At 46.3% G+C, this 52,522-nt stretch overlaps 3 protein-coding genes and 1 pseudogene across 5 annotated transcripts; all 4 read right to left on the bottom strand.

The window, feature by feature from the left end:
* Positions 1-3,141: 3,141 nt before the first annotated feature.
* LOC117861263 (uncharacterized) lies at positions 3,142-4,331 on the bottom strand. Of its 2 annotated transcripts, XM_034744793.2 has the most exons (3): positions 3,893-4,328; positions 3,617-3,768; positions 3,142-3,508 (listed from the first exon to the last, which is right to left on the bottom strand). In XM_034744793.2, the coding sequence occupies exons 1-3, from the start codon at positions 4,200-4,202 to the stop codon at positions 3,383-3,385; spliced, it is 588 nt and encodes a 195-aa protein (XP_034600684.1). In that variant the 5' UTR covers positions 4,203-4,328; the 3' UTR covers positions 3,142-3,382. The 2 variants fall into 2 exon arrangements, with proteins under 2 accessions (XP_034600684.1, XP_072150572.1); XM_072294471.1 differs by having other exon boundaries at positions 3,142-3,768; positions 3,893-4,331.
* A 12,415-nt stretch (positions 4,332-16,746) lies between these two features.
* LOC140223232 (uncharacterized) lies at positions 16,747-19,258 on the bottom strand (annotated as a pseudogene).
* Positions 19,259-20,767: 1,509 nt separating this feature from the next.
* Positions 20,768-25,286, bottom strand: LOC117859549 (nucleobase-ascorbate transporter 6). Its single transcript, XM_034742670.2, has 14 exons — positions 24,369-25,286; positions 24,008-24,105; positions 23,700-23,876; positions 23,503-23,603; positions 23,292-23,367; positions 23,128-23,187; positions 22,855-23,039; positions 22,673-22,769; positions 22,501-22,587; positions 22,355-22,413; positions 22,175-22,266; positions 21,760-21,837; positions 21,495-21,655; positions 20,768-21,370 (listed from the first exon to the last, which is right to left on the bottom strand). The coding sequence occupies exons 1-14, from the start codon at positions 24,478-24,480 to the stop codon at positions 21,152-21,154; spliced, it is 1,602 nt and encodes a 533-aa protein (XP_034598561.1). The 5' UTR covers positions 24,481-25,286; the 3' UTR covers positions 20,768-21,151.
* Positions 25,287-41,138: 15,852 nt separating this feature from the next.
* LOC117861484 (uncharacterized) lies at positions 41,139-44,122 on the bottom strand. Of its 2 annotated transcripts, none has more exons than XM_034745051.2 (3): positions 43,650-44,122; positions 42,780-43,064; positions 41,139-41,558 (listed from the first exon to the last, which is right to left on the bottom strand). In XM_034745051.2, the coding sequence occupies exons 1-2, from the start codon at positions 43,998-44,000 to the stop codon at positions 42,819-42,821; spliced, it is 597 nt and encodes a 198-aa protein (XP_034600942.1). In that variant the 5' UTR covers positions 44,001-44,122; the 3' UTR covers positions 41,139-41,558; positions 42,780-42,818. The 2 variants fall into 2 exon arrangements, with proteins under 2 accessions (XP_034600942.1, XP_034600941.1); XM_034745050.2 differs by having other exon boundaries at positions 41,139-41,505; positions 43,650-44,119.
* Positions 44,123-52,522: the final 8,400 nt, after the last annotated feature.

The following is a 52,522-nucleotide window of genomic DNA, read 5'->3' as shown; positions in this document are numbered from 1 at the left end:
CAAATGGAGGTCATCTTTGGAGGGGGCATGGCAATAGGCTGCTGGACCATGGGTTCTGGAGGCGCCCTAGGTGTGTTCTCTGGGTTTGGGGAGACAGCGGAGAAGAAGGTGGACAAGCAGCAGCTAGTTGACCTGACTTTGACTGAGCAGGTGGACCAGAAGACGGTCATGAAGCCTACTGCCTCTGGGGAGGGTTCTAAGGCCCTTGCATGCTGCGCTGGGAGCAAGAGGAAGAGGGCTGCCATGTCCAAGAAGGATGTATCTATCCTCACCAACATGACAAATATTGTGAACAATGTGGTAGCAGCACTGAGGGAGACTAGGTCTGAGCAGGTGCACCCTGACCTCTACAATGCTGTGATGCTGACCCCTGGTTTCTCTGAGGAGGCCCTGATCGTTGCTTTTAGCCACCTCCTGGACAACAAGTTCCAGGGCAATGTATTTGTCAAGATGGGCGACAGCCACCGCACCCTTTGGCTCAAGACCTGGCTGGGCAAGCACTACTAGTAGTTATGTGGTAGCTGTTGTTGCCTTCTAGCTCAAGGAAAACAGTTGAGCAAGTCTCCATCCCTAACCACTCCCTTCTTTTGCACAGATCTCTATATACGTAGGTCTGACCTGTTAGGGTTTAGCCTCACTTGCACCTGTCCTTTTGTGGTGGTTTTTGGATTCACATAGGGGTGGCTAATTACTAATTATGTTTCATGGCAGCATAGCAAGGTTAAGAATTTTGGTACTAATTATTTGCTAAGGAACTGCATGGTAAGTATTGTAATATGATGGATCTAGTACTGATATATGCTCGTGATGCTTGTGATGTGATGCCATGTATGATTGTTTACATTACACTCCTGTTAGCTTTCCTTAAGTATTTTGCCATGTGGACATGTTATTCTGCTTTGCTGCAATTTTATTGGTTTGCATTCTGCTGTTGTTGTTTACCTATTTTAGTTGCCTTGTGGACATGTTCCTCCTGTTCTTTAGGTTGCTATTTGACTTGATAACATGTGCTTTTTATTTTGCTATATACCTTGTTGCCATGTTGCTGTTGTTCATGTTTTGGATTTTTAACTTGATACCATTTGTATGCTCTTCTTTACCTATTGGTTTCTATTCTGCTGCTGTTGTTTATCTTTTTTAGTTGCCTTGTTGACATGTTCCTTCTGTTCTTTAGGTTGCTATTTGACCTAGTAACATGTGCTTTTTATTTTGCTATATACCTTGTTATCATGTTGCTGTTGTTCATGTTTTGGGTATTTCACTTGTTACCATTTGCATGCAGTTCTTTACCTACATGACTTGTTACCTTGTTGGTTCTGTTGGTTTCCTATCTTTTGGCCTGTGATGATTACCCTTGGGTAGGATAATGATAAAGTGGCTCCTGTCTTGTGGTTCTCATACATGTTGTTCTTTATTTGGTGTCTTTTCAGCTTTATTGCCTCTGTTCTACTCTTCCTTTCTACTCTTCTGCTGCTACTTTTGAGTCCACCTGTCTGTATGGCAGTTGGAGATTTCACTTATAATCTAAGACCCAACATACATTTTTTCATGCCTATGATGCATTTGTACTGAGGCATTTATGTTGGGTGATGTGAATTTGTGTTTGCATATTTGAGGATGATGAGCTTAGGGGATGCTTAAACCCATCACATTCCTCTTCTGACCTTTTGGTTTTTCTGATCCAAATGCAATTCTTACAATTCATGTGTTTGAGGCACGATGAGAGAAAGGTGACGCATCTGATGTCCATGTGGTGAGGCTTCTGTTTTGGTTCTCTTCTGATTTTTCATGTATCAATTGTGTATGCGGATGATGAAAGGGTTACGAGTTCTGAGCTTAGGTTGTATTTCCCAAGCTTGAAGACTTGATGAACATCCACTCGAGCTTGGCGAGTATGACCTAGCAGATGGACAAAAGCAACCCTCTCCGACGCTTTATGTGATTTCGGGTGGCGATGATGTAAAGATGGTAGCATGCATGCCTCAAGATGCTACCTACATACTGAGCCAAATAAAGCATACCTTGCCTTGATTGGCTCACTATTAGACAGCTCCTTAGCGCATGCATCTGCACCTGAGTTGAGCCTTAATAAGAACTTATGCTGCTGCCTTCTTGATTTCCTTTAGTACTGTTGTTTCTATAGATGGCGATGAACTACCAAACGCACCACTTTGGACTGTAGCAGGTGTTAGCTCCTAGTGATGCGGTCAGGGGTTCCTCTGACTGCCTCACTAAGAGGCAACTCCTATCTCTATCCTATTTGTTAGGCAAGTACTACACTTCATCTGAGCCATATATCATTTATTTGCTGATGATGACTGACCAAATGGGTTGTGTCTGAGGATTTTTTTCACTTTTATCTGATTTCCTGACTTGAGTTTATTTGTGTTGCCCATGTTGATGCTTTTACTTGGTGGCAATGAGGCTCGAAGATGTTGCCCGCTGCTAAGGCACATGGGAACCTTCTTAAGGTTTCCTTGCTTATTCATATCATGAGCTATTTTTAGATGATGATGACTTAGTTTCATGCAATTCTAATAAATTGGTTGCCATTTTTTCTTGATCCTGGCCCATTAGTTGTTCATATTGTAAATTAATGGTTTGGTGGATATTCTTTGTTCTCAGATTTGGTGTCATTGTGGTTCTCCGTGCTCTATTCATCCATGTTGACATTTGGAAGTTATTATTGGCCTATGCGCCATGTTCCTGCTGCGTTTTATTTCAACTATCATGCAAGCAAGGCCCTAATATATTAACTAGGTTGCTAATTACCTTGTGAACTTGACGTGATTTTGTTCCTATGCAAATTTGGATCATAATTTTATCGTTGACATCTTTGTATTTTTATTCAGTTTAATTGTTATTCCTATGATCTGTGTATTTATGGGTACCTGGCAATGGGGGTAATCTTTACCAGCGTCCCTGCGTGGTGAGGGCAACTCACTTGTGCAGACTACTAAACGCCATCTTTAATTAGTTATGGGTGAGCTGCTGCCAGCCCACCTAGCTCACGGGCTCAGTTAAGGCAGCCCGGACTACCAAACGCAACCGAAGGATTTCACGGCTGCCTGCATGAGAGGTCGAATCGAATCCAGCCAGCGAGATTCGGGGGTGGAATTTGGAACCGCGACTCCGCGAAAATGATTTGCAAGGCTACTTCTTCACTGTTCCATCACTGTGATCTGAATTCTGATGGCAAAACAACTACACGGGGAGCAGTTCTTGCTACTGTCTCGCTCGCCGCTCCTCGGAGTCTCCCTCTCTCTCGCCCAATGTACATCTACTACAATCCTACTAAATCCATCCCTTCCTGTCATTCTATTCTAGTACTGCTCGGAGTCGCTCGCCGCAGTTGCAGTGTTGCAGAGCAGCCTCGGTCGGGTCAGCTCGCCGACTCGGAGATGCTCTGCAGCGACGGCCGCCAGTTCCGCCCTCCTCTCGCAGCGGCGCCGCCGCCGCCGGACCCGCCGCGGTGATGCCGGTCCGCCTTCTCCGCCCGCTTCCGAACCTGGACCAAGAACGAGGCCAAGTCAGCGATTGAGAGTCTGGATTCCGGAATCCGCAATTCAGAATCGGAGATTCGGAGGCCAGGAACAGGGGACGAGCGATCACTCACCTCGTCGGCGCCGGGCTGCCCCCGCGCATCGCCACCCGCGGCGGTGGCGGCGTGTCCCGGCTGCGACGGTTGCCGCCGCCGCCGGTCGTCGAGCGCCTCCTCGCACCGCCGCGTCTTGTCCTGCCGCCTGGCCTGGATCGCCTTCGCCACCTCTGCGCAAGCGAGACCAATTGGGGAACGGATTGTGAGCTCGTCGATCTCCGAGGGAGAGAGGAATTGAAGCCAGAAACAGAGCGATCCAAGAACCGCCTTTGATGCGAACGGACGGACACGCACCTTGCGATGTGATGAGGCGGTAGACCTGGCCGAGCAGCAGCGCGTCCTTGGGCTTGAGGAGCTTCACCTTGGTGATCTTGGTGACGCCGCCGCCGACGCCGCCGCCGGCAGCGGCCGCCGCGCCCGCGGACAGGGGGTCGGGCTTGGCGCCGCCGACGCCGGCGACGCGGAGGACGACGAGCGCGACGTAGTGCCCGGGGTTGCTGCGCATCACCTCGCCGGCCGTGGCCGGCCCGTACAGCCGCTCCACCTTGCCGCCGGGGTGCTGGATCACCACGGCCGCCGCCTCCGCCGCCTGGCAGTTGCCCATCTCCGGCCCGCCCTGCCTGCGACCGCAACGGCCGAGTCCGAGCGAATTGTTGTTGCGAATTGCGTGGTGGTGGAGCCGCGGGCGCCGCTTGCGCTGGGGGATTTGATCTCTGCCGAGGACAACGGGGGGGTGGGGGCGTCTTATATGGGCGCGCGTGGGCGGTGACGGCGACAGGGAAGAGAAGGGAGGTGGGGGATGGAGTGATTAGCGAGCTGGTTAACGATAGATTAATCCGGATTTGGACGCAATTCTTGGCACGTTGCGAGGTGATCTGTGGAAGGAGTCAACGTCTTAGGCCTAGTTTAGGAGATGGAGTACAACCTACTCGGTCGGAGCCTGCAAAATGGCAGGCCGGGATGTAACAGTGCCTGCCTACGTAGTGGGTACACTTCCCGTTTTGTCCTTTTTCACCGGGGCTTGACATGGACGCACCACATGTCGGGAACTCGAGGAGCTGAAATCGTCTACGGCCGCCCATGCTTCAACGGCTGATGGCCTAATGCCTTCATGGCTTCAACTATGAAATATCCCTGGTGGAGACTGCTCTAAAATTGTGGGTGTGAAATTGTGAATTGCTCTCATATTACCATTTTATTTTGTTCGTATGTTTTTTAGATATAATTTACCTCCATGATTAATTTTTTTCTTAAAAAAATATTGCCACTATACCTGCAAAAAAGATATCGATTCACCCAAGAATGCATAGAAAAATCTACAAAGAGTACAATCAAACATAGATTGCACAATATCATGTTATTAGTATTTAGTGTTCGCATATTCCTAGGATATGATATATGTCCACCGATTGAAGTTTTTTAAAAGAGATGTCATATAGCTCTGCATTCGGTTAAAAAAACTCATGGGAAGTACAGTCACACATAGTTCACGGCGACAAGTGAAGATAGAGGTTAGACACATGTCGCATCATGTCTTTCTTCCTATTTGACGGTGTTAAGGATAGCTAGTGGAACAACCGGCCGATATGACACGATGCAATTGGGCAGTTGATAGCCATTTGGACTTCCTACATGTCATTTGTTGTTGTTGGAGAGAAGCAGCCTCTAAATGGTTGAAAGAGGGTGCTTTTGGTTTTATTGTGAAACCATAAAAAAATAGGGGAATTAGTAATTTTGTAAATAATTTGTGAAAGGCATACATATGGCAGTGCTTCCAAAGTTGAAAAGTGGAGCCTTAGGATTTGTTCTTGATTTCAAATGCTGGAAAGTGGAGCTTATATGGATGAAACATGATTTTCTCTCCATTTAGTCTAGCTCTTATGCTTTTTCTTTGATTTGTCATGATAATTTCCACATTTACATTAAATTGAGATTCTTGTTCTTTTTTTTTTCACGCAAGGTCTTCTTGCATTACTCTTTCCTTTATGCGTTAGGTGTGGAAATTAACAGATTTCCACTTGAGATTCCTGGAGTTCCCCTCTTTCTTCCCAAATTCTTTACGAAATGGAAATAAATCGATGAAAGATATTCGTTTCCTGTTTCTTGTGCTACCGTTTCCATGGGAACAAAAAAAGAATGTTGCTTCAAAATTGCATTTGCCGTGCAGCCCTGGCTTGCCAAGTTGGCATTGTTGAGGACAAGCTAGCAAAGATTCCTTTTGCAGCGACGAGGTGTCGAGACGTGCCTGCCAGACTGGTCACTGAACGTGATGACGTGGCCGAGTCAGCATACCCCTGACCCACCGGCACGTGTCGAGCTCTGGGTACGCGCGTACAGCTTCTCCCATGCACCTATACGGGCTATATACACTGGCACAGTACTGTACAGAGACCATACAGACGCACATGAAGCTAACGAGAGGGGCAGATCGGTAAATTGAGCTCAGCGCATAGATCAGTGTGTCCGTGCCATGCAGATAGTGTTGTGCCGTACTACTGATCTGGACAAAACTATGACACGATCTCGGTCAACAGGAGCCCACTGTAACGTTGACCTGTGAGAGGACGGATGGATGGAAGTGATGGGTCGATCTGAGCCGTCCAGTCCGTGCATGGATGACCACAATTCCAGTAGCTCGGGCTCATCGAGTCATCGTCCACACCTAGGGGTTCACGAGTCATGTGGCAGTTCATAATGTCACCAATTAGCATGGGGCTTAGCATGCCGTCAGTGATGATAAAAAGCCCCAGCACATGACGACCCAAAAGGGAATTTTTGCTTAGGGCACTGCTCGACCATCATCATCGCTACCACCATCCTTGATCTATGGGCACTTTTCGGTTTGACTAAATTTAGCTAAGGATCAGGGAGTATTTTGAACGGCGCCCGGATGATTAGCCATGATTGTTCATGAAAAAGAGGTCCTCTTGAGCATGTGATGTTAGTGTGTGCCTATGAGCCTAGTGCTATATGATAAGTTTTGAGGGAACTCCTATTAAGTTTTTCAAACTTTGACTATCAATACTTTGTAAAATAATTAGTTTGTGTAGATTCCCTCTAAAAATAACCTTATAATCTCATAATTTATTGGAATCTATAAATATGTTCAAAATGAAGTGGGCAAATATATTGTACAACATTTTTTTAGCGGAGGGAATAGTAGTTTATACGCAAGAGTGGTTTGTGCCTTGGTCCAAAGGTAGCAAGGACGGCTTGAAAGTTTCTTTTCTTTGGTGTTTTCAAGTAATTAAGGTTGGACGGTCAGCAAGTGCACTTTTTTATGAAACAGGTGGGTAATCCCCTACTGATTATATATATAAATTAAACACGGGTGAGAACAAAAGAGCAAGTGCACTTTTTTTTGGTCCTGTAGTAGCACTACAGCAGTACTAGCGGCCATTGATGGAGTTCATCCATCGCGTGTTATCAGCTTAACATATCATCTATTTAAACACATAAGCCTTGCAGCGACATGCTCAAAGCCACTACAATTTTCAAGAGTGACGGTGTGGAACACATGTGCTTTACTATTTCATATCAATCAGCAAAGCAAGTGTACACAGAACAAGCGACGAGCACACTAAAAAAGCCACAAAAAATGTAGTGAAATCAAGGACCATGATGCACACTTGTTATTCAGGACTTTTCCTTCCTCTTTCCCGTGCATATTCCCTCATCGTTCATCAAGATCTTGAATTCTTGCCTCCACGCAAGCCGGCAGTGCTGACCGGTATTATATTTTTACGATATGCCTTTGCAATTGGTGATTTTTTTTTATACGATTCCATCTTGTACATTTTCACGTGAAGTATGCTCCAACATGCGCTACTAAGTACTAAACCCTTTTTATCCATTCACATAATCTTTTTTTTAAAAAAAATCAACTTGCAAGGCAACGCTGTCATGAAGCACGTGAAGTACTGGCATCCGAAAGCAACAGATATGCGTGTACACTTTTGTTCGTAGTGCTCCTCGAACAAATTCGCTTCCCATGACACAAATTCTCGTCGAACCGAAGGAAGAAACAACGTTGCTTCATTACAAGATTACTACATTTCCAAAGTAAAAGAAAAAAAAAGAAGAAAATAACCTCACAGCATGTGCTACTCTCGCTTCAGAGATAAACTACCCTTGGACATTTACCTCGGCAGCAGCTTTATTTGTGAACGCAATCAGCCCTCCACGAATCTTATTACACACTCTCAATTAAAAAAAAGAATCTTACACTGTCTCTCGAGAAACTTAAAATAAAAAAAAAGAGAAACTTAAAAAAAATCGCGGCGGTTTGCAACGACGATCGCGTGCATCGGACACCGTCACCGATGAGAGGAAGAGGATAGACTAGTGTATCTCTGTCAAGGCGTGTCCCTTGGGAGCAAGTCGCCGCCTCTCCTCCGTCAGTGTCAGTTGCCGTGCATGGGTTCCCACGCTACCGGATGGGATCAAATCAGGCCATGTGCGAGCCTTGCTCGTTTCGGGCAGGGCCGCAGGGGGCATATATCGCCGCCGGACGGTCGTCGCAGTCACCGATGAACAGGCCGCCGGATCGCTAACCCCTGCGTGATCACTGTTTAATCTAGTTTAATTAGTTACTGCTTCGAGTAAAGTATGGAGTGGAAAGTTGTGCGAGAGGATCTGCATCGTTGATTGTTGCAGGAGTATCCTCGTGTTCTCACGCGGAACGGTGGAAGGGGCGTTCCTCTCTTGGCGGCGGTTTGCATTGAGATATGTAAGGAATTATACGGAAATAGGACTACTCCTAATTCAATTCAGGTCTTGTTTCAGGATTGAATCATGGAAGGGATTCGTTTCTGGAGGGGAATGAGTGGATCCGGTTGTGTCACTCAATTCTGAAGGGTTTTGTTCCGGAGGTTAAAATATGGGGACTGATTTCGGATCATTAAGAGGTCGGAATAACCAAAATGAGCTCTATTCCAATCCAAACCAAGCGGTTATTACCGAGTCAAATCAACCCGTGCGGAATAGATATCGTTCCGGACGGTTCCGAGAGAACTGAACGAGGCCTTAGTGTTGGTTCTTCTGGTCGCTTGTAACTGTAAATATCAATAATTCTTCAATACACCTCAGCTCGCAACCTAGAACAAGTTGGCTCAACCTCCTAAGTCCTAACGAACGAAGCCAAAATATATTTTCTACTTGTTAGATTGCGATCTAGTATTATGAGCCGAGTCGGACCAACTCATCATCTAAACGACCCAGAGTGAGCCAATAAGTCGGCTCGGCATTCATCCCTACTGGGTGGCCAACCAAAATGCCTTATCTAGTTCTTGGCAAAGAACAGAGTTCATTGTCACAACCAACAACAGGTTTGGTGGATCACCTTCGTCGATTTTGTGCTAAAAGCCCCTTTAAAGATTTGAGCTCATAACCTAAAAAATATACGCTCTGAATCTTAAATGGACTACACACTAGCGATTGTCTCATCACACGTGGCACGGGAAAAGAAAGCGAATCAATGAATCATCAAACTAGCAGTTGGCTCGTGGTTAGTAGTGTGATGCCATTTCCTCTTTACAGCTAGCGCCCCAAGCGCCCAACACGTACACACAACTTGGTTTGCCGTCGCCGCTATCACGCACATTCTTTCCATTCACTCTCAACAGTCTCAATTGCTTGGGCATATCTGCTTAAACGCTTGAAAGGGATGCAAGACGGAACGGGATGGGAATTTTGCGTGTAAGCCACAAATCCCTTGGGCCTGTCAACGTCTCCTCCTCGTGACTGTATGCACTTGACGCAAATCTCAGGAATATTTGCAGTTGACGGCAGGGTCGTTCCAGTTGCAGGATTCTCGCTCATTATTTTTTTTTTGAAACGAAAGATTCTCGCTCATTATTGGGCCAAAGGGATTAACGTGTAGCCATGCATTGGCTCCAGCAGTCTCGATCATGGGATAGCCAATTAGCCATTGCTAAATCATTGAGCTGATCTTACTACTCAACTAGCCTCTTCCACGCAGCAGAAAGGCATTGCAGGATTGGCTTGCAGTCCATGTCATGCACTGCAGGCATGTTTCAGACTTCAGGCTCACTGACATGACATCCAGCCCAACCGGCAGCAAACCATCCAAACGATAAACAAACCGGGAGCACGCTGACCGGCCGGCCGCCGCCTTGCACGGAACGATCCGATCTGCCGATTAGAAAATGCTCTGAACTGGCCTGAAGACGGCGAGCCCATGCGGGCAGCCGGAATCTTCCTCTTGTGCTTGGTCGGCCTCCGGGCTTGTCCCACGCGAGGACACGGATCCCGCCGGGGCGGCCGCGGCCTCGTGGCGTGCCCTGACGGGAGGGGCAGGTCAGGGACAGGACGGCATGAGGGTGGGTTGGGGCCGATGGAATGGCCGGGATCCGGCGGGCATGAGCCGAAACCAGAAAGTGTCGTGAGTTGTGAGCAAGCAAGGGTCTCGGACCAGCCGATTAGGTTATCTGATTAATTAACAAATGTGGATTAGTTTACTTGGTTTTTTTTAACAGAGTTGCCAACTTTGTAGGTGCCCTTTTCTGCGTCGGCAGACCACTACTGCCTTTCCCTTTTTGGTGGGATGATGTGAGTATGTAAATGCGAGTGTGTCCACGCCTGCGTCTTCGTTTATTCAAACTCCCGTTCCCGCCGTCGGCCGCTACTATGCCAATCCGCAGCGAAGAACGCCAATCCGCAATGAAGAATCAGACCCTTACCACCAGGATCTGCGGCCACCATGTGAGCCTCGCGCTAGCAGAAGAGCAGCAGCAAAAGCCATCGGTGGGGAGAAAAAAAGAGGGGCTAGAAAGAGAAGGCAGCGGAAGGGAAAGCAGGAGGAAGAGAAACAAAGGAGGAAGATGACAGGTGGATCCGAAGGCAATATGATCCTTTTACCCCTCCTTCTGATTGAAAAGGAATAGTTTATTCGGTGCGATGTGTTGTAGACCAAACTGCTTTTTCACGATGTGCTGAAGACTAAATCGACATTTGCAGTGTGCGTCACACAAAACCACACTTACAACCTGCCAGGGATAAATTTCCCAAGGGAACAGAGGAGGGAGAGGGAGGGGACCCCTGTCAAGCCGCACTTGCTTACTGTTCCCCTGTCCCTGCGTATCCACGTGTTCCGGAGCTGCCCGGAAGGTGCTTAAACCTAATATCAAACCTAATCTGCTCTTTCCCGGACATTGTTTGTTCTTGAGAGATGACGACATTGCTTGTTTAATCGTCGCATGATGGTTGGAATACGTACATGCGTACGTGCCAAAAGCTCTGTGTGCCGTGACAACTCGTGTCCGTGCACAAGCCGCTCCAAATAATTGTCTCCCAACGACCGGGCAGACAAACCAAAAGCTTTCATCTTCCAATAGAAAAGGAAAGAATTATAGGATGACAGTGGGTAGTTTTAGGTCACCAATTTGATTTATATTCGTTTCAATTTCCCCGGTTTGGTGTCCGGAATAGTTCATTTGAATGAATTTTGGATCGAGCCGGTGAAAAAAGAACGAGACATATGACATGCCGCTACTGCTGTCAACCAAAATACGTTTCCAGCAAAACCTGTTGCCATACAAAGACATGGCCCAGCGTGCTCAATGTTGGACGCAGCTCGCGCTACGGCCTGTCGGCTGCATCCAGTCAGTCGAATTTTTTTTATTTTAGTATTTTGTAAAAATATATGTTCTAATAAAAAAATTACAAATCTATACCTATACTGCCGTTTGAAACAACGGAACGTGCACTAGTTGAACCGGCGGAATTTACCTTCCCTAGGCAGCACACTTTCAAAAATCATAACTAATTCATATAAACTAAGATAGAGATAAACTTTATATAAAAATTATAGCTCTAGATGAGATTTACAACTTTATAGTTTAAACTTTTTTCATTTGGATCCATCCTGGTGCTCAAATAATGATAAGTTTTAGATCTAAAATTTAATTTCAGATCTGAAATTTGTGTTGATTATTTGAGCACAAAGATGGTACCAAATGAAAATATTTTGAAATACAAAGTTGTAAATCTCATTGATATATATAATTTTTATATAAAACATATCTCTGTACGAGTTCATATGAATTAGTTATGATGTTTTGAATGTGTGCTGCCCAATTTCAGATCTAAAATTTGAATTTTAGATCTCAAACTGGTGTCGATTATCTGAGTACCAAGATGATATCAAATGAAAAAAAGTTTGAACTACAAAGCTGTAGATCTCGTCGCGATCTACAATTTTAATATAAATTTTATCTCCATCTGAGTTCATATGAATTAGTTATGATTTTTTAAAAGTTATTGCCTAGGTGGGAACTTACCGCCAGTAAGTTTGCTACAGTCTACCTTCTACTGTTTCATTTGGCTATAGCCATTTCAAAAGGCGTTATAGTTATAGATTTGTAATTTTTTGTTAGGATATATATTTTTGTAAAATACTAAAATATAAAAATAAAAAAATTCCAGTCAGTCGGTTTCATGCTGCTTGGGGCTGCATGCGCCGCGCCGCGGGGTTGGGCTCGTTGGTTGAAATTTCTTTTTATTTTTTTTTCAGAAATATATAGTTGGATGGAAAAATTGCAGAAATGGTCTAACACCGCCGGCCCAAGCGGCAGAAGCCCGTTACCACCGCCTCAGCCGGCGGTAAAGGCCTGACCCCGCCGGCCCATGTCGTTACCGCCGGCTGGGCCGGCGGTATCTCCATTACGCCGCCTGGGCTGGCGGTAAGGACCCGTCGCCCTGCTCCGCCGCGGTACGGCGCGGTCAGAGTCGTTACCGCCGCCTGGGCCGACGGTAACGACCCCTACTGCCGCCTGGGCCGGCAAGGATTCCCCCTATTTAAAACCCCCCCCCCCCCAGCCAGGCCTCCAAGGCACCCACCTCTCCTCATTGAGACGTTTTTGAGGGGAGAAACAGAGAGGGAGAGAAAGAAGGGAAGGAGGAAAGAAAGAGAGGAAAGAAGGGGAAGAAATCTCCTAGGATTCAGGTAAGTTTTGCAATATCGTAGTATAGTAAATCTAAAAATACATTGTGCTTTTAGATGGTAAAAATCTAGCTTAGTATGTATAGTAGATTCAATATTTATTTTGTAGTTTAGTATTTAGATCTACGGATATGTTGTGTGTTTTTAGATGTTAAAAATGTAGCGTCGTTAGTATAGTTTTACATTCGGTTTTTAGTTCCTACTTTAGTATTTAGATCTATAAGTATTTACTAGTATAGTTTCATGAATTTTTAATATTTTTATTATACAACCGTATGATGCCAAGGCGTGGAAAAACTGGTAAAGCAAGGTAATCTCAGTGCACGTTATTCAACTGTACGTTAACCGGTAGTCGTATGATTTAATCTTAGTTGCTTCTTGTTCTTACAACGAAAATGGTAAAGGTGGAGTGGTGTTCCGTTGACCGGAAATGCCTTCGACCGTTTGCCTCTGCCTAGTGGTGTTCCAGTGCCCATGTGCTTTTGTGGCGATCCTTGCAAGGTAGACAAGTCCGATGAAGAGGACACGTATAGGCAGAGGTATTGGATGTGTTCCAACTTTGCGTTTGAGCCTACACTTCGTCAGCACCGCATTAACAAGATGGTGAGGAATTGATGTTGTGCAACAACTATTTTGTGCCATATGACATCTTGCATGCTTTTTTTGTTATGTAATAAATACATCTTTTGCAGACTCCTCCACCGCTCTGTGATTTTGAGCAGTGGATTGACACTGAGATCAAGCCTGAGGACAAGGAGCACATGCAGTACATGTTGCAGTGGGCGCCAAAGAGCAAGGAGAGGATGGAGAAGAGGCTCAGAGAGGAGGCTGCAGAGAAAGAGCACAAGGAAGAGGAGGAAAGGAGGCAGCTTACTGCGCAGAGGGAGGAGAGGGAGAGGAAGCTTGAGCGTGCACGCCGAGCCAAAGCAGCGATGGAGGAGAACCCCGATGCCCTGAGGAAGGGAAAGTGGCCTCGTTGTACTCAGTAGGCTCCGTTATTCGCTACTACTCCGTTGTGTGCGGTTGTGTCCATGTTTTATTCTTGGATAATGTTGTGTACTGTTGGACCTTTAATTGTGTTGTGCTTAGGTAATGTACTCTGTTATTTGCCGCACGATTTTCATTCGTAGTTATTGATTATTTCAATTGTGTGCTTCTAATTATTAATTGGGAAATGTTTAGAATTGGCAGGGAAAACGCACGCGAACAATGAAAGGCATTTAACTTATTATGTAGATAGAGCAGTCATCGCACATAAAGATAATCGTAAACATCATAATCGTACAATGAAGTAGCCCTACGCACTAAATGCGTCCTCGCTTGAAACGAGGCTCGCCGGCACCACGACCACGCCTTGCTGCCCGCTGCGCTGCTCTGGTCTGCTGCCAGTCGTACGTCCAGGGCTCTGACGGGTGAACGTCGCGAGTCAAACGTCCTCCCGCTACCTCCGCAGGAGGTGTCACGAGGTACTACGATGACGCGCCCTGTGTGGGACCCTGTGGTGTCCCGACGAACTGGGTCGCACCCTGTATAGGACCCGGAGCGTCTGGCAGCTGGGAGGGACCGAGCAGGTCGGCGTCCACTCTGAAAAGCTCATCGATCCAAGCACTGCTGCTGGCCCTTGCTGCCTTGTCGTGCGAGTCCTCCGAATGCCATCCCTGATCTACGTAGCCTATTACAATCACAAAGGAAACGATTTTGTTAGTTTCATTGCGTTCTTAAAATGGAGTTACAATAAGTACACATCACATACCTATTGGTTGTAGCTCCGGTGAGCTGAAGAAGGATAAGACGACCATGTGTAATGCATCTGAGGAACGGTGGACGGACCTGCTGTGGTGTGCCAAGACGGTGGCGGTGGTGGTGGTGGTACGACGTAGGAGGTGCCGGCTGTTGCCGGACGAATGTGCTGCTGAGAGGACGTACCAGCCTGTTGAGTAGGAGCTGGAGTGGACGCACGGGGGTACGAAGGTCGTGGTGGACGGACGACGTCCCCGTGCCTGCCACGGCAGATAACGCCACTGAGGAACCTCCTGCAGCCGTATCTGACCCGCATAAGCAGCGATCGTTGCTGAACCAAATTCATCACGGGGAAGTTATCGATGTCGTACGTCAGCTGCCTGTCCATATCCGCTATAAGGTCGATCTGTTGGGGAGCGAAAAAATTTCAAGTTAGCCACACCAAATGATGCAAGTTTAGTACAATAAAATTCAAGTAGCCTACCGTGCGGTCGTAGTTGACGTCTCTCGCGCGAGGGTACGTCTGGGTGACTGGAGCGGTCTCCGTCGGTGGCTCCGCCGGAACGTGCTGGACCCGTGTCCTGGTCCTCGATAAGAACCAGCTAAGGTATGCTGCGAAAGCGTTGGCGTCGTGTGGCCGGCCCTCTTGGACCACCTCGTCTAGTGCGGTGGCCCACAGGGCGACCCAATGAACCATCCTCGGAACCCATAGGACTTCAGGGCCACTACCACCACCCTGACGGGTAGCCCTAATGGAACCATCGTTACACGAGTTACATAAACAAAATATTGTTAATGCAAGGAGAATGAAAATGCTGGAATGTACCTATGAACGGAAGCCGGTACCGCTGACGTTGCCGGAAGCGGGGAGTCCTGGTACAGGACAAACTGCCTCATGACACGATGAACCGCGTAGTCCTCGACGTGGATGTCGAAGATTAGTGGCCTCCTCGTCATCCAGTACGCCATGTCCCGATGGCATAGCGAAGATAGGCCATGCGGGGCACGAGCCTCCACCTCCTCCAAGTTGTAGGGTCTCCACCTCACGTCAGTGTCGACCAGAGCGTCGAACATACCGACAAAGTCCGGGTAAGACTTCTTTGTCTGAAGCCCCGTCCAAACCGCCTGCAACAAATGTAATCACAATTTCTTATTTAGGACCTCAAAAATTCCAAACTGTAATAAGAATCGAAAAATAGTAGAGGAAGAACCGTACCCTCCTCAGGCACCACAACGACCCCATCTTGGGTCTGTCGACGTCGTCCTCATCAAAACCCCCAAGGTAGGGGGACATGTCCACACGAGGTCGCCCTATCGGGAACCGCTCGTAGGCACAAAGCTGAAGCAGCAGTGGGCAGCCAAGGAAGATAGGCTCCGTCAAAGTTACCTTCACGCAGCCCATGCAAAGACCCCTGTACGTGGCCGCCAGCACAGCTGAACCCCAGCTGTACTGTGGAACCTCGTCAAGCGGGGCCTCCGCAATGGCCCTCGTGTAAGGAAGAAGGTGCTTAGGCACCGAGTTCCCGTGCGACGTGCAGAAGAGTGTCCAGTCGAAGAGCCACAGCAGGTACGCCTCCAAGTGAAGCGCTACTGTGGCGTCGTTTGCGTCCTCTCTCATGTACTCGGCCTGCAAAACAATTTCGTACTTGTGTCAACAATTTAAAAAAAATGGCTGAAAAATATTTATAATTGCTGCTAATTAGAAACTCACACTGAACTGCTGGAGCCAAGCCTTCGTCGGGCCGTGGGAGCTGCTGAAAGTGGTGTACTGGGGGGCACCGTCTATGCGGGCAACGTCCGCAAAGCGACCCAGCAGCTCCTCATGCCAGGAGGGGGGCACATCCATCGCGGCTACGGCGACCCCTACACAAGGAAGGCCCAGTAGCATCGAGATGTCCTCTAGTGTGGGCGTCAACTCACCGACCGGGAGGTAGAAGGTGTGCGTCTCCGGCCGCGACCGGTCCAGCAAAGCTGCTAGCAGTGACATGTCGAACTGCAACCGTGCGGGTCTCTCGCGGCCACGTCGCGCTGAACGTTTGACCATGTCGCCCTCCACAAGCCTAGCCACAGGAAGAAGGCCCGTCGCACGCAACCTGTACCACGGAACAAATGAATTAGTTTACACAAATTATTCATTCAACTTAACACAGAAGTATTACTAATTATTTGTACCTCGGGATCCAACGTCGGTCGGTCGGCATGGTCGCAAGCGGAATACGAGCTCGAAACGTGCCTAGGTTCGTACCAAGTACAACCGAGTGGAACGACCTATGCTGGCCGTCCACGGTAGGGTCCAGCTACTCAGGGGTCTCGACCCCCTCTGGACCTGGGTGCGACGCCATACCTGCAACACAAGTACAGAAAGAAATAAGCACTGAACATCTAAAGAAAAAATAGTATTACATTATGTTACATACGAGTCAACACAAATATAAAGGGTCCACGATAAATATTACAAAACTTGATGTCCTTATCCGCAGCATCAAATAAAAATTATATTACACTACCTAAGGACGACAACTGAAGTTACAATAACACAACTGAAGGTATACAGTACATTACATTAATAGTTATTAGATGCAGATTGGGTGCTAGCACTTGCATACGTCGTTGCCGAGCAGTTTTTGTAGGTGTGCCCGGCTTCGTGGCACTTGGAGCATAGACGGTCATCAGGACCAGCTTCAGATTCATCCATGTCATTACGGATACGCCTGTTCCCATGTCGTCCCACTCCTTGGAACATTTCTGGATCAGGATCAGGAATGTAGCGGACGGCATTATCAGGATTATTGACAAAGTCTCCCAGCAAACAGTATCCATAAACCTCATTCCTCCAAGTTTCCCATATGGTTTCTTTGAGGAAATAGTGTGGCACGAAACGACGGGGTTGGAAGGCCCCCGCCTCGAAGCATGCAGCAATGATATGGGTGCAAGGCCTGTGCAGCAATCTTGGCTTGTGGCAAGAGTAAACACAACCTTCATTGCTGATGATGCACTCATGTGTGTGTCTCTCACGCCTCCTGCCCATACGAACTTTGTTCCTGCACACAACTTCGAACCGGCATTCCACGGCTCCCACTTCTTTCACACGATGCAAATGAGCTTTCTTAATTGCTTCCTCCATGTACTCTGTCATCTTGTACCCAAATATTACGTGGTTGTCGCGCATGGAGTTATCAGCCAATTGGTACCTTTCCCTAAAATACTTTATGGTGCGGTAAAGGTAAAATTCGACAATACCAACAAGAGGCAGCCCCCGAACACCGCGCAGGACCCAGTTGTAAACCTCAGCTAGGTTTGTCATCATTATACCCCACCGTGCACCTCCTTCATCAAAGAGTAATGCCCACTTTTCCTTCAGTTCATTCTCAATCCACTGTGAGAAGGTCTTGATGGATCTTCCCCGTCTTCGCCTGACGTTTGGACCGTCGAGCCCGACGTCCTCCAGAGACACGGGTTTGTCGGCCACACTATTGACCGCCCTCTTCGCTAGTTCCTCCAATTGCTTCTTTGTGAGGTCCTCAAGTTTCTTCCACAACAGGTTGAACTTCCTCTCCTGATTCTGGTTGCACAGGCACTTGAACAATTTTGTAGGGTCTTGTTCTTGAATTGGCTGTGAAAGTTCGCACCCATATGCCTCATGCACCACCGACTCCTCAAGTCCGGCCATATCGGGGCCCTAAAACGCTCTTCACTTCCATTCTGTAGGTCCTCGATTGCTTGTATAATACCTTTGTTCCGATCATGAATGAGACAGACACCCTCGACGTCCAACACAATCATGTTCTTCACCCTCTCGAGAAACCAATACTAGCTATCTCCAGACTCCTCACAAAAGCGATCGCAAGCGTCAGCACCTGATTGTTGCCATCTGTTCCAATAGCTGTTAATATTTTCCCTTTGTACCTTCCAGTTAGAAATGTGCCATCAATGCAAATGACTGGTCGACAATGCCGGAAAGCATGAATGCAAGGACCCAACGCAAGAAATGACCGCTGAAGGACCTGTTTGCCTGGAAACTGAAGAACTGGATATGATTTCAAGTCGTAGAAGCTTCTAGGATTTCTCTGGCAAATGGTGTGCAACAAGGCAGGGAGGTTGTCGTAGGATGCTTCGAACATACCCCCACTTCATCTCAAGCGCCTTCTACTTAGCACGGTAAGCTTTGTTGTAGCTGATCTTGTACTTGAACTTCTCCTCTATGGCACAGATAATAGACTTGGGCTCGAAGCTTGGATTCTCCACTATCTGAGGGTACATGTATTGAGCAACAAATTTAGTAGTGAGGTTGCGGTGTGTCCCTTCCAATTCAGCCAGCAAGCATTGGTGCTCAACCACTTTAGTCACCTCCCAGTAATCCTTCCATTTGCCCTTGTATGCATAAACCCTGAATGGGCAATCATTTCGCACACAACGGACATCATACACCTTCGGGCTACTCTTTTCCACCTTGAACTGACGCTGCAAACACAAAGTGGACCACCTCTTAATAGCCACCTTCACTTCATCCCCACTTTGATACACAGCCCCCTCGCATACCTCATTCTCCCTGTACTCCCAAGCAATATTTTCCCCCACATTTACCTGTAGGGCGGAATGGTCGTAATTTGACCAATTTCACGGTACAGGATAATCATTTTCCTCATCATCCGATGAGTCCTCCTCCATGGCACCATTGGCCTCCCCTCCTTCCATCTCCATCTGCTCTACTAACTCAGGAAATTCTTCCTCCTCATCAGCCTCTGCATTTGGTTCCCGAGGTGCTACTTCATGTTCTGCATCTCCACCTTCTTATTCTTCGTCATCAATTTCTTCATTTACACCCGTAGTACTCTGCACATCTTCTTCTACTTCAACTTCATCTCCTCCGACTTGATCTTCAATATGAGTGCTCGGTCCACCCTTCATGAAAAATTGAACATACCATATGATTGGTAAACCTCTTCTCGTGAAACCATCTATGTAACCTCGATACCTCGGAGTTCCTTCAAGCGGAACCAACTCCCAAAAGTTTATGTCCGGCCGTCTTTGCACTACAAACCTCACTGACACATCCGCTTGATCTCTGTCAACACCTAAGTTCCTACAGAGCCACTTGCATATGCCCCCCAAGTTCTCTCTCTTGCTCTTGGAACACACTTGGTAAAATAGGGGAATCCACTCAAATCTACCCCTTGTGGACCATATCTAATCTCCCCCGACCCATAGTACACTTGAATATTGACACTATCCGATATGCCTGGCAACATACATGAAATGGGTAGTCCAAATTATTCTCAGCACTAGACATAAATTAACTACAATAACGACCTCAATTGAATAAACAAAAAACTATGTAACACTAAACCGAGCTTACTAACTAACTTTATCATAGACATGCACCACAACAAATAAATCTAATAATGTTACAAGAAACTATATTGTAATACCTAACCAAAAAGTTATAATTTACTGCCTACATTTATTGCAGTAATTTACCAGAACAAACAAATTTAATATTGTTATCGAAAAACTCTATTCGAATACCTACCAAATAAACATAATTTAATAACTCATTTATTCTAGCCATTTATCATAACAACTAAATCTACTTTTTACTACATTTATTTGAATATTGACTTTATTTTACTGTATATGCTAAATCAGATATACTAACTAATCTACTTTTTCCTATCTAAAAACAGCTAAAAGTTCCAAGTCTAAATCTACGTCCACTATTACTTCTAAGTCTAGATGTACTAATATTTCTAAATCTCAGATCCACTAATATTTCTAAATCTAGATCTAAACTAAACTAAACTACAAGATTAAAAAAAATTACCTGCGACAGACGGTAGAAATTTCTTCCCCCTTCCACCTCCTCCTCCTTTCTTTCTTTCTTTTCTTCCCTCCTCCTCCTCTCCTCTCTCTCTCTCTCTCTCTCTTTTCCTTCCCTCCTTTCCTCTTTCTCTTGCCTCTCCCTTCTCTGGCTTCTTCGGACGCGCAGCGCGCACTGGTGCGGGAGGGAGGGGAGGGGCGCGGGCGAGTTATAAAGGGGCGACTGTCGCCGGCCCAGGCGGCGGAAGCCCGTTACCGCCGCCTCAGCCAGCGGTAAAGGCGTTACCGCCGCCCCAGGCAGCGGTAACGCCTCGTCTCACGCACCAGTAGTTACGCCGGCTGAGGCGGCGGTAACGGGCTTCTGCCGCCTGGGCCGGCGGCGTTAGACCATTTCTGCAATTTTTCCATCCGACTATATATTTCTGCAAAAACAAAAAAAAGTATAAAAATAAAAAAAATTCTCGTTGGTTCGATCAGGTCGTCGGCGCGTGTGAAGACGGGCCAGCCCAAGAGAATTGCTGTTACAATCAAAATTAAATCGGGCCAGCTAACAGCCGCTAGTTTCTATTACAAAGATTGTTAAAATCGAATTCCATCTCACGACAAAGTTCAACATAAATAGGACTTCAGATGTTTCCAAACAAAATTCCTTAAGTTCAAGACCATACTTTAAGACTATTTGGTAGCAGAAGTTTTAATAGTTCCAAAACGTCGTGTTCTCGTGACCAAAGGTATTACAGTTATATACTGATCACTACAGAGCACCATAATAACTGTCATTCTTCTAGGCAACGCAAAAGAACTTAACAACGTAGCGTCTCAACTATCAGCATCATCTATCACATTGAATATTTGAACCAAACTGCTGCGACCAAACGTTGAGACATGCCAAAACCCAAAAGCTCCCATGGAACAGTCCAGCAGTTCACCCTCTGAATGTACAGACTAGTCAACCAAGCATCACCTACACTGGCCTGATCATTTTTTCTCTAGCCCCGAGCCATCGCCAAGAAACGCCCTGGACGGGTGCGCGATCACACGGACGGGAAGAACTTGTTGAGGTTGAAGGGCAGGGAGTAGAACTCCTCGCTGCGGCTGTCGGTCTTGAAGCTCCGGAACTTGTCCCACCAGTGGTATCCCCTGTCCCTCCGCACCGCCGTGTCGCGCCGCTGGATCGTGTTGTCCAGGAAGAAGGCCACCAGCACCGCCACGAAAGGCTTCGACGAGAAGGGCACGTTGATCATGTCGTTGAACTGCCAAGATCGGAAAGCAACGATGGTGAGCAAACCGCATCATCCACGCATGTGCAGAGGAAGTTCAGCTGCAGAACGGATATTCGAGTGTGGCACGGAGGGCTGCAGGATTTGTTTCACGTACCCATCGGGCGCCAGTGTGCACCGGGCCATAGCCGGCCACAGATGTGTACTCGTTGAAGTACTGGGGGACTGACAATCCCATGAACAAGGAGAACCCCAAGATGAACTTGGTCCTGAAGCTGTTCAGGTTGCAGAACTGAAGGAAGCTGAGACCACAGGCGCCTGCAAAGCATATGAACAGATAAATTGGAAAGGTTGGTGTTTAAGAACATGTCCTGGAGATAAGACGATAAAGCCCGCAGAAGGATATAGAGATCAGGATGTACCGATATATGCGAAGAATATGCAATACAGGGCAGCAAATATTGGCAGTGGGATGGACGCAAAAATGGCTCCGAATTTCCCTGGTTAAGCAAAAGGAGCACATTTAGCCTATCAAAGACAGATGATCAACAGCACCTGAGCCATATAAAACCTAAAGCAAATCTATAGTTTATGTCAAAAGTCAAATTACAAAAATTACAGTCTGTTGAACTAGACGATAATTCAGTAACAGATTGTTGCACTAGATAGTGGAGAACAGGGTATCTGTTTTTCTGTTTCTATTCAGTAACAGAGTGCTGTTGTGAGTACAGTCTGTCTGTCAAGCGTGCTCTACTTGTGTCTGCTTTTGTCCGAAACTAAAAATACACTCAATGAAGAACACAGATACATAATGTTAGAAACAACATTGCACATTACCAAGAATAGAGAAGAAAATCATGAATCCTGCAGATATTTGGACTACTCTCCGGCTGCCAACATGTGTCAGGGCAAGTAAACCAGCATTTTCACTGCAAATATCAAAATGGATTTTTAGAGAAGCATTACCCCGAGCAATCAATGCCGGTTGCTTGCGGTAGATAGTAGCATTACACTTACACTGACACAGCAGTTCCATTAGCTGTCCCAAAAAATGCACCCAGTAAAGTACCAATGCCCTGCAGTTCATGAAACCCAATTTTGACCACAACAAAACTAGTGAGAAGAAAATGAAGTTTACAGTATACGATAATCAACTCAGTTACCTGCCAACCAATGCCACGACCAAGAACAGAGGGAGGTATCATAGTCGCACTTGCGTATCTTGACACCGCGATGAAGGTCCCAGTTGACTGAAAGAGCAGCATACTGCCTGTTAGGACGTTAATTGTCACCCACTTATCTTTTTTACTATTCAGTAAAGCTGCACAGACAAACCTCCACAAGAGCAATGAATGAGGCCATCATCATCGCAAAACATTCACCAGCATCAAATGTTGGAGCTCCCCATTGGAAAGGGTACGGGACATTAATCCTACAATATTTTTTCAGCACTCCTAAAATAATTTTTTTACCAAAACAAGGGTCTAAACAAAAGGCAATGATGACAAATTTCTTACCAAGGTGCTCCACTTATAAGTCCAGAGCGGTCAACACGGCAATGCACTTGTGTCTTTGTTCGGGCATTCTTGTACGCACCACTGGCAGTAAGAATGTATGCATACAGCCATACAATAGCAATGGTGAAGATTACAGAAAATCGGTCAAACACAGGCTTTGCCACATGAATAGCATGAGGTAAATACTGCCCATGTAGAAAAAAACACATTAGTACATGACTTCTGCTATAATGGTTATTAAGTGTATAGAAAGGCAGAACAAATGATACGTACCTGAGAAAATATGAGCATTAGAATGATTTCTGGGAGCCCAATTTCCACACACTTGGCAACCTGAAACCGAATGAATCCTATAGTTAGTGTTCCAGTGACGGGAGCAAGGATTATGAATGAATCAAGCAACAACCACACCTTATTAGTAGCACACTAATGCTTACCCCTGGAAAACCAAGCTCATAGAGCCCAAATCCAGCTAGCGAGATCAGAGGAACAGCAGACAATGGACTTAGAAATCTGCGAAAGGAGTTCGCTCTCGTCAATCTACAAACTGAACTAATACAATTTGCAATGGCACTAAAACTGCAAACTGAAATTCTACAATCATAGAATGCGCTAGCAGAATTTACAAATAGGAATCATGATCCCTACCTAACAACATTGCGCCAGAGGCCACTGAAACCAAGTATGATCTGAATTGTCGATGCGATGATGAGAGCACCTTGCGTTCCTCGCATAGTCCGCAGGAATTTCTAAAAGTAGTGACGCAAGTCTTGTGAACTTTACTAGAAAATCATACAGGGCATGTGACAATGGCGATCCTGTAGACCAAGCAACAGGGGAGTTACCTGATGAGGGTCTGTTTCGTTGCTGTAGCGGCCGGCCATGATGATGGAAATGGTCGGCGCAACGACGGTGTAAGATCCACCCATCACTGCAGGGAGACGAGTCCCAAAGAATGACTGGCACAAGGTGTTGATGCCGGCGACGAACAGCAGAGTCTGGATCACCCGAGCCTTCTCCTCCTGACAGAAAGGCAATTCAGCAACAGGGAGTTCAGCGTTTTGACATGCATATGCCATCACCACAAAACTTAGCTCTCAGAATCTGAACACTGGGTGGTACTTTCAGTTTCAGGTGATTCAGGGGCACTCACATTTCCTCCTCCCATCTGGGGAACAAGAGCACTTGGTATGATGACAGATGTGCCCAGCATCACAATGTAGTGCTGGAATCCAAGTATGATGGCCTCAGCTGCATATTCAAGATTCACCAAATGACTAGATTAATTACCAGTAGGTGACAGGCAACAAAAAATCGATTAGCAGAAACTGGACCATCCCCAGTGCGCCCAACACCATGTGGCAAACAAAACACACTTCAGAAAAACATCAACATCAAAGGGGAAGATCCACATGACAAGAACGTAAATGCCAAAAGTACACAGAACAGAACAAACTCCAAGCCTCCCAACATTGAAACCAGAAGACCGAGGTAGGTGGGTGAGAGGGACGTACGCCATGGCGGCGGGCTGGTGATGCAGTAGGACACGCTGGGCAGCTGGTCCTTCACCGGGTGCGGCTGCAGCTCCTCCTGCTTCGGCGGCGGCGCTGCCCCTCCTCCGGCCATCCTCCTCCTCTTCCCCCTCTCTCGCGTCCCAAGAAAGCCAACCCTTCACCACCTCACTGATTCACTCCGCTCCGCTGCGACTCCACTCAAAAGCGGAACAAGAAACGGGTCCAAGAAGAGGCCGGCGAAGAACGAGCCGTCGAGGACACGCCGGGGAGGAAGAAGACGGGCGGTTTTTTTGCGTGCGGAGGAGGCCAAAACCCAGGCGCCCAAAGAAGAAAGCAACAACCGCTAAAGAAAAGGCGCGGGCAGGGGAATGCCGGGGGATGCTTCCTGGTTTTCTCTCTTTGCTTGCTGCTAGCAGGAGGCGACTAGTAGTAGTAGTACTAGTACCAGTACCAAGATCGAAGGAATCTGCAGTCCTACGCGCAAAGGAGGCGGAGCTGCGGCCACCCTGTCGCCATGGCGGCTTTCGCGCTCTTTTCTCGCTGCCGCCGCCGCTTTCCGCCAGCCATGGGATTGGAGTTGGGGCTTTTCCGTTGCCACGCCGGCCACGGAGGAAAATGCGCGCCTCGCTTCCCGAGGGCGAAATCTTTTGCACCGGAAAGGCGATGGCAGAGGGAGAGGAGATTGCAGTGTGAAGAGATGGTGCAGGTGAGTAAAAACTGGAAAAGGCCTCTCTCCGCTCTCTCTCTTCACAGGGATCTTTTCCTGCTGTGCAAAGCTTTACCGCTTTGGCTGGGCTGGCGCTCTGCTTTCTGCGCGGATGGAGGTGAGAGAGAGGGAGCGAGTGTGGACTTGTGCCATGGCTGGTTCTGTCTGCAGAGCGTGAATGGACGCGCACATGTGACGCGCCAAGGGCAAGCAGGCAAAACTGCGAGGTCGTGCCTCTCGGCCGCTGCGTGTACTGCCCCCTGCTCTGCTCTTGCCGCCGGAAAAGAACCGTTGCCCGAACTGCCGCCGCACGCCCTGGGATTGCGCGTTGCTTTCGGTGGTGCGGTTGGCAGCGGTTGCTATACGTAAGGTATCTGAGGCACTCGTCGTATAAAATAAAGTCATTTCCGGACGTGGGTTATGTTTGTAACAGTTTAAATTTCACTTACACTTGGATCTGTTTGGATACAAGGTGCTAAACTTTAGCAAGATCACATCGGATCCGATGTTCGGATGCTAATTAGAAGGACTAAGGACTTGTTTGGTAGAGCTCCAGCTCTGAAAAAACAGCTCCAAATCTATAGGTCCAGCTAGCTCCACCATAGAGCTGCTCCACCGTGGATCTAATATCTCAAAAAGCGTTTGGTACAGCTCCATTCTTGTCTTTATCTCACTGGCAATTTGGGCCTATGCATTAGAATAAAAAAACATCTCCTTCCTAGTGTTGTTGCACGCACAATTGAGGTGCTGGCGGGCACGGCCTCGCCGGCGGCCAGGCAACCTCGCGCGCGCTGGCAGGCGCGTCGCCGGCGGCCGGGTGCGGGGTGGGGCTTCGGCGGGTGGGGCGGTGCTCCGACGGGCGGAGCGGGACGGCTGGCGGGCGCGGCCTCACCGGCGGCCGGCGATTTGGGCCCATGCATCAGAATAAAAAAAACATCTCCTTCCTAGTGCTGTTGCAGGCACAATTGAGGTGCTGGCGGGCACGGCCTCGCCGGCGGCCAGGCAACCTCGCGCGCGCTGGCGGGTGCGGCCTCGCCGGCGGCCGGGTGCGGGGCGGGGCTTCGGCGGGCGGGGCGGTGCTCCGACGGGCGGCTGGTGGGCGCGGCTGCACCGGCGGCCGGGTGTGGGGCAGGGCTCCGACGGGCAGGACGGCGCTTTGGCAGGCGGGGCAGGGTGTGCGGGTAGGCGTGGGATGGGGCTCCGGCGGGCGGGACGGCGCTGGAGCGGGCGGGGCGCGCTGGCCGCCGGCGGAGCGAGACGGCGCTTCGGCGGGCGAGGCGGTGCTCCGGCGGGCGAGGCGGTGCTCCGACGGGCGGGGCGCGGCCATGGCGGCGCAAGCTGAGAAGGAAGTTATGAAGAAATAGAACGAACCGGTCATTTTCCACAATGAGTGGCAGTGGTGGGTAATTTCCTCCAACTCCACCAAATTTGATTTCGTGGAGCACCTCCTGAGGTGCTCCACCAAATCCATGGATCTGGGGGTAGATCCACCGTTTTCGTGGAGCAGATCTGTGGTGGAGTTGCTGGATCTAAAACCGTTTGGCCGAAAAAATCTAGAGCAGAGTTGTTTTTGAGGATCTGGAGCTGCGTGGAGCTCTACCAAACAGGCCCTAAGTATGAGCTAATTACAAAACTAATTGCACAGATTGAGTCTAATTCGCGAGACGAATCTATTAAGACTAATTAATCCATCATTAGCAAATGGTTACTGCAGCACCATATTGTCAAATCATGGACTAATTAGGCTTAATAGATTTGTCTCGCGAATTAGACTCCATCTATGCAATTAGTTTTGTAATTAGACTATATTTAATACTCCTAATTAGTATCCAAACATCCGATGTGACAGGTGCTAAAGTTTAGCATGGTGTTCCCAAACACCCCTTTAAAATAATCTGAAACTATAAATCAAACGGTGAGCCATTTTTCAGCTTATTTCAGCCGCTCGCAAATCAGTTTTTCCATATAAGTGCAGCTTATTTGAGAAGCGTTTCTCACTACAGCTGTACTAAACAGGGGTCATGGTATGATGTAGATGCATATCTATTTTCTTGTACTTTTCGATGTTGTGTACAGATGTGTCATGGATGAAAAGAGAGACCAATGCCCTTCTATTATTGTTATGATTATAAGGTGGTTGACTTATTGATCAAGTTGTGTTTCGGTACGATCAAAATAGATCTTTTTTTTAAAAGAAAAGTATGATCAAAACGGGAAAGGAGAAGTGAAATATGCATTGAAGTTGTTAATTGACCTCCTCATTACATGAATTTATTTTGACCGTAGATCCACATCTTTCGACGGAGGAAGGACTTTCTTCTTCGTTGAGCTAGGCCTACTCCACGTGCTTTGCACCTAGTCTTCCCGCCTACTCACATCTTTAGCGGCGATTTGCTGCTGCATTCGTAATCCAAAATGTTGTCACACTAAGATAGTGTTTGGTTTGTGCTAAGGTAATGTAAACGCAAAGGGAATCAAATTACAGTGTATTTAGAGGTGGAATATGTGATTGCCCTCTTTGTTTGGTTGCACTCTGGTAACGTAATCAGATTACTGTGTGGGTGCTATATCTGATTACGGTGTTGGAGGAGGGATAACAAGCTTATATAGATATTATTTAGGTAAGGGATTCGATTACAGTGTCAATTGATTACAAACCACCGCAACCAAACATATGTAATGGGATTCGTTACCTTCAGTAATCAGATTACGTTATATTTGAACCAACCAAACACTACCATGTTTGAGCCACGCCACCACGTTCTCCTACCACTAACCTTCTCACCGTCTTCTTGTAGCCTCGCTACACCGCTAGGTCATAGCTGTCGAGCGCTATACTTATTCTCAAAACTACGAGCCATATTTTTATTTTATTTATTAGAATTTGGTCCTTACTTATCTAAACAATAATATATATTTAACACACGCACTAAGCATAAAAGAGAGAAAATATCATTCCACAATATTTTTCTCTATTTAAAGTTTTTAGATACTTGAAATTTATATCGATGATTTACTTAGAAACATATTTAACTGATATCATATATTTTAAAAAGTTTTATCAAGAAAAAAAGGACGGATACAGTTACTACAGCAGATTATTAATGACAGGTGAACAAAAAATATATGTCAAATATATATTAGTATTCCATTTTTATGGACGCTGCGGCCTGGTGTTGGACAGTTGGAAGTTGGAACGTGCAAGCCGAGGCCCAGGCGCCATCAGCCGTCTGTGTCTACTCATGGAGCACGGATGGATCATGGATGCGTACGTGGAGGCAAGGCAAACAGTGTCGCCGTCAGAGGAATCAGCAACAGTGTTGCAAGAAAAAGGACGTGAGCAGCTCGGGTCAGGTCAGGTCAGCTGGTCAGGTCTCTCGCATGCAGTCGCAGGGTCACAGTGAGTCAGTGTGTGGCCGTGTCTCTGTTCGCTATCACGGCTAATTTTGCCGGTGGAGACTCCTCGATGTTAGTATTTACCGATGGACATCCTTCAATCTTGCTTTCGCTGGCTACTTAAGTTTAGATATTTAACTATTAAAATAATCATTTCTTACTAAGGGGGAGAGAAAATCAATGATGGGACCGGAATACCCCTACAGGGTCATGCTGCGTACAAACATGTTTAAGAAAAAAAAGATCGTATATAAAGCCAATTACACCATATATAGATAAAAGAAGCATACAACCATGCAAATCATAATAAAATATAGATGTGGCAAACTTTAAATGCTCTTAGCCATATTTAACAGAAATATAAGTTAAACAAGCCCAAACGTGTTGACAGGCATCGTGTGTGTCACGGGTGGGGAACGAGAGGCTTACGGGGAACAGGTGGAGGGAGGGATCGGATTGAGAGGACAAGATGGGAAGAGGTGAGGGGTAGTTTGGTTATTTTTTAATTATCTCACCTTTCATAAAAACTTAATATTATAATATATATAGTGTCTCATAGCTAATATCCAAACTTGAAGAGTGTCTATTAGCAAAGGTAGAATTGAGTAGTATCCATCAGCAAATATCAACATCGAAGAGTATCCAGCAGCAAAATTACCTTATCATTTACATCTCCTAACGACCAAGGTTGATAGGACAGCAGTTTATGTCAAGGCAGATCAAATAACCTGGCCTAACTCATCCTGTCTTGCTGTAATTGCGAAAAAAATACTGTCACAAGCACAACACATGACAGAATGTTGCCAGAAAAGAAAGGCAGCTACACGAAGGTTACACTTGTGCAGCACGTCAACACATACAAAGTAAAATGAAAAAGAAAAAGAAAGGAGAAGGGTAAGGAGAATCTAGCAAACTACAACAAAATTCATGCGCTATATGCCGCTATGCGTGTTCAGTCACCAATAATGACACGGTGGTGACATGAACCATGAATAACATGTTTCCAACAAGTTACGGTGGTGCACCTTTGTGTAATTGTGTGACCAGATGTCCACACCAACAGATTCCCTAGAAGACGGCCCCCTTTGGTTACTTGTTACATCGAATATTTAGATACTAATTAGAAGTATTAAACGTAGATTATTGATAAAATCCATTATATAAGTGGAGGCTAAATGGCTATTAAGCCTAATTAGTCCATGATTTAATAATGTGTTGCTACAGTAAACATTTGCTAATGATGGATTAATTAGGCTTAATAGATTCGTCTTGCCGTTTAGCCTCCGTCTGTGCAATTAGTTTTATCATTTTAGTCCTCCTAATTAGTCTTCGAATCTTTGATGTGACACGGACTAAAAATAAGCAAGTGGAACCAAACGCCCCCAAAGCATGCTATTACTGTTATTTTACCAAATGAAGATCTGAGCAGAGCATCATCTACGTACGGCTAATCTAATCACTTGCAACCGTGTCGTACGTAATGTTTTTTTAAGGGCAACATGCAACGTACGTACACCGAGGGGGTGTTTGGATCTTTAGTTCGAACTAAAATTCATATCACATCGAATATTTGGAGGCTAATTAGGAGAACTAAACATGCTAATTATAAAACTAATTAAACATATAGAGGCTAATTCACCAGATGAATCTATTAAGTCTAATTAATCCATTATTAGCACATGTTTACTGTAGCATCATATTGTCAAATCATGAACTAATTAGGCTTAATAGATTCGTCTCGCAAATTAGTCTCCATCTGTGCAATTAATTTTATAATTAGTTTATATTTAATACTTCTAATTAATATCTAAATATTTGAGGAGGCAAGAATTTTAGGAGGGACTTACAAACAAACACCAAACACCCCTTATTAATAAGAACGGGCACAGCTTTTTAGGCACGACAGCGGGGAAAAGATTGGGATCATTCTAGGCTGACGAGCGTCCAAGCTCGTGTCACATCGCATCCAGCTAGCTATTTGTCGGAAATTCATATCACACCACTGGATGGAAGGTGGCTTTTTTTTATACGAAGTACTGTAGTTTCTATCGGATGCTAATTAGGAGAATTAAATATAAATTAATTATAAAATTAATTGCAGAATCATGTGCTAATTCACGAGATGTATATGTGCTAATTCACGAGATAAATCTATTAAGCCTAATTAATCCATCAATAGCAAATGGTTACTATAGCACCATATTGTCAAATCATGGACTAATTAGGCTTAATAGATTCGTCTCGCGAATTACACTCTATCTATGCAATTAGTTTTATAATTAGCCTATGTTTAATACTCCTTATTACCATTCAAACACCCGATGTGATGGGTGTTAAATTAACACCCTGGAGCCAAACAGACTAAAAAAACTCACTTGTATAACTCTATCTGGGTTCCCACAAGCTTAAAATCAGTGGGAAATAGTATGTTTGTGCAGGGTTTTGGTGTTTCTCAATGGTTAACATCTCAAATAAGAATTTTTTATATTAACATCTTCAAGCTAACCAACCGCATTCCCTTTTTATAGTACAGTATTTCTATACTCAATTTCAAAATTAGAAAAATCAAAGTAAATTTTTCCAATGAATTTCAACACCATACGTCAACGATTTAGGGGTCATCTCACATAGCTTGACACTTCCTTTAACATTATTCCCTATCAGTTTCTCAATAAATATCATTAGCCACTTAGTTGCGTACATCATCAACACTAAAACCTACTAGGTGGCATAGATGCTCTCTCTCTCTCTCTGTGTGTGTGATTAGTCCCCTCATGTAACATTCTAAATTACGCACATATGATTTTTTTCGGTGGAATAGCCAATATTGTCCCCAAAGTTTAAAGGTTGGCTCAGTTTGGTCCCTAAAGTTTCTATTTGTCCACTCTAGTCCTTGAACTATCTTCTCTGGATGCCTACATGTACAAGACAAATCAGCACCTGGTTACCAATTGTATGCAAGGTGTCCTTTCTACCGTTGTGAAGTCTACTTCCCTATGCTATGGTTTAGCCTCCGGTCTAACTTCTAAGGAAAAGAACAAGCAAATGACTAGTAACGCTAGACATTTGATAAAAGTCAATGTGAACAGATTTTGTGCTATGTTAATTGTTGGATGACAATGTGGTAACTTTATATTGTTGGGTTATGTTAGAACCTGGAGAAGACGTGTTAGAACTTGAACGTATCATTTATATTTGTGTGCTACTCTTACTCATTTGAACAATTGTGATCAGTATGGTGTTTAGACATCTATATTCCCGTTTTGCTACTTGTAGTCGCCTCTTTTCCTAATTTTCATGCTAAAAAGATGGGTGTTTACTGTATAGAGGAGGCCATCGAAACAAATGGCTTAAGCAGGGCAGGGCAGGTCAAATGGCTCGTCTGGCTCCAACAGATTAGGAGAGTGGTGGTTGGAAAAAAAAAAGCTTAAAAAGGTTTATTTTGCTCGGATATAGAATTCATAGGGGCAAGAATGACATTTTGCATATGATTGGTGGCTGACCTTTAAGTTGTCGGCACACATGGAGCTCCATGTTAACCCAGGGACTATTTTGAGCCAACGAAAATAGCTCAAGGGCCAAGATGGACTAACCAAAACTTTAGGGGACTAAATTGAGCCTGAAGTGAAACTTCACAAACGATACTGGCTATTCCACCTGATTTTTTTGTCCACCTAATTTTGACACTTACTCACTCATATAACGGCCAGCATTCACAACCTTTGTTTACGCCAGGATCAGAAGCCAAAAATGCCATATTTGCGGTGCAACAGTGCATAATGCGGTGCCTTCCCAGTGGCTGCCATGGATTTGAGTGTGTTCCAATCAAGGGTCTGTTCGGTTAGTTAGGATTGTATCTAGGAACCAATCCAGCTTATTAAGATTATACAAATTAGTGAATCATTTTAACCGGGAATCGTTCCAGGGGCTCGTTCCGGAATAACCGAACGAGCCTTAAGGGTCACTTGTAATCATTTTTTCTGAAATGGTTTCACCAGTAAAATTAAAAATTGGTTCCACCTGATTTTCAATTTATTTTTTTCTCATTTTGTGAAATAGCTTCACATTACAATGTCATGTTTACGTAAAATAGAAGAAATCAAAATCAGTATAAATAATCTGAAATAGATCCAAATCTGAACCCTAACCCTAACCCTAACTCTTCATCGTGGAGAGTCCAAGCCGTTGAGAAAACCCAAAACACTCCCGTGCTGAGAAACTTGGAGCTCGCCTCGCTACCGGTCTGAGCTCCTGTCTCTGGCTATCAGCTTCTGTGCAAGAGCAGGTGCAATGCAACCGAATTAGTAAATTGCAGCAATTCGCAAGGCCTATTCACAACCTGAAGCTGACATGTAGCAAACAAAATCTTGCCAGGCGAAAGTACCAAAGGTTTTTACCCAACAACAAAATGTATCCCATGGCGCAAAACATCAGAGAGAAAAAATGCAGCAGGCAAGCTCCACAGTTTGGGGGGTGATTGATTCCCTGCACGCAGCCGAACCAGGCTCGCAGGATGCAGGGAACACTAGATTGGTTGCTTGATTCGGGCACTGGGCCAAGCTCACTGCGTGCAAAGGCTCCCCTGCGGTCGGGCTTTGGAGAAACGTGAGAATCGAGCGTTTTCGCCGGACCTGGCTCGCACGGTGCTGAAACAAGTCGCTTTGGTGTTGTGGAGAAAAATTCATAAACATGTGTGACATTGCCAGTGTCTCGATACCGTTCATAGAGCCAAACTTATTCAGGTATCGCTTATCCCGTATGCATTACCAATGTAATCTAATAAAGTTATTTTTTAACCAAACACTATCTAAGCTTTAGAAATCGCATCAGTCATTCAGGTCAAAATTTTCTTTTCTTCCAATGGCCTTTGTCTATCGAATTCGAAGTATGCATTATACTGATGGGCGTAAGCATTACCTGAGGCTAATAATCTCATCATCTGCGACCGTGTGCCCTTCATTTCTTTTCTCATACGAGGGAGAACCGTGCACCGTAATTTAGGCCTTTCCCCAAACTCCCAACATTGGCACTATGCAAAAAGAAGATTCACCATCATATCAAACTTGCGGTACATGCATGGAGTACTAAATGTAGACAAAATCAAAAACTAATTGCACAATTTTGTTGTACTTTGCGAGACGAATCTTTTAAACCTAATTAGTCAATGTTTGGACAATAATTCACAAATACAAACGAAATGCTACAGTTGCGTATTTATGATAAAATTCTAACTTTGGCACTCCCAAATTGGGAACCAGGGCCTTAAGAAGAGAGGGAGAGGCGCACAGCTTTTGAGACAGGGCAAGCAGAGAGGGAGACGACGGGAAAAAGATTGGGATCCTCCTCGGCCAACGGGCCTCCTGCAACTCCAGGCCCACCACTCCCACCATGCACGCTCGTCAAATTGGTTCGCAAACCTGCTACGCACTCGGGGCTACAAGATTGTTGTTGTTGGAAACTTGGAATGAAATAAAAGGTTGATAATTTCAGCAAAGATTAGTAGAGAGCACGTCTAAAATATTGGCTCCCACGTGCTAAAGTTTAGCACTTGTCACATTAGATATTTGGATACTAATTACGAGTATTAAATATAGGCTAATTACAAAACTAATTGCACAGATGGACAGATGGAGTGTAATTCGCGAGATGAATCTATTAAGCCTAATTAATCCATAATTTGACAATGCGGTGCTACAGTAACCATTTGCTAATTATGGATTAATTAGCCTTAATAGATTCGTCTTGCGAATTAGCCTGGGGTTCTGCAATTAATTTTATAATTAGTTTATGTTTAATCCTCCTAATTAGCATTCGAATATCCAATGTGACACGGCTAAAATTAAGCAACTGGTATCAAACACCTTGTAACGACCTTGGTTGATCAGCCGAGTTAATCTTCAACCGAAAGTCCCTAATCCCTCTGTCTCAGCTCCCTTGAGCTTAAGCGCTCCAAAAACCGGTTCTTAGTCCCGACCCCTAAGAACCCAACCAAAACCGCCGGTTCTTTCTGAGTCCCCAAAGGCAGTGTTCCTTTCAATCTTAGAGTTGTGGAACAACCGAGACTGACTGGTGGACCCGAAATCCTTCTCCCCGGATCTCCCGAGGCAGATGCGCCGAGCAGCATGCGCCCGCTTCAGAGCTTCCCCGCCGCGTGGCTTGATCTCTCCGACGCCCGCCGCTTCGCCCAGTCACCGGCCGCGACAGGATGGATCCACGCGCCCTCCTCCCCAATCGCAGCGGAAGCCCCTCTGCAACCCTTTCTGCCTCGCCTCGTCTCGCTCGCACCCTCGCCGGCCGCGCCAAGGTGCCCCGTCGCCACCGTGGTAGAGTTTTGCCGCTGCTGCGTCAGACCGCCTCGCGACCCGCGCCCATCATCTCGTTGGATCCCCGGCTGCAAGACCCGATGCCTTCCGATTTTTCCGCCACCTCTCCACAGTCACGCCGCCCACGAGCTCACTCCACGACGATACCTCCTTCGCCAACCCCGACTCCGGCAGCGACAGCTCCTTTTCTCGCCTCGCCAGTGATGTGCCCCGGCAATGCCGCTGTTTCGCGCTCGCCCGTGCCGCCGCTCGCCCTGTCACTTCGCCTGTTGCAACCTCGCTAGTAGCACCTTTCTCCCTGTCACACCCGTCAAATCCACCGCTCGGCGCGACCAGGCTACGTTCGCCTCCGCCAAATCTAAACCTCAGCAAAACCGCGCCTGCGCTGCCTTGTCTCTAGTGCCCAATAGCCGAAGACTCTATCTCCAAGGTCCTGTTCCACCGCCCATTGCCGCTCAATCGCCGCCATGGCAGCGCACTCCATCCTTTTCTTCCCGGTCTTCGTGCTGCTCGAAATCCGTCTCTTCCGCGTCACTATAAAAGGGAATGCCAGAGTCCCATCGGAGTTCTTTCGTTTTTGCTGTTTCACCGCCCCTACGCTGAGCGCACCTGAGCAATCCCGCTGAAATTCTTGAGAAGTTCCCCTCTCCGCTCAAGTCCGCTTCTCCCCAATCCACCCAGCCGTCTACTCCTCCGTGCTGTGCTAGAGCTTCCTTGTTGCCCACAAGAAGCTCCGCCACCACCGGAGCATTGTCCAACCTCGCCACCGCCCAAGCCTTAGTGCTTAAGTCCTTCCAGCCAAATCTGCTCCTTCCCGACCCCAAGCTTCACCTACAAACCTGAAGGTAAGCTGCCGACCCCTTTCCGGTTCGCCCGACCCTTTTTCCGTCTCGCCCGACCCTGTTTGTTTCGCCGACTCTTATCACCTCGCCCGAGGGCTTGGCTGTATGCTTTTCCTTGACCCGAGGCTATCTGTGCAAAATATCGGGGACTCCCCGGTGTTAAGTCTAAGGACCCCGGCATAGTTATTCCTTAGCTTTAAGGGTCAGATCCCAAGTTTTCCCCCATCCGACCCTTTTATCCTGTTCTCCACCAACTAAAGTGAACTTCCCCACCTTTTCTGTAGCCTTGCTACAAGTGTCCGAGCTTTAACTTGCAAGTGTTGTTGAAATAACCGTCCAAACACTAACTCCTGTATTTGCATTCGTGTAGAGTTACATCTCGCTGATGGCGTCTACGAGCTACACCCGGCGCCTGAAGACGGAGCTGTAGCAGAGCTCCCATTCCCAGAAGCCGAAGCAGCCCCAGCTGAAGACCAGTTCTCCTCCCCTCCGCTTGAAGGCAAGCCCCGGAGCATGAACCCATCTTTCCAAACTTGCGCATGCCTTCCTTCTCATGATTGTGCATTTACGTATAAAAGTTGTTTGCAACCATAGATGCATGCCCTAGTTCCTTTGAATTGTACACTAGTCTGTTGGATCAAGTAGTTGCAATGCTTAAATAGGAATCGGTAAAAGCCGAGTGATTTCCTATCACTCACGAGTTATAGGAGTTGGTTGTTTTCTTTCTGTTACAACTATAAGGACAATGGACGGGGTAGGGTTTTGGTTAACTCTTTTGGTGGTCGGCTGATCGCCCCGTCTGTTTACTGAACCTGTTAAGGCCCGACAGTGGTGGTGTTCGTGATCAAGTATTTGAAAGTATTAATCTCATACCCAGTATGGGATGGGGAAGCCTAGTACCTGATTGACCCTAAACGTGAGTGGTCGCTCCACTGTCCTTGGAACGAAGTTCCCCTGCGACCGCATATGGTGGCAAGTGTGGTCATAGAACGGCAGAGGTCGGGTCTGTGGAACCTTGCACCAAAGGAAGTGAACCCGACACGGGTTAGGGAATTGAGGGGGAAGGCCGACACAGGAAGCAACCCTCGGTGGTGCGCGGATGTCGTGAGGTTAGGTTCACTATGCATGGTTAAAGAACTCGAATCGATTCGTCTGCCTCTCACAGTTTGAGACTGCTTGATCATAATGCTACACTGAGTAATGAAGGAGTCTGATGATGACATGGTCTTGATGATGAGCTTATATACATAAAGTTGGATCTATGTTTGCTTAGTGTAAGTTGCCAACCTAGACTGGTAAATGAACTTAGAATCTGAGCTAAAACTTTGAAAGCAAGGACCTCACATAGTCGCTTTTGGCAAACAAAACCCCTCAGCCAAGGAGCCTTGCATTTCTAGAAGTGGTGGAGTAGTTCTTCCCACCGGTCGGTTAAGTCTTGTTGAGCTTAGCAGCTCAGCCTTGTTTGTGGCTTCTCTTTTCAGGTGAAGTTGCAACTTCAGAGCTTGCTGCTGGCACTTGGCCTTCCCAGCTCCCTCCGGGTTGGATGGACGAGTGGGATCCTTCCTCGGACGGCGGGAAATGGGATCATTGATGTCCTGGCTAGCCTCACCAGGGACATCCGACCCCGACGATAGCTTCCGCGATGTGTTTACCTTCTGTTGTTTTCTTCAGAACTTGTAAAACTCTGATTTTAACCAGTGTGTAACAACTTGTTAATCAAATTGTGGACCTGTTGTATTCTCTGGAACCACTCACCTTCGTGTGAGCTATGCTAACTCGGTCCTGTTAAGTGGTTAAATCGGATGAAATCCGACGGCACATCGAGTTAACTTGATTAAGGCATGGGTGTCGCATGTCAAGCGACTTAACCGGGCTTTAGTCAAGATAATCCGAGGTGTTCCGCCACACACCTCCCTTAGTCAGGCCGGCCCATGCACACTATGCAATTCAGGGGATGTTTGGATACTAGGTGCTAAACTTTAGCAGTGTCACATTGGATGTTCGGATGCTAATTAGGAGGACTAAATATGAGCTAATTATAAAACTAATTGCAGAACCTTGTGCTAATTCGCGAGATAAATCTATTAAGCCTAATTAATCGATCATTAGCAAATGGTTACTGTAGCACCACATTGTCAAATCATGGACTAATTAGGTTTAATAGATTCGTCTCGCGAATTAGACTCCATTTGTACAATTAGTTTTGTAATTAACTTATATTTAATACTTCTAATTAGCATTCAAACATCCGATGTGACAAGTGCTAAATTTTAATGAGGTGTATCCAAACACCCCCTCAACCCACAAGAACAATGTCCGCTTACCAACGCCACACGGAAACTTGGAATGAAACAAAAGGAGAACACCATTTTACCATGTCACTATCACTGCAACAAATCCAAGTTGCTGTCCTCAAAACTCAAACCGAGGCATCCCTCTCCGCCATGCAACCTACTAAAGAGGTAGGGCAAGCAAAACAGTGCACATCAGTTGATCAGTACAACACCGAACACTAATATCCACGACATGTAGGACAGCTGATTGGCAGTAACAGTCAAATGAAATGTAAAGCAAAGTCTCCAACGATCAAACTCAGCCGAGGCGAGATGCTATCAACAATTAAGCATCCAGTGGCGTCGTTCTTGGTGCTAGCGGCGCTGTGGAGTGGTCACTGGTCAGTGGAGGACTGGAGGTAGGCGATGCGGGAGGAACCATGACGGGGGAAAGTGGAGTGGGCACGAGGGATAGCATCATAGCAACGAGCGCGGAAGGAATTGAAGGGTGTGTTTGGTTGAGCTGTGAGCTGTGAAAAAAATTGTTGTGAGTTGTACGAAATCTGAAAATCGTTTAGTTGGAATAACTGTAAAACTGTAGGTTTGGTAACAAATGTACGTAATGCTCCTGAAAACTGAGAGACTGTTTGATATTCAAATTGATTGCAAAACACTGTGTTGTTCACTAATTCGCATGCAAATTACCATTTTAGAAAGGGAAACATATTGGAGCATAAATTTTAGGTTGTGTTTGAATGAAAAAGGAAAATATAGGAATTATTTTTTTGGAAAACATATATAGGAATTATGAAAACATGGCAAGATAAAAATAGTTTAACTTTATTCAAGATAGAATGGCTACATCTCTCTTACACATGGACCCTTTATACCTAAACTATAGCAGTTCACGTAGTTTTTTTTAAACAAACACAAGATATGGACCTTATCTCTTCCCCTTCCAGCATCTTCATCTCCATCCACATCCTGTTCGTCTGCTCTCTCTCTCTCTCAAAGAAATAGATCACGGATTGGTGGTGTCCCTCGTGTGAGTGGAGCGGGCTAGTAGGATCATTTAGCAAGCCGGCGGCTGCTCACGGCTGCCTGGCGACGGCCGATGGGACGCTCGAGAGGAAGAGGATGGTGCATGGACAGTGCAATGGAAGTAGGTCGTCGACGATGCCAACGCTAGGAATTTGATTCAAGGTGGATTTTCTCGATTTCACGTGCCTAATCCCTCCTCCGACCTCTCTCTTTCCCATCGTGTTCCTCTATTCTTTCCTGTCTTCCCTTCCCTCTCGTGAACACTACCGATCACTCTTGGGTGAAATCGTCATCCATGTTGAATCTCAACTCAATCACTTGCAATCAAAGCTTCGTTAATGTCTTGCAGATCCATTTGAGTACTCAAATTCACAAATCCATGGAGGGACGAGTTGGCTCGAGGCCGCCTACCGGGGGTGCAGGCACAGCTGCCCGCGACGAGCTCGCGCGCGCCGCCCCTGCTGGGAGCTCGCTCGGCCGCCCGCTGGGGGAGCAGGCGCGGCTACCCCGCGGGGAGCTTGCACCGCCGCCCCTGCTAGCTGCCCGCGGGAGGATGAGAGGGGGGCGGAGAGGGCAGCTGCCGGTGTTGCCGGCCGGCTGCCGCATCTGACCCCGTGCGCTGCTAGAGAGTGTGCGGGTGTTGTGGTGCTCTGCCGCCCGAGAGAAGGGGGAAGATGACGGAAAGAACGAAGCGATATGCACATAACCAGTGGCGCCCTCACAGTCGGTGGGAAGCAGGCCAAGAGGTGCCGTGGAGAATGAACTGGATAAAAGCTGCTTTTGTGGAAGTTTAAGGTTGAAAGTCCACTTTTTGGTTTGACTTTGGACTTCTTTGGAAGCAGAAAGGAGGTTTGGAAGCCAAACGCACCCGAAGACGTGTCGCGTCCGTGTGCTTCCGGGCTAACGTCTTTATTATTTGGAAATTTTGATGAATTGCTATTGTTGGAACTTGGTTAATAAATTTCAGCAAAGAGAGCAACGTCTCCATCACTTAGTCGGGCCGACCCATACGTACTATGCTAATTCTGCCCAGCCCTCCCAACGACACTCAAGGCCCATCAAAGTCTGGCCCAAAAAGCTCCTAGATAACAGAAGAAGCTCGAGAAAACATCAAGGAAAAGTCCGCTTAGCAACACAATGACGACACACCACATAAAAGTCCGGCCCATCAACTACAAGCCGTTAAAATCATCCATGCATAATGGGCTGTAATCGACCATGTGAGTCACATAATGGGCTGTAAGCGACCATGTGAGACACACACACATAAGGCGGAAGGCCGCCGCTGCAGCAAAATTCCAACAGAGCCCCAGGCCCAGCGTCTGAGGTGCCCCGCCATGCAATGGATCAAGGGGAAGGGCAAGTAAAATAATGGGAAAAAGCTAGCGTGCGCTGGTCCCGCTCGCGCCGGGGTACGCGACCCGCGCGGCCTGTTGCGGCCGTACCTTTCCCCTTTTAAAATATTGATAATTTTCTTCTTCTCATGTGTCTATTTTCAATTACATTTGTATCATTCGTTGTGATAACGTCTATAAAACTAGATCCATAGTGGATATATTTTAATATTTTAGCAACTTATGTTGAATACATAATAGCTAGTTATGCATAAAGTGTGGAGTAAATTATGTATAAATCTATCAATACATTATATACATAATTGCTACATTTTTTGCACCTAATATAGTTAGGTATTTGAGGTATCTATTTAAGATATCTCATTTATCTACGTATATATGAATACTTTAACTTCGAAGAAGCTATTACATTGACTCTGTGCATATAAGTTATCACATGTTTTCCATATAAATTACTCCATATAATTTAACCGATAATACCATCATTTTGTTTATAAATTGCTACACAGTTTGTCTATAAGTTGCCAGTCGTATAAAACAGTATCGAAATATATCATACGTAGATCTTATTTTGTAGATCTCATCACCGGGAACACAGGAACACAATGGTGCAAATAGAATTAAAAAAAGACACTTGATGAGTGAGTTATGCTTATTTAAAAAATTGTACTAGCATTCCCCCTAACGTAAAACGGCAGAGCGGCAGCGGCAGCGCGCAACCCGTCATGGGATAGCAATAACCATCGAAAGGAAAGGAAAGAAAAGCAAAAACTCGAACGATCAAAATCAATCCAAGCTCACCCAATACCCGCGAGCCCGAGCCCACAATACCAATGTCCAACGGTGTTGATATATATATGACTGACAAAGACCAATGTTCACAAAGGCACCCAAACCACCCACAGATCCAGGGCCGTGTCACAACGGTGAATCAATTACATTCGTTTCACGAGACAACGGAACTACTTATGTTCCGAGAGGGTAGCGATAGCCACAGTGACCCCATTGCGCACGCTTCAGCATCAGGTTACGAGTTCCAGCAACATTTCATATATACAGCACAGCACCAAGAACGACTTAATAAAGTCTGCAAGAGCAAATTATTTCTCTAAAACAGCTTCAAACCACAGACGCCCAGCAGAATTCAGGGTCTGTTCTGTAACTGCTTGCGATCTTTAGTGCCTTCTCTACTTGTCCTTGCCTGCCAATAGAACAGGTCAACCGTGACATTAAGCATTTGGTGTTCCACAAATTCTGCAGGTGTGGCACCGACATATTCAGCAATACAGAAAGCTTTATCTTCTTATCCTTCATACTAGATGTAGTTATCACTTAAAATTACGACACGAACCTCTAATGCAACAGGTTAGCAGCAACCACATTCATTTATCCCTTTCACAACAATCAGTGTTTGGAGCTATCAGCTAGTTTACTTGTACATAAAAGCTAGTGGTGTAGTAAGTTATCAACTTATCATTGCGAGAAATAAGAGCAACAGGGGAAAAATATGTGCACGATGAAAAGATTCCTCACCAGAAACAAATATATTTTCCAAGTACTGCAAAAATGCAGTGGGAAACCAGCTAGGACTTACTACCATGTTTATGCTGGTGTAATCAAATTGAGTTTTTCGTTTCATTTGCTGAAAATAGAAGTCATTAATATGAATACGATACACTAATAATTTACAGCACTTTATGTATTTTACAAAGTCAACCAGAGTTTTATTCCTTTTACCGACCCAAACATAAAGAGTTCTTTTACGGTACACAATACTAGGCTATACCAGTGTTTGAGAGCTCTTTTATGGTACACAATACTAGGCTATACCAGTGTTCGAGAATGACTAGTATAAAAACATCCGACGGTCAAGATTGAAACTTTAACCTGTGGTATGGGTTGTATACATGAGTAGTATAGATAGTATAAGGGTATCATGGTAAAAGAACACTAGCATAAAGTTTAAAAGACCATTCCATTTGAAATATCACTTTTTACAATGTAATAATTACTAAATTATCCATGATAATAAACAGTTATACCTTATATATGCTATATACCACTAAGTAGTAGTATTGTGTATTGTAAAGAGCTCAACATAAAAGCACTAATACAATAATGTATAATAAACAAAACGGGTACAGAGTCCATGTGAACATGCATGCATATAAGTAGATTAAACAGGGACTCTCACAGAGTTCAATGGAGAAATTGTCGATGGCACAACATGTTTTCCAACAAAGGTACTTGCAAACAATTCTCAGACTATAGCAGCTTTTATGCTAATGTTCAAAACTTCAAATGAAACCTATTGTTCAAAAACTACCCATCCTAGCAGGCTTCATAGTTCTGGATAATGATAATATGGCACTAAAGGAACTGTTGACACAATAGAAGAGAAGAACACATAGCTGCATACAAAACAGCATGACTGATGACACATAAACACAAGATAGGCAGGCAAATGTTGGATACCTGAGATATCGCAATGCTGTGCAGTGCCACCTCGCTGCGCTACTTGCTCCTCCAGAGCTTCAGCGCAAAACTGGGTATGATGACAAAGCAAGACATTGCCATGGCACCCAATACCCCCGTATCAAAGAGTGCAGAACCAATCTTTTCCCTCTGAGATTCCTCCACTGGTAACAGCCCCCCAAGCACCAGAACACCTGCTCCGAGCAGCAGGAAGAAAAGGAAAGACACGAGCACCACGAGCACAGCAGGGTTCAGCAGCACCTTCCAGGTTAATGCTCCAAACATCTGACAAGGATGATCGACAGTAAGAGCAAGCAAAACCCGTCATTATACTCGAGTGAACACAATCACGTGGATAGGATATGTATGCTTCAATGTGAAACTGGAAAGATGCAAACACATTCACATAAATATTGTGAACAAATTAAATTTTCTTTAGAGAAACTAGTACAGATTAACTGAAATTGAAACAGGTCCTGCATCGGCACCTCGTAGAGCTAACGAGGACGATTCGGAGCAAGTTCAAATCAAACGCAGTCAATTTCAGTTCACTGTTCACACGAGCATATCGAGAGAACCTATATCACTGTATGAAGTATGATATTATGATCTAATTTGAAATTGGACGGATGCAAATGGACTCAACACATTTTCTGACAAATTACTTTTCTCCTATGAGGAAAAACAACAAATTAATTTTAAAGGGCGCTTGTGCATACCATATATGACTCCAAAAACAGAGGGAATTGCAGCCTAGCTAGCAATTTGAGTTTAAAGGGCGCAGTCAATTTCAGTTTACACTTTGCTGACTAGCGGTAAAACCTGCACGAATCAACTGTAGAAAAGGACATCGTTTACTGTTCACTATACCTTACTCGAATGGATCTGAATCTCCCTGGCAAAGGTGCGGAGCGAAAGCCTGAACCCCGCCGCGCACATGGCGCGGAGGAGCCGCAGGGCGACGATGAGGACGAGCAGCGCGGGGAAGGCGAGGGCTCCGATCGAGACCTTGAGGAACGCGTAGGTCACCGGGGAATCGTCGCCCAAGGCCCGGCGCGCGGCGGTCGCGGCGGCCACGCCCGCGCAGGCGACCCACGCGCTCGCGAGGTAGAGGTACTGGAGCAATTTCGGCACGGCGAGGTCCGGGAGCGCGACCGCCGGCTCCCGCGGCGGCGGCGGCGGCTGGGGGTGGACCTCGAGAACCACCTCGGCGACGGCCATGGGAGCGCGGGGGGAGGAGGCTGGGGAAACCCTAGGCTCTCGAAGCTCCTCTCGCTCGCAGTCGCAGTGGAGGCGGAGCGGCTGGGCTGTGGAGCGGGGACTGGGGTCGAGGGGAAAGTGGAAGAGGATAGCGACGAACACGGAAGGGGATTTAACACGTGTCGCGTTCTGGTTCGTTCGGGTGCCCGAGTGGGTGTTGACTACCGTCTTTTTTTTGTTTTTTTTTGTTTTTTTTAAATATTCTTGCAAATCGGAAACATTTCAAAATCTAGACCATTAGCTTGGCGTCACCATCAGTGGCTATGGTAGCGCCACACCGATGGTGGCGCTAAGGTTACATATCTCGGTGCCAGAGGTTCTGGCGCCTAGGTTGTTGCGCAGTTGGTGATGTGGGCGCTGACATGGCAGGGACTTGGCGCTAGGGTCGATGACGCCAAGCTTGGCGCCATAGATCTTGGTGCCAAGCTTGGCGCCATCCTCGCTGGCGCCAACCTAGGTTACATAGGGTCAAGGCAGATTTTGTATGTCTTTCCCCTTCTCTCATTCGATATTTCCCCACCAGCCGCCCGTCGCTCGTCCCCGTCCGGCCACCGCTCCTCCACGCCCGCCGGCCCACCGCTCCTCCACGCGCCCGCCACGCCGGCCCGCCGTCCCACCAACGGGCCTGGGAGCGGGAGCCGCCGCCCCTAGCCACCGAGCGCAGGGCACGCCGCCCCTACCCCTTGCGCGCAGGGCACCGCGCCTCCCTTGGCCACTTGGCGCAGGGAACCGCCGCCCCTGGCCGTTTAGCGTAGGGCGCCGCAGCAGCCCCACCCCGCCTCTGCGCCGGCTGTCCCCTGCAAGGTAATAGATAGTTAGATACAATTTAGATAGATAGATAGATAGATAGATAGATAGATAGATAGATAGAATGAATGAATTTAGTTAGAATAGTTAGAATTTATGCTTGTAATTGTGTCAATTATTTGTACATTTCTAAGTTTATGTTTCATTGCATACTTAATTTATATTTCATTGATTTTTTGTAGGATGGTGCAATTCCACCTACTCAACTCGGTGTACGACTAGACCCACCGAGGATATCTTGCAGGGGGGGCAAGTAATAATATGTACGTGTTGATCAAATTTTTGTGAGCGTACATGTGTTGTTCATGAAATAATGAAAGACTGTGTTTCATTCCATGTAGGACCTTCCGCTCCTTCGTTCTAGAACCCACGATGGGTTCTTGGACATGCGGTACGACGACCGGTACACTCCTTTGCTGTAGGTTGCTGGCCTAGATGTCATCTCGTTTTAGGTTCGTCATGGGTTGCCCAAGTTCAACTTAGCGGCCATAAGAGCGTTGGTTGACAGGTACTATCTTCAATCATTGCGTCCATTCATAGCTAATTGCACCCCCGCTATGCCATATAGTAAATAGCAAAACTCTAACCCATCTCCTTATTTCTCTCCTCCCCACCACTGTCTCTCTCCCAATCTCCTTCATACTCACACCTCCACCGCCCCCAACAGGAGGCTTGTTGGCGCAATCAGGAGCATGCGACGGCTCCACCGTCGTGGGGGCACGACTGGTAGGTGCACCGACTGCCGTCGCCAGGAGGCGTGGCCTGGAGGTGCGCAGGGCGCTGGCATCATGGGGCGTGGTATGGAGGCCTGCCGGCTACCGATGTCAATGAGGCACCCGATGGGGATTCATTTTTTAGGATATGATGTCTGTATAATTATGTGATGGATTCATGAACTTTATTAGTGATTTTGTGATGATTTTTGCATCTTGATTGGATTGCTCGTGTCTGGCCCTCTTGCTTGGCCCGACACTAGCACGAGTTGTCGTGCTAGCCCAGCCCGATAAAAAGCATAGTGCTGAACCTGGGCTAGCAGTTCGACACGCAGTGCCAGCTCGATTAGGCCATCGTGCCTAGTAGTGCCGGGTCTAACCGGGACGGGCCAAATCATGCTAGTATCGGGCCGACCATTGAGCCATCTATATCATTAGTTCTTCATTTGTCTATTCCATGGTATAGAGTTTTAGTGTATAATTATAGTCTTGGAGTAGACCTAATGAAATTCGATGTGACTCATCAACCATCGAATACACATGGAGCGAATTACTAAGGATAGCAAATGTGTAAGTTTACTTCCAATGACTGTTATATATGATCATTGTACGCAAATCTAATGGACCACCTGTAACGTTCGTAAAATTCACCAATTAAATCACTCGCTAAAAATCATTTTAAAAATCTTTTCACCGCTTGAGCTCCCAAATCCTGTCTTCCCGGTGATTTCACCGTCCCGGCACCAAAGCCAACCACCATCCATTCGTTTTCTTTTCCTCTCCGCGCGACATGCCGCGTGCTGGTTGGAAGACCACCGCGCTTGTGCCCGCAACCGCTTCCGCAATCCCCGCCGTCTCTCTCTCTTTAACTCTTCACACCATTCAATTCTATCTTCTCCCTTTTACTCCATCTCCTTTTCTTTGTCTTCCTTTCTTTTTCCCTTTTCTCTTTCTCTCCCCTTTTCTTCCTTCTTCCCTCCCTTCCTTTTCCCTTTCCTCCTTCCTACCTAGGCCATGCACACCACCGCCCCGGCTCCTACCACGCCTTGCCCGGGCCCCCTCACGCCAGAGCGTGCCCCGGCCCGACGCACCCCCGCACCCTCCCACGCTCGGCCCCGCATGCGCTCACGCACGCCACCCGCCTCGCGCACGTGCCCCTGCCGCTCGCTGCCTGCGCCCAGCGCGTCGTCCCGCGTGCCCGCGCACGTGCCTCACCACCGCGCCGCGCACACGCCACCGCCCCTGCCGCCCGCCAGCGCGCCACCCGTCGCCTAGTCGCCGCGCCGCACGCCGAACGAGCACAGCGTCGCCCTGTGTTGTGGCGGCTTGCTACCTCCCTGTGCGCTGCCCATTGCCACCCCTCCGGCCTATAAAAGAGCCTCCACTCCACCACGAGCTCCCCCGGCCATCTCCCTTCCCCTTTCGTGCTCCCAGCACAGCTGCCCATAGCTGGCACCATTGCATCCCACCCGCCGCCATGGAGCCGCCCCTCCAAGCCGCCCTAGCCCGAGGTGAGAAGAGGAATCGGTCCCTCTCGCTCTTCTCTCCCTTCTCCCCCTCTTCCCGGCCGCCATTGTGCCCTAGTGCGCTGGCGGGCGCCGCCACCGTCGACCGGCCACCCCTCCCCTTCCCCTTCCTCTGTTTTGCAGAGGAGGATGCCAAAATCACCTTAAACCCCCTCCCTTTTCCCTCATTTACACCCAGACCCTCCCCCTTTCTTTTCCTTTTTCCGCCAGAGCCCCTCCCTCTCTCAAGTTCTTTACAAAAAGGTCCCTAGACCCTTTAAAACCAGCCCCTAAGCACCTTCTCGCTGACATTTTATGCACCAAATTTCCTCCTATGAATCCCAAATTTGACCATGTCATTCCTAAACATATTCCCGACGAATCAGCTACCAATCCCCTAAAAACACTCTTCCTTCTTTTATACATTTCTCTCTCTCTCCGAGTTCAACGAGTAAAACTTTATTTTCTTTTATTTATTGTGCGCTCGCTCGTGTGTGCCATAGATCGAGGAGTGACTGAGGAGGAGGAGCCCGAAGAGCAGCTTGAAGGCTAGTGCCGCGAGCTGGAGCCCGAGGACCCGTACCGCGAGTAGGAACTCCTGGAAGGCTTTGAGGATGGCAACCAATCTCACCCTTTGATGCATATTTATCCTAGTTTGTCAAACACAACCTATTTGCCAGCTTTATAAATTGCATATTGTTTTATTGCTGAAACCCGGTTGGATAGCCACCCCTTGATTGTTATGATTATTCCTTGATATCCCAAAATTATCTCTAAATATGATATGATCTGTTTGGATGATAATTACTGCTAGAATTCTTAGGACCTTGTTACTCATTTTATTACAATTCAATTATGACTACAATGTGTTTATCAAAGAATGAAGGTGTGAGTGTTTTAAAAGAGATAAATGGGTTTCGGGAAGTAAAAGGAAGATAATGCTTAGATGAGACGGATGGGTGTTTCTTTTGTGAAATGCTAAGTTGGGCTCGTATCTTAGTGGTTGAGCAGGTTGGGAGATATCCATCTTGTCTTGGATAAGGACTGAGTTAATGTGTCATCTTGCCTAACCCAATTTATCATGCAACCACTCGACCTTTGTATGCGGCAAATGCTTAGCATAAATCCCACTAGCTAGTCTGTTAGCCATCAGGAGAGCTGGTGAGCAATGGGAGACCATGGAGAAGGAGTAAGCACATGCGGCTTAGGTCCCAATTAAGACCTCGTTGGTAGGTCATTGACCCCTTGGTTGCTTCAGTGTTGGCTAGTCAGGTCTTAGCTAAGGTGGGTAATGGCTTTGATAGGATCCGCAATAACACTAAGATGATCATGCTGCGGTACCCTATTTGTGTGTAAAGTGTACACCTCTGCAGAGTTAAAAACTATTCGAATAGCTGTGTCCATGGTATTGGACGAGTTACGGTTTGGGCACATAACTAGTGTTTGGGAAATGGATGAATTTCATGGTGTGTGTTGGATTTTGGAAGTGTCCTGTAGTTGTGTCGTGAGCTACCACGGACTCCCTACCACGGACGGGGAGTCCGGTAGCACTAAAATTTGGATCCTTTGTGTAGGATCAACCCCACTCAATTATTTGGTCATTAAATAAATGCTTTGTGAAAATCCTTTTGAAAGTGAACCCTTGCATGTGTTAAAAACTGGCTTTATTGCAAATGAACCTTAGCCTTATCCTTGTTATGACTTGTGCATATTCTTGTTATTACTCCCCTCCGTGGTGTGGTTGGACTTGTTGAGTACGTTTGTACTCACCCTTATTTTGTTGCTTTAGAGGGAGATCCGGACTTCATTGTCGAGGATATCGAGTAGGTGGTCGTTTCCGCACCCAATGTTGCCTGTGATGTTGGCCCTTTGCAGGATGCTTCCGCTGGCGCATAGTCCCGAGTGCTGTCTAGGGTTCATCTGGACAATAGCTTGGATCGGTACCATTGTTGTTTTACTTATCGTTTTGGCGTGGCTTTCGCACCCGCTCCCTCGGAAGTTGTACGGTTCTTGAACCATCTGTTGAATAAATATGTTATCAGCCTCCTGAGACTGATATTTGTATCACATTTAGTCTCTACTTATATACAGATAATCAAACAACTAACTATGTATATTATACTCCATCCGTCCCAAATTGTTGGTTGTTTTAGCTTTCCTAGGTGCATAGTTTTTGCTATGCACATAGATATAGTGTATGTCTAGATGCATAACAATATTTATGAAATTAGAAAAGTCAAAACGATATATAATTTGACACGACGGGGATATATAATAATATTTTCTTAGGTGGATCATGCAAACCAGATGGTTCAAGAGTTGAGGGTTAAAAACCAACTTCGGCTAAAATTGTGGTTTGGAAAGTGTGCCTTTTGAGAATTTGTGTGCCACCGCTGCCTATTCAGCCCACGAGAAAAATTTTCACGCAACACGGGCCCAAAGCGCCGCACCACCCAGCTGGACCGATAGCCCATCAAGCACATGCAACCCCGCGCGAAAATACTCCCAACTCACTGGCCCCAAAATTCAAACTGCGGTGTCCCGCCATGCAATGATGCAATCAATACCCTATCTCCATTCAGAATTTCAGATTCAGTTAAGCTTCGTGATTAGCACCAAATACAAAAAGAGAAGTCAGCTAAAAACCGGGACGACCAAACTCTGTCCAGGCCCACCACATATCATCCGTGAGATTGGAATCAGATATCAACAAGTGCACAACAGCTTAGATATATATCTGCAAATACTAATATTCATAATATATGGCAGCCACCGATGTCACCTTACATTCAGTTCACTTGACAAATGTCCACGAAGTACTTACCCCCATTAGTTAGCGTCAAATTACGAGTTCAAGCAATATAAAACACAATACTGAGAACGTATCACCGAACATAATTGGAACCTAGTACCCCTAGAAAGCAGTGAGTCTGCAAGAGCGAATTATCTCTCTTGAACATTAATAAGCTGGATTCAACCACACGCCAGCGGAATTCAGGGTCCATTATATTGTAACTGCTTGTCAACTTTAATGCTTTCTCGATTTGTCTTTGCCTTGCCAATAAAACAGGCCAACTTTTGGTTAGATTAGTACTCCCTCCATCCCAAATTACAATTCGTTTTGACTTTTCTAGATACACACATTTTGATATGCACCTAGATAAATACTTATGTACTTATGTCTAGATACATAGCAAAAGTGGCATTTAGAAAAGTCAAAATGAATAGTAATTTGGGACGGAGGGAGTAGTACAGAACAGTATTGAACAAATTGGACAAATCTGCAGCCGTGGCACCCACATCAATACAGAAAGCCTATCTTTTTATCCTTTATGTATTAGTTTATACACCATTCCAGAGAGCTTGAAGTTACACTTACATTAATGCAAGAGGTTACCAGCAATAACATTCAAATACCTATCAACCTATCATTGCGAGACATTAGAGCGACAGGGCAAAAAATGTGTGCATGTACATATAGTACTCATTTTCTAAGTAACTACTTAAATGAAAAGTGGGGGAACTAGCTAAGGACTAAAGATGGACCTGGTTTACTGCTGTCCTTATGTGTTTCCATAATCAAACTGAGTTTTTTATTTCATTTACTGAAACATAAAATCATTAATATGACATACTAAAAATAGTCCTTTATGTATTTGAAGTTAAACAGAGTTTATTTCTTTTACCGACCCATACATAAAAGTATTAATAGAACAATGCACAATAAACAGAACAGAGGCAATGCAAAATACAGATAAGTAGATCATGAGGGATCACACCGGGCTTCACTGGGTTGAATGGATAAATTGTCAATGACAGTATAATTTCCAACAAAGGTGTTTCCAAACAGGCGGCCAGTATAGGTTTAAGGCCAATGTTCACATGGACTCTATTGTTTGATAAAAACCCATACTAGCAGGTTTCAAAGTTCAGTAATGATTACATGTCACTGAAGAACTGCTGAGACACTAATATATAGGAAGGACGCCAAGAATGTGCACAAAACATCATGCCCATCATTAAAAGATTATATGAAACATAAACACAAGGATAAACATATGGTGATGCTGCACATCGTCGCCACCCTAATCCAACCTCCAAAGCTTAAGTGCTAAACTGGGTAGCATGATAAAGCAAGACATTGCCATGCTGCCCAATGTTCCAACATCAAGGAGTGCATAAGCAATCCTCATCCTCTGAGGTTCCACCACTGGTAACAGCCCCATAAACACTGGACCAGCAATGACGATAAGCAGTACGGAAGAGAAAAGTCCGAGCAATCCAAGCACAGTAGAGTCCTGCAGAATGATCTCCCATGTTAACGCTCCAATCATCTGACACGCTGGGCCACCTTTGCCACGAAGCCGAATGGTGCCAAAGGGGTCCATGCCCTCCTCCCCCATCGAACACCGATTCTAGACTTAGTGACATACTGACATTACATGATGCATTTATTTCATTGGCCACAGCAAACTTAGCATACCACAAACCACAATAACCAATATATGAGCATATAATTATGTGCAACTGGAGTGTAATCCTACAGCCAAAACTGTCTCTTGGCGCCTTAATTCAATCTGCATGCTTGCCCCTTCGGTGGTTGGCTCCTCTGCTACTGAATATGTTGCTGCGCATGAATCTGGGCATCACTGTATGGGGCTGTGTACTACGACGATTCTGCGATCTGCTGCAACTGCTGAACGGCACAACCTGCCCTGCCGGTGCACGAGTTCAACCAACTAACCTCAATGTCAGGAATGAATCTTGAAATTCTTTGTTGGAACGTGAGAGGGCTCAACCGGAGAGCGAGGAGAGACACGGTCCGAGAAACGATCGCGACATGTTCTGCCACATCGGATGCCTCCAGGAAACCAAACTAAACGAGATAGACAGGTATACGGCAGCGTACCTGGGAGGGTTTAGACTGGATGAGTATGTGCTCAACCCAGCAGGGGGTTTTAGTGGCACAAGGGGCAGCATCATGCTTTTGTGGAACTCTAGTCACGTCAAGATGGACAACGTCATCATAGGAGAGTTCCACATCACGACAACAGTAACAATGCTAGAAACTTCGAACAATTTCATCATATCGGTTATATATGGCCCAACCAGTACGGGCAGGAAAATTAACTTTCTCAATGAACTTCGGTCGCTAAAGCCCCAAGCAGGCTCCCAATGGCTGGTCCTCGGAGATTTTAACCTAATTTACAAAACGAGCGACAAAACTAACAGCAGCTTAAATCCGAGGCTAATGACCACATTTAGAGAGGCACTGGACACGCGTGACCTCCATCAAATTAAGCTACAAAACAGAGAGCAACGAAAGACGCAATCCTACCCTCGTCGAGCTCGACAGAGTTTTTGCTAACAAGGAATGGGACCTAGCCTTCAGCAATCATGTCCTGCACGCCCTATCAACCTCCTTGTCTGACCATTGTCCGCTACTACTCTCTAACCA

Source organism: Setaria viridis, chromosome 6 (genome assembly GCF_005286985.2).
Source record: "Setaria viridis chromosome 6, Setaria_viridis_v4.0, whole genome shotgun sequence".
NCBI lineage: Eukaryota > Viridiplantae > Streptophyta > Magnoliopsida > Poales > Poaceae > Setaria > Setaria viridis.
This window is presented reverse-complemented; position numbering and strand designations above follow the sequence as displayed.

Bases quoted from the DNA above. Each gene is read 5' to 3' on its own strand.
- LOC117859549 (XM_034742670.2), bottom strand. From the start codon at position 24,480: ATGGCCGGAGGAGGGGCAGCGCCGCCGCCGAAGCAGGAGGAGCTGCAG. The intron at 23,877-24,007 runs GTGAGTGCCCCT...CCTTTCTGTCAG, and splicing joins CCCAGATGGGAGGAGGAAAT to GAGGAGAAGGCTCGGGTGAT. The intron at 22,267-22,354 runs GTAAGTGTAATG...TGATATTTGCAG, and splicing joins AATGGAACTGCTGTGTCAGT to TGAAAATGCTGGTTTACTTG.
- LOC117861484 (XM_034745051.2), bottom strand. From the start codon at position 44,000: ATGGCCGTCGCCGAGGTGGTTCTCGAGGTCCACCCCCAGCCGCCGCCG. The intron at 43,065-43,649 runs GTATAGTGAACA...CATCCTTGTCAG, and splicing joins TTCAGATCCATTCGAGTAAG to ATGTTTGGAGCATTAACCTG.
- LOC117861263 (XM_072294471.1), bottom strand. From the start codon at position 4,202: ATGGGCAACTGCCAGGCGGCGGAGGCGGCGGCCGTGGTGATCCAGCAC. The intron at 3,769-3,892 runs GTGCGTGTCCGT...TCGCTTGCGCAG, and splicing joins CCGCCTCATCACATCGCAAG to AGGTGGCGAAGGCGATCCAG.